Here is a 71,807-nt window from a genome sequence, read left to right as displayed (position 1 = left end):
ATTGAGCATGGTGTGTACTACAAAAAAGGAGTCAAGTCAAGCAGGGTACTGATTTGTCTCTATGTAGATGACCTATTGGTGACTGGCAGTGACCACAATGGGATTGAAAAATTCAAGAGCCTAATGAAGTCTAAGTTTGAGATGACAACTTTGGGGAAACTGGCCTATTTCCTAGGGATGGAGTTTGTAAAAATAGTTGATGGAACTGTGATGCATCAAAGGAAGTACACAAGTGATGTGTTGAAGTGGTTCAACATGTTAGATTGCAACCCAACAACTACACCAACTGAGTTCAACTCCAAGTTGAAAGAAGCAACTGATGATGAATTGGTGGATCCAACACTATATAAACAACTAATTGGATCACTAAGGTACCTCTACAACAATAGACCTAACCTATGTTATGCAGTTGGCTTGGTGAGTAGATTTAAGCATGAGCCAAGGAGATCACATCTCACTGCAGCAAAGAGGGTACTAAGGTACTTGAAAGGAACATAAAATCTTGATGTGTTGTTTCCAAAGGTAGAAAAATAGAAGGATTGAGGTTTTATTGGCTTCTCTGACTCTGATTGGTGTAGGGACAAGAGTGATCGAATGAGCACTACTAGATACTTATTCAAGCTTTTTGATGCACCAATTTCATGGTGCTCCAAGAAGCAACCAGTGGTGGCTCTCTCATCTTATGAGATAGAATACATGCAACATTTTAGGCTATATGGATTGACTCTTTAATGAAAGAGATTCAAGTTGAACCTTAGAAGTCAGTGCAACTCCTCATTGACAACAAGTCTACAATAAATCTAGCCAAATATCCTGTCTCACACGACAGAAGTAAACACATTGAAACTAGGTTTCATTTCGGGAGAAAGTGGGCAAAGACTTGATTGAAGTGGTGCATTGTCTCACATAAGTGCAAGTTGAAGATGTACTTACAAAGTCAATAAGAGTTGAGAGATTTGTGCAATTGAGAAAGGATCTAGGAGTGGTAGAATTAGTAGATTAAGCGGGAGTGATAAGATTATTGTAATCCATTAAAGATGGTTAGTAACTAACTAACTAATTTATAAGTTGGTTATAACAATTTGCTCCTTAGTTTTCTGTTTTACTTTTCCTTGTGTGTATAAATATACACCCCAGAATGTAATTATGTTTGAAAAAAACAGTTTACAATTAATAATACTTTTTCTATCAATTTTCTTTATTTGACTGTATATCATCCGTTCCTTATATAGTTCCATCTGCTGGTTCTCCAACATATTTAACTTTATAATAACTATTCTTGTTGTGTACTTATTACGGAGCATGGCGGTGGATATTTTTTTCGTTTAAGGAATCAATATGACAGTGGTATATTAAACAGCCATTGAATACATTGCACTTGCATCTATAGCAGTCTTCACATGTGCCAACGATTTTTTCAGGTCAAAAGAAAAGAAAAATAAAACAATTTGGAAAATTCCCCTTTCAAAATAGCTAAGAAAAAACTAACAATCCTTTTCTTTGTCATCAGTCAGAAATAAAAGAACACAAAAACTAAAGCTTGATATACACAACGCCCATTGCATCAGCAAGTAACATTATTGGTCTAAGATTGAACATAAGATCAAGGTAGAAAGCAAACATCTTTAACCACTTGGCTAATTCCAATAATTAACGTGTTTTGCTTCTTTTTTCTTCCTTAAAATGTTTAGTTAAATACTGAAATATTACATTTAAAAACATTATTGAACCAATCTAGTTAACAAAATAATTAATTAGGCCATGTTATAAAACCTTAAACGGGTGAGTGCTTGAACTAGTGACTTATCAAATGTAATTGTCTTACTCTATTCTAACCATTTAAAGTTACTAATATGATAAACTTTTCTGTGTGGCAGGATGTTATTGGGGTTCCGTACGTGGCCGGTCTACCTTAATATATCTATATATATATATATATGGGGGCTTTGATCCTTCCTTTCATGAAAATTAATGTTATAATTTTTTTATCGATAAATATTAATTATTAATTTTTGTTAGCATGAAAGATTTAATCAATCAAATCAATTTTATAATTTGTCTATGATAAACTAATGATATGTATTATTGATTATCATATCATCAACAGACTTAAAATGTCTATTTAATAAATCAATTTTTGTTAGTATTATTATACTAACACAAACAAGATTGAAGACAAATGCTTTTTTTATCAACTGTAGTATACTGATATTTTTTTTAATGAATTCAAATAAGTCTTGTTTAGAGTTTCAATTTATAACTACAAAATTGTATGATGAACACATGCATTAAACGAAAGAGTACACTTTACGGATAATAATAACATCGACATTAATAATGATGAAATCTAAAACCTCCTATCCTAAATCAGCCAAGTTACTGTTCGCCGTGTAGGCAAAAAACTAAGGTGTTGTCTTTTACGTTAGATCAGTGGCCAATTCATACAAATCGCAAAAAAGATGCACTTTTGCTCTTTTCTTAATTGCTTTTAGGTTCGTCTCCTTTTGGGGTCTAACAATTTTGGTTCGCAAGTACGAAATTATTGTTAGCATTAAGAATTGACCACCTTGAGTAGGAGTTTAGGATCTCATCCACTCAGTGATCACCAATTAGCAAAGGACAATTACAAGGTGAATTACTGACCCGACAAACAAGTAATAATTGGTCGGCAATACAAAATCTATCACAAGTAAACTTTAATCCCTTTTCTAATTAGATTTAATTTGGCTAAACCTTGGTCCACGGTTAATTACAATTTACAGTTGCTGAAATAGCCAATTTCAGTTTTGCCATTGTAATAAAATTTATATGGATAATGCACTCCTAGACAATTAGAAATATATCTATAAAAAAAGACAATTAGAAATTGCATCTTTTCCATGGTAATGGTAATGTGATATCATGTGTGTGTGTCTTTTTGTTTGATAGAGAGAGGAGTGGGGGCTTGAACGTGTTTTTGAAATTTGCATATTAAAGGTAGAGTTTTGAGTATTGAGATCAAACGGATTTTGAAGATAAAGTTGGTCCAATCCAACGTGTTTTTGGTTTTGTATCATTCAATTCACTCAGATGCGCCTCGACTAGGCAATGTTGTTGCACCTCCGAATAGTTTTTCATTTTCATATAATGCTCTTTGATTATTGTTTTTGGGCAAAGTAATATTTTTTTCTTCTTGGTTGCAGGCAAAACAATATCTTGAGTTGGGTTTTTCTACGACAAAGTACCAACAGAAAGATTTGAAATATAATATATAAAGGTTTGGGGAAATGATATCTAAATACGTTTGATGAATGAAAGTTGTCAATTTAATTTTGAATGGAAGCAAATCAGCATACTCCAATGATTGAATGCTAGTGTATACTCACAAGTTTCGATGAAATTATTAGAAGAAATTTTAGAGCGCGCGAGCAATGCTGGCAAGCGCGCCATTTTATGAAAATTTTAGGACACTATTTTGTTTGCTATAATGAATCCAACTTGATCATGACTTATGAATTCGTCACCCAATTCGACAACATATATATAATTATTTCTTTTGGAATAATAGTTAATAACAGTCATCATCATGTTTTTATTTAATATATAGATTACTATTTGATTTATTGTTTTCATGAATAAATTATAATGTAACTTCATATTAGTAAAAGAAAATTAAGTTATGAATTTAAATCAAAATTATTAAATTAATACAAGACTTTATAATGACTTATCAAATTTAAAGAGTTTGTAAGGTAATCTGACTTTGGACATATTTGATTTTCTAGACCCTACCATGCCAGAGTTAGACCTGACTTAATTCATTATCAGTTCTAACACGGAACTTTAAAATTAAGGTTAAATCAGCCTAATTAAAATTTATAAAAATCAGACAAATTAATTATTATGTTCTTGGGACAGATTAGTTTAAGAAAAACTATTTTTTTTGTAATTTTTTCCTCAAAAAAACTAAAAAAACAATATAATTGTTTTTCTAAAATAAATCGAATAAAAATGCATTGATAATGACATTTGTGTTAGTACATAAACATAAGAGAATATCATAACTTTCTTTTTGTTGATCTAAGATGACAATATATCTAAGAGAATTAGGTAGATCAGTATGGATAGTCGCTTTGAATCAAACCAAAAAATTCTATCACCAAATCAAACCATTTTTTAGTAATACAACGAAGTTTTTTTTTTATTGCTTTTATATAACATTAATCTCAAGCATTTTTTGATGAATTTTAAACTTTTACTGGAAAGGTCCCTTAATAAAGCATTTCTATCAACTAATTATTTGCACTTACTATTTTTGCTAAACGAAGTAAAGATCTGCACTTCTTTCTTAATTTCCCACTAAATATTAATTAAAAAAATAATATATTACTATTAATTACTATAAGAACAGTTTAATTAACTGTGTGTAATTTCTTTAGAAATTTTGACTCTTATTACTGATTTCTATTCACGAATCACGATAACCTTTCAATCTTCTACGTCCAATTAGAAGTGAGAATGTTGAAAACTTCGACCAATAGTTACTCGAGATCCTCCCTTTAGTGCAAGTCTTGCAAAATTTACATAAGATCCCCTCAATTCCCTGTTTTGTAGCCGTTTGACCATAGATCATCATTTTGGATGACTAATAATTAACAAAATCAATGGTAAAAATTTGAAATTGAATTGGACCACGAAACCATAGCAAGCTCAGTTTAATTAGTTTCACTTAGGATGCTGGTTTCTTGGATTCAACACACAACAATAGACGTGCTTAAACATGGATTTCTATAAAGAAACTTTAGGACACAAATTTCTAACCCTTTTCTAATCTAATCTTTGAAATTCTCCTTTTTTATATATACTATCTATCTGAAATTCAACTTTTTCTGCTTTTGCAGTTTCCCTCTCGTGGTCATGCACTATCAAAACACAAACACTTACCCATTTCTGGTTCACGCCAGTGTTTTTGCAATTTCAAAGCCTATATTCCCACCTTTTATTAAAAAAAAAATGGTTCTATAAGCAAATCTTAGAGAGACACCTACTACACAAGTGAGGATATAATGCCCTCTCCCTAAGACTTTTCCTATGGTTCAAATTCAAAAGAGAGTCTTCTTCTTCACTGTTTGAGATCCGAGCTTAACAGGGTGTCATTCACACCCACCCTAGCTTTATCCCTTGCGGTAGTTACCTTTCTTTCTCTTGGTTTCCGTTATTTTCTTCTACATGCCCGAGGTCAAGTCAAATGTTTGCGGCATATGATCACATCGTTTGTGCGATATATATGATATACATATACATTTACAACGAATTGATCCACTATCGAGCTAACCTATTCATTCATGTTGATGGACTCATAATTTCATGCTTATAGTAATATTTGTTGTGCCTGCCTAGTTGCATCTTTATTGTGCATAAAAGAATACGGTTCTGCCAAAGGATACCATTTTACGTTTTTGGCTTTGCTTACATATCTATACGTGGTCACGTTCAAACATCACGTGGCTATTAATAAGCTGTCCCATTCGAAAAGAGAACTTTGCATCTAAACTTCGCTTTGGTGTATACAATTTGTGACATTGGATCCCAGTTGGTGTCACCAATTAATGAAAGTTTAATTACACAAAACACAGAAGCTTTCTACTACCCATCAAACTTATTTAAAAAATTCTTCCATTATAAATTCCTTATCGTAGGATACTATACATTTTGAGTTTATTCCTTACTTAACTATGGCCAGCTCTATAACAGAAAATTATGCAGTACAACCCAGTTTGAATCATAATATATATTGAAGATAAGTTATACTTAAACTTCATGTAGTTTAATTAAAAGCACTTTAATTTGCCCCTTATTTTACTCCGTTAATTTATGTTTGTACATTAAAATAATATTTTTAATATTCTACAAATTAAATTGTATATAAAAAACATTTCATACATATATAAACAATAGATAATTTTAATATAGATCAAAAGTGTTTACAAAAATACTTTTTTATACCATTTTTTTATTGATATAAAGTAATAATATTGTATTTAATAAATATTGCACTTTGTTATAAAACACATATCCACTCTAAAATAAAAGTCTAGTATTTATTTCTCAAAAAAAAAAGTATAAGTTTTAATGAAATTGTCATACCTTTAAAAAATTAAGCCTCTACTTATTAAAATATTCTTTTATTTTTTTTAACCTACTATACTAATTATGCTTATTAAATTTAAAAATATTTAATAGAAATTCAATTTATTGAGTATCAGATTACTTAAAAAGTTTTAAATAAGTATAATATTTTCATAGAAAACTAAAATTATAAAATATATTGAAAGTTAAGTTAAATGATAAAGATTATTGAGCAATTCAACATATATAATTTTAAATAAAAATTAACCTAAAATAAAAAAAATATATAATATTATTAGTTTATATTGAGTGATGTTATTTTAATTATATACTGTCATGTGTTTTCTTAAACATTAAAAAAATTATTTCATGAAAATGAATATTAGAAATTAGTTTTAAAGTACCCGTGCTGTCTTCTGCAGAAAAGAACAATGTTATTTAATGTAATATTAAAATTTATATTTGATAAAATTTTCTCATTATATTAAAAATTAAAAAGCTAGAATGAATAGTAAATTTACAATTTCTAAAGTATATTTATCATTAAAAATGGATAAACTGTATTAAGTTGATAATATAGTAACAGAAAAAAGTACATGAAAGTCAAATGCCAAACTTCATGGCAAAAGAAAGTAGCGTTTTCTGATAGAAATTTTTAGGTATGGCATGCATGAATTTAATTTGTTTTATAAAACAGATTGAATATATTATTTAATAACTTTTTCAAACTCATATTAATAGATCATGGGTTGGGATATCACCGTCTGTGCATGTGTGTAAATCTCATTCTTGACATAAACAAAAATGTATGCTTTCCAAAATTGACGAAATATTCTTCTTAGAAGTATATTTTCAGGAGACATGTAATATATTAATTTTATAGTATTGCAAATCTTGATATAAATCAAATTAATTCTTACATAAATAACCACTCATATCAATCTGATTTTGTTTAAAATATTTGCTGCTGCGGTTACACAGCTACGAATATAATTAAATTCCGGAATGTGGAATTAAAACCGGAAATTAATTAATAAACATGTCAACTGAGTGAAACAAATAGAATTTGTCGTTCTTAAACAAATGATTTCCAGCTATTGAAGCAAGTGCTTGAGATTCAGCACCTCATTAAACTAATACATTGATTAATTTTGTTGAGTAAAAGTTTACAACCCCTCCAATGAAGAAGAAGATGTTGAAGACAAAAGAAGAAAGATTAATAATCCGTAGTCCGTATTCCGTAGCAACTGGGTTATTATACGTCGTAGTCATATCATAATGCAACCAATGGCACTGTCTAATATTGCCTCGTCCCCAGCTACAAGCGTCCAGAACATGTGTCTCCACGAGAAGCCCAATTCTTGATTCTTGATCAATAAAAAAATGTAAAAGATGCCACCCATGCCACTATAATTTAGTATCTAAGTAAGTAATTAATAAATAATTTATTATTACTATAACACATTGGTTTGCTTTTAATATTCAGAAGCTCCCACTTGGACTGAGATTGGGTCCTCGGGTCTCCCCGTCGATGCATCTTGATTCTTTCCAAACAGTTGTGTCAATTTAGTTGTGACTCGTAATTAAGCAATAATAATCAGCAACATTTTTAATTAAAAGTGGAAGTACCATACAGTATTTTAGTTTTTTTTATATAAATTTTTTATCATACTTTCTTCCTCCTTTATTGAATTGGACATGTCTTTTTAGTTTCTACCATCTATTAGTCGCCCATGAAAAATATCTTATCAGATTTAACTGTCTTATAAAAAATAAAATAAAAAACTAATTGAACTTAACATCTAAGTTAAACAATATATAAGGAAATTACAATATAATTAAGATGAGCTCAATTCAAACAATGGGATCAAAGTTACAGAGCACATATTCTAATAAAAGCAACCTTGATATGGTACGTAGTTACTTATTTAATGTTACGATCGTGGATTTTTTTTTTTAAGACAAGAGACATACAATCGTAATATTATCTCTCTCATCATACGATTGTGATATTAAATAAGTAATTATATACCATTAAGTTAGAAACAATGCTATTTGTTGAATTTAAAGTAAAAAATATAGCTATAGTTAGAGATTATCTCTCTAAGGACTATTGTAATGTGTTTGAAGTAGACATATGATTATTAAACTCTTAATGAGTGTTGACAGTTTGACAATGATGTGCTCTAAATGGACTAAGGTTTGAGATCTTCTAAGTTTAATTATTCTTTAATATAGTTGAGATATCATGAAATGACTACGTGTTTATACGGAAAAGATATCTTAACACTTTAAGTCAGTAAGAATTTCACTAGAGTGACGATGTATATTAAATGTATTTATCTACTATAATGTGGCATTATTTTATCTACTCATGCAATATACAACATTGAAATAATGTTAAAATTAAACATTAAATTAGAATATAAACATAACTCTTTCACAAATTATCTTTACTCAGTTATTCAATATGTACAATATTTTTTTAACATGCATGTATAGTATCTTGGGTCATTGTCTTTTCCAGCCAATATCGTTCTCATTGAATTCAAATAAACCAAATATGCTTGTTTCGTGTTAGCAACTTCTACTGAATTAGAAGAATAAATAACATTAATTAAGCATAACAGTGGATGCAGTGGATCTAGGTACATCCTTTCCTCTGGTTGCAGCAATGCAAACTTCCACCGGCAAAGCTATGGAGCTCCTATCAGCATCTAGGGGTGATTAAATCTATTTCAAACTACATAAAAACAAAAAAAAAAGTAATTATATCGTTAATTGAAAAAAAAAATAAAAAAATACTCGTTTAAATATTTAAAACAAGTTTCAGATCCAAATTTTAAAATTGATCTAAATTGAAGTCTTTATAATATCATTATACTTTTTATTTTATCCTCGAGTGAAATTAAGTAACCCTCCATATAAGTAATGAAAGAGTCATAAGAACTAGTGCCATCTCATTGCTATTAAAAATGCTTAAATATTCGAGTTGTTTAACTTTTAAAATTTAAAATTTCATCATTACCCCAAACAAGAAACTAATATAATTATTTTCACATATTTGAGTGATATAAAAAAATATTAAACTAAATTAAATAGCTTTTTACTATAAAAATAATTCTAAATGATTGAATCAAATCATGAATATCCTTGTACCAAAAAGAAATAAATATCCTTATTGAGTTCCACAAAGATACAATTGGAGGGTAGACCAGAGATTCAATGTTCTCTAACTTGATTAAAGACATTGCATGTTTCTTGAAATTTCCTCTTCAATATGTGCCAATAATTTGAGAATTCTGTATATTTACTGTATGAATGTGGTATCCCATCTACATTTGTATAATTTGTTTTAAAGAGAATTAAAAAAAATAAATGTATCAAAAAGTACTTAAAATCTACGATGAAAATCATTTACCATATCATTATTTTTATCATCACTTTCATTTTATTTTTCTCTTCACGCATCTTTTCTTTTTATCATATCAATCCACTTAACAAATTTTGTATTCCTCGACACTTCTCCTATTTCTCATTAAATTAAATATATAGGACTAAACAGTTAGAGAACATATAATGATCACTTTTTTATTTTTTAACACCTAATGATAACTTTTCTTAAAAACTAACATTAAACACCAATCCTTAAAATCGAAATTCTAAACAGAATTAGAAGGAACAGTTGAAGGAGAAAGACTAATCGAGCTGGCAAAGTCGTTTTGTCTTGGCTTAAGCATTGTCTTAATCGAAGTCCACAAGAAAATCCAAACAAGGAAAGGCATTTGGTTATTGGGGACAGAAGGGACCTATATGCTTTGGGGAAAAGGGGTGAGAAATGTGAGAGAGGGTCACACAGTGGCTACCCAATTTTCTTGTCCCCTCCCCTTGTTGTTAATTATATAAAGTATAAACTACTAATTAATCTCTATTATTTTGTTTGTATTAGTCAAATAAGTAATGGTCAGTCACCCTAACTTTGTGGACTGTGGACGGCGCATACTTATGTATGAATACCAATGGAAGAGAATAAATTATAAAAATGTGAAAGAAAGTAAGTGTCATGCCATTGGCACTTCTTAACTTGTGCGCACGCTACTTTCCTTCAATCTGAATGTCACAACGGATCTCTGTATACTTTGTCTTTCATCATTTTCATTATTTTAACTTTGAAAGTTTAATTTTATGTTTGATTGAGACGTTAAAAATAGAAAAAAAAATTAAAGAAAAGTATTTGAATTAAAATGTAAAATATACGAGATTCACGTGAAATTTTTTATTTCATTTCTACTCAATATCTTTCTATTTATAAATCAGTCTTATATTGATCGCAAATTTAAACTCATAAGTCCAATCCTAATCATTTTAGCTAACATTTGTTAACTATCATCATTTTCCTTATTATTTATGTCACCTTCAATATTAGTAGTAATAATTTATAATTACTCCTTCAGTTTCTCTTTAAAATCATGCTTTAAAAGCTTTTATTATTTTTTTCCATATATTATTTTATAAAATTTATCAAACATTAAATATTATTTTAATGTTATCTTTAACTTTTAATTATATCATGTTCAATTAATTATTTTATACTGTTTTATAATTTTCTTAACTTCTTCGATAGCAACACATTTTAATAGCTATTAGTATACCAAAAATTAATAAAATAATAGAAAGATAATTTAGATGAAGAGAGAAACTAATAGAAACAATAAAATTTTAAATAAGAATATTTTAAATAAATCAAATATTTTTTTATTAAATTAAGAATGTCACAATTTTTATTTTCAATCTTCATAAATTAGTTAAAAAATGATTTGTGATGAAAAAAGAGGGAGTAGTAGTTAATTTTGTCAAAATAATTAATGCTGTTGTTTTTAGGCATATTGCTTAGGGGTGTTTATTTCCCCATCGCTTCGGGTTTCACCATTGCTAATATTGGACCTCTTGGGTAACCAATGGATCATGGATGGGTAATTTTACAAGACAACGGTCTCTTGAATAAATTAATTGTAGGACTCGAATCATATGCTAGTATCACATATACATTAAAATAAGGTATCATATAGTATTAAGAGTTAAATATTGATTTTTCTTTGTTAATATAGTTTTATTTAACTAAAATAAATTAGCAATATAACGTTACAAGTTTAATTAATATTATGATGCATTATACTAATAAATAAAATTATTAACGTAAAAATTTATATATATATATATATATATATATATATATATATATATATATATATATATATATATATATATATATATATATATATATATATGGCATCAGTATATATATTATACTATTAATATGATGATAGTTTAATTTAATATCTATATCTAAAATTTGATCAAATATGATGAAAAATAATTTAACTAGAATGTATTGATAGTGTATGTGTTTTTTAAATTATTGTCCATTATTGTATATGATAAGATTGTTATTTTTTTTGTCATAATTATTTTAAAAATAATGTTTATAGTGACTTTTAATCGGTTAATTGACAGTATAAAATATTTACATCGAGGAACAAAAATAAGTTTTTTTTTTCTTTGTTTCTAATTTTCACTTTATTCGAAACATGATTCATGGGCACTGAAGCAGCAGTGTGAGCAGCATGCTTATGGTCATCTCTTTATGGAGATCAAAGACTTGATGAACCGTAGTTTGGAAGTCACTATTATTGAGTGTATCCCTCGTGAAGCCAATAACTAAGATCGCAGGCAGATTATCTCGCTGGTGCATGTTTAGTAACAGGAATCAAATCAAGGAATGATGTTATAGGGCTTTTGCTGGAAGATTCTATTTCTGTTACTTGGTTTCTTTTTCTGCTTTTTCTTTCCCACATGTTCCAAAAAACAAAACTCCTAAAACGTATGTACATGAAAAAGTTTAATTATTCAAATTAGCCTCTGTCAAACTCTTTATATCGATATGAAGCAATTTAAGGGGTCTCATGCATATAACTAAATTAACAATCAGTAAGAGTGCATTTTTTTTTCTTTTTGTGGGAAGAGGGCCGGGGAGGGCCAAAAAATGAGCATAGTGTTGCTAGGTGCATCCAATATTATTACTGATGCAACCAACACTAATAATAAAAAGACAAAAATACCCCTTACGAATCAAGTTGATCTGTAAGTTAAATTTTAAGACTTACGGATCAACTTGATCCGTAAGTCTTTTACGGATCAAGTTGATCTATAAGTTAATTTTTAAGACTTACGGATCAACTTGATCTGTAAGTTTTTTACGGATCAACTTGATTCGTAAATCTTAAAAATCAACTTACGGATCAACTTGATCCGTAAGGTGAGAAATTAGTAGGGATAGTTTTACCATTTTCAAAGAATGTTGGGTGCACCAACAATAATACTGGGTGCAACTAGCAACACTCATGTAGGACTCAGTCCGACTCTATAGTTTCATCTGCAGTGTATTATTATTATTATTATTATTATTATTATTATTATTATTATTATTCACAATTATTATTTCCTTCATAACTAATTATAAAACTTTAATTAGAAATTTTTTTATTTTTTTTATAAGATTTTTTTTTAATTTTTAGATATATTAATTATGTTTTTTCTTAAATTAATTGTTCTCTTTTTAAAAATTAATCTGAAATAATTAAGTGGATATAAAAATAAGAAAAAAAATAATTTTAAAACGATAATATAAAAAATTAACTAGATTAATTATTTTTTTAAAGGAGGTAACTCTTTTATAATTAAGGACATAGGCGAGAACTATAATTATAATTGAAAACTCACCTCTTTAAATGAAAATTGGAATTGAAATTTGCAAAGTAAAGGGGCCAGATTATTACCACTTGTTTGCACGTGGCAAGCACAGTCAGTTATGAAAGTATAGAGGTGTGAGAGGGCGGAGCAGGATATAAGACTTCCCAAAATGACTTCTACACTCTGCTCCTCTACTTCCCTTTTCTCCTCCTCCACGCTACGACGTCGTTTGCCCCTCGTCGGCGCGTTTTGCATGCTCAGTTTGGGACTCTCCAATCTCTGCACGCCCTTCCATTCCTCTGCCCTCAAAACGGGGTTCGTTCAATCTCTCTTACGATATTCATAACATAAAATAACCCACTTTCTCTTAATTTCATCTCTCTGTTGAATTCAATTCAATTGCCTCTGTTTCAGATCCAAGTTCGGTATTCGAAGCCACTCCAGCACCAGAATGGAAGGGAGTAACTCCACTGTGCCGAGTATTGTTGTCTATGTCACTGTTCCCAACAAAGAAGCAGGTCCTATGATTGCCGAGTTCGGTTGTTTGGGTTTTTGTATTGTTGGTTCTTTGATTTTGACGCATGTTGGTGGTTGTGCAGGTAAGAAGTTGGCTGAAAGCATCGTCAAAGAGAAGCTTGCTGCTTGTGTCAACAGGGTACCGGGTGAGAATTTCTCACTACCCAACTTTGTGTATCTGTGGTTTAAAACTAGTAATATTTGTCGTAATGGTATTGGTACTTATAGAAATCCCATTATTGTAACAATTCATTATTGTGATTTGTCCCTGGATTAGATTTGATAAATAAATGATTCTGGAGAGCGAGGATGAACCACAATGTATGCTTAACTTTGCATAATTATTAGACTATTAAGATTTGAGTGTTGAGGTGTGATCTTCCATCTTGGTTTAAAAATTTCGCTAGTACTATGGGAATATGGGCTACTTTGTTTGCATCTATCTCTGCAAGGTGGCACAGGAAATACTCTAGCCGTGTGGACATGTCAGGCAAAGTTTGAGAGCTTTCTTAAACGCCCTCCATTTTTTTGGACTTTATGTTCACCTGAATCACTAAAATGAATGTGATTTTATTAGTTAATTGGTCAAATTGAAAATCTTTTGGAACCTTTTTTTTTTATTAATCCATTTGTGAAACGTGATTGCTATTTTGGAACCTATGGAAATATCTACCAGATGCATTGTTAGAAGTCAGAACTACTTTTTGCATTCGTTGTATGTAACTAAGACTTGAATGAATTCCCTTACTTGACATATATCTTCACTCTGGGCTTATATACTTGTTTCACTTATGGTGTGTGTGTGTGACCATGTCCCACCACTGCCATTGTTCTGGTAGGGTGGAAAGGATTGAGTTTGATACAGTCTTGGGTCAATTTGTTTTCTCACCAAGTTAATTATGAGTAAATTTGGATGAACTTCAGTTGTAAATATTTATAGAAGAAGAAAAAAAATTGAATTAAGGAAGTAAAATGAATCAAACTTATCTCAAAAGTTAAAATCAAACTAATACATCTCAACTTTTTCAGAAGCTCACTTGTTTAATTTCTTCATAAGTTAGGATACATCAATTTGTCCTAACTTACAAGAGAAATATAATTCATTTTACCTCGTTGATTCTTTTTAGTTCCTTCTTTTGTAAGTGCTTATTGAGAAATTATCCAAACTAATTCTATGTAGGTTGCATCTCATGTTTGACTCTTAAAAGCCCAATGTATTATGTCCTCTGCAGGTATTGAATCGGTGTACCAGTGGGAGGGAAAGGTATATCCTACAATTCCTCCATTGACAAAGAATGTTGTTTGAATACTAAATTATTAGTAGTAACAGAAACTTTTATTTTAAAATTTTTCATTATAACATTAGAAATTCTTATTTTCTAGCATGCATTATGGCTCTTATGAACTTGTTTAAGAAAATTACTTTGAAAGTTTTGTTGTAGTTTGATTTTGCCAGATTTGTGTTACAAACTATGAAGCTCACTCTAACATGGACACGGACACTCCAACACAACTAATGCCTACAATACAGAACACTGCCACCTACAAAAATAGAGAGAGGGGGTGGGAGGGAGAAACTCAAATGAAATGAAATATGAGTAACATAAAAGATCTATATTGATAATCAATATTTTTATATTCAACTTTTTCCTATGAAAATGAGTCTCGCAAAAGAATGTTAAAAAACATTATGTTACAATGTAAGCTCTTAGTTTCTTTACAAAAAATCCCAAAGCAAGATCAAATTATCATATATATAAGTAATACACTTTTTCAAGCCAATCTTGCCAAGTTTTACATCTTTTTCTATGATAATGAACCTCAAAAAAGAATTAGAGGCATTATTTTCAATATTTTATATTATATTTCAAGCTGACTTTTCTAAAAGTTAAAAAGTGAATATTAATGTTAAATTGTTATATGCCTCCATTCTTATGAAGGTGTCCAAACAAGTGTCCAAAATATATGGAGGTTGTTGTTCAAGTGTGAGTTGACAAAAAATATTTTTTTTAACAAGTCACTTAATGAAGAGTGTCCAACATGTGTTGAATATGTGTTAGTGTCGAAACATGTTTGATACTGCAGCACTTCAAATGAGAGACAATGAGAGAGGTGTCTCTGCTTCATAGATTTCTAATTGACAGATCCAAATTGCTAGTGTTTAATAATGTTTTCATAATAACATTAAAAGTTCTTATTCTAGCATGCATTAAGGCTCTTGTTTTATTTGAAAGTATTTGTGTAGCCTGATTTTGCCAGCTTTGTGTTGCAAATTGACAGATCCAAACTGATTCTGAGGAACTTCTTATTATCAAGACTAGGCAATCCCTTCTGGAGGCATTGACAGAGCATGTCAAAACTAATCATGAATACGAGTAAGGCCAATACATCTAGTAAATAGCCTGGCAATAAAATTTAACTCTGCTTCATAGAATGTGAAGTTTGAGTTGTAATTTACTATTTGATCCTAAAAGAAAGCTTGGTGAAGGAATTCTTAAACCATATATCTGCTAAGATTCAAGAACTTAGGCATTAAATCCATGTAAATGAACTGAAATGTAATTATGGAAAACTATAGTGCATTCACATGCTTCTTACCTCTTGTCTGTTTTCAGTGTGCCAGAGGTGATCTCCTTACCCATCACTGGAGGCAATCTTAAATATTTAGAGTGGATTAAAGAGAGCACAAGGGACTGACTATCAAGTTTATAGCCCGAGGTGTGGTTTCCAGAGTTCTTCTGCTCGTGTGTTAAATAAAGTCAGTTTGTCATCTATGTAACTAGGCAATGATAATATTATGTAGAGGACGATGATCGGTCTTGTATTACTGCTAATGGCTCTGTTGACTATGATTTTATGCGAATAGACCTTTTCTTTGTGATTTTATGCATATTTGGCATTTTGTTTCTTATTTTTTCTGATTCTGTACCATCCATCTATCTGCTTTCGGGTTTAAGAATATTTTTCTTTTAAAATTTTCTACATAAAATCATTTAATAGTAAAAACTTTATTGAGTTCTTTATCCCAATAGGCCCATAACATAAGATGTGTGGCGCCACTAACAATTAGGTATAAGGCTTCGGCTCCTCTGTTACGTAATTGAATTAGTAGCATGTAATTAGGCCACAGGTGGCCAATATATAAATTCTTTGCGATTATAGATTTATAGTCCCAAGGCAAGGCCAATAATGGGTGTCATAGGTTTTTTTTTTTTTTTTTTTTTTTTTTTTTTGCAAATTTTCATATTTAACTAATTTCACGGTTATAGTCGCAAGGTCAACAAATTTATTTGTCACTGTTAATAGGCAAAACTTGAACTGACTTGGATTAATTACTCCCAATACTTGCAGTAAGAACAAAATGCACCAACTCCTAAAAAAAAGAAAATTACTACTAGATTTTTAAAGAGTGTATGGGAATTATAATACTTAGGCCACTTTTACATAATATATTAATAACTTATCTTCATAATTTTAATTACAACAAATTAATTATGTTGCAGATTTGTAAAATCTTAAAGAACCAAATTAAAAAAAAAAACTATTTTCGTATAAATTAATTATGCTCATAAGGAGATAATGCCATAATTTTGTTAACTAATGAAAACCTTGGATAACTTATTTACATTAAGGTTGTGTAGGATTGAACAAACAAAAATTAGAGACCGATGATAGAAATGAAGTTCACAGTGAAGTTTGGTATAAAAGAATAAAGTTACAAGTGATGGGCACATTACATAAAATTTCCATCTTTCCAGTTGCCTTAAAACAGATTTTTAAGGTAAAAAAATGGACTTTTTAACCCAACAAAATTGATTTTCTTTGGATTTTAGAAAAAAAAATCAAGTTTCTTTGACACAAATATTATATCTCACCTATTGAAAAATATTTTTAAAATATCAAGTAATTCTGAAAAAGTAACCATATATATATATATATAAGATAACATACACATACAAACGCGGGTGAAGGAAAGAAAATTGTTAGTGTAAATAGGCAAAACTATCAGTGGCTTTGCTTATATATTTATCACTGCCAATACTTGCAGCACCAGCATAAGGCGGATGGAAAATATCTTCCAACTTTTTTATGCTTCATGAAGGAAAAAAATATCTTCAGTTAGTAAGCATAGATGATTGGTTAAAAAGACATTGCGATGAATGGTGTGGATAGCCAATCCACAACATCAAAAGCGTATATTGTGGCATCTTTGAAAAACAATGTCATTTGCTTTAGTAAATAGCTTTGATATTTTTTGTTTACAAACTATATATCTATCAGCATCATGCACGACGGATGATATATGCGCCATTATAGCTGTAATGAAAAATGTTCTTTCCAAGAGAATAATGTTGCTACAATGACATTTCTAGTTCCTATAGGACCACCAGATGCTGACCCAAAATTTTAAAATGGGGGCACTTATGAGTTAGGACCCTATGTGTTGTGGGACTGTGGAAGTAACACAAGAAAGATTGCAACAGATAATAATTAATTGGATATCCCATTATACAGTATCCTTTCCAATACCATATGACACACAAAAAAAAGAAGCCTGGTCTCTGTTCATACAACATTATATCACAGATTGCCAATCATTTTATAAACTAGGGCGATTCTTAATTAGCACAAATAAATGACATTCAAAGCCCACCTCCATGAGAGGAAGAATACCACCCATCAACCTATAAGGGATATCAGGGCTCATCTAGCTGGTCCTGCAGGAAGTTAAGGATAGCTCAACTTAGATTTTGATTCGTTATTAGGGGCAAAAGAAAGAAATATTCTGTAAAGAGGTGGGATCCATATTCCATAGTGACATTTACCTGAACATCAGAAGTCCAAAGGGTGAGGTTGTCTCTTAAAAGCTGCATTATGAGCGTGCTGTCTTTGTAAGATTCTTCTCCCAAGGTGTCCAGCTCAGCAATTGCTTCCTCAAAAGCCTATCAAACATGAAAACCAATATATGGTTAAGTAGATTTTAGAATCAATAAGGACATGCTCCTTTTGCAGTTACTCAGAACAGTAGAAGCCAAGCATGAATGGGAAAAGAGAGAGAGACAGAATATCATAAAAAGGGAATCCTGTAAGCCATGTAAGTCAATATGGATAAGCCTGGATTGCTAATAGACAAATAGAAGTGTATTTTTCCAGGGGAGAAAATACAATTTCGGGTTAAAGTTAACAACACTTCCAAGTCATCAAGTTTGGTACACACCCCAATCAACTAAATTTAAAATTCAAAAAAAACAAACAAAATATAAATTAGCTGCAGATGAATAATCAAATCTTTCCAACAACATATCGACTTCATTTAGTTGCAATTGAACAGCAAAATTATCAGATTGCTTAAGAACCAGATTTTGCTCTGGGGTAACCATGATATCACTGCAGATGAACAATAACAATTTATTTCTGAAAAAACAGAAAAATCTGATGAACCAAGGTGGTTAAAGTACTTTTTGTTGGTTTGCTTGTTATTTCCCCCTTTCTCTTAATAGTTCAATTCAAGTGAAAAACCTACCAAGCTTGATGAGCAAAAGCTTTGAAATTGATTGGTAGCCAAATTTGGCAGTTAGACTGCCATGCAATTTATTGCTCACCCACCTCAACTATCATGATACAGGTAAGAACTATGATCTGCGTTAGCAACCTTTTTTCTGCTCTCCAGTCAGTACCCAGTACAGAATAACAGATTGTTATAGCAAGCCAAACAAGAGAATTTCACAAACAAGAGAGTTTCACATTCTTGGTAGTCAAAATCTTTCCTGAACATACCAGCAAATATAAAAATAAAAATAAATAAATAAATAAATAAAAAGTTTCTTATTTTTTCTAAAAATGTTAAATGGAAGTGGAATCTCAAAGTAAAAGGGGAAAGGATAAATGATTGACGAAACAAGAAAGTAAAAAAACGTTGAAATCAAGTCAACCTATAAATTTCAAGGTAACATAACAATAATCGGATTAACCCTAACCTGTTTAGCCATGGCACACGCTTTATCAGACTGGTTGAGGATTTCATAGTAGAAGACGGAGAAGTTGAGAGCAAGACCCAATCTGATGGGGTGAGTAGGGGGAAGATCCGCAGAAGCAATATCCTAACAACGACAATAACCATCAATTGCAGTTGAAACAATAAAACAAAATCAAAAACAATTTTTTTTTTTTATCAAAAAATGTTAGTATGATAGTTTGGTTAGAAATGTCAATTGATGATTCGAACCATGACATCTTCTCAAACCACTGGCCAACCTTATATCTCGAAAGGCGGGAACTTGGTTTGGTTGGTTACCTGGGCAGCCTTGTAAGACAACATGGTATCCTCAGTAGCGGTTTTTCTTTCGTCCCCAACCTTAAACTCGGCGAGATAGCGGTGGTAATCGCCCTTCATCTTCAAGTAGAAGACCTTGGACTCGCTGGCGGAGGCGGAGGGTACGAGGTTGGAGTCGAGGAGGCTGAGGATGCTGGCGCAGACCTGAGTGAGCTCGTTCTCGACCTTGGATCTGTAGTGCTTGACGAGGGAGACGTGGTCGTCGTTCTTGCGGCCCTCCTCCTTCTGCTCGATGGAGGAGACGATGCGCCACGCGGCACGCAGCGAGCCGATGACGTTCTTGTAGGCCACCGAGAGGAGGTTGCGCTCCTCCACCGTGAGCTCCGACGCCGGCGTCGACCCCACCACCACCTTCTGCATGAACTCCACCATCTCCTCGTACCGCTCCGCCTGCTCCGACAGCTTCGCCAAGTACACGTACTGCTCTCTGTTTAGCCCCTCTGCTGCTGCCATTCTCTTCTTCTGATTTGCTTGCGAGTAGAAAGAAATATAGAATAGAAGTTATGCTGTAACTGTAGCAGCTATTAGGGAGTGGAACGAAACAGAATGAATGGTTTTTTATGTATTTAAAAACAAAAAACACTACGAAAGAGATTGAGATTGAGATGTCATGTGTAGGATTGAGCTGTCTCGCCTTCCCTTCCTGAGTTGGATTCAGATTCAACTTTTTTTATTTTATATATATGGACCCATCTTGGGCTTCGGGCCTGGGATTCTATTTTCACTACCTTTTACTCTTTGCATTCATTTTTTTTTTGTATTTTTTAATAAAAGAAATATCTTTTTTGAAAATTAGTTTTTGTAATGCAATAAAAATAATCATATTATAGAAAATAAGTTTTGTAATCTGTCAACAAAATAATTACGTTACTGAAGCTAATTTTCGTGATGTAAAAAAATAAAACATATTATGAAAATTGGATTATGCAGTGTTGAGAAATCTACTCTCGCGTGTTCAGAAGCAAATTTATGTAAGCCTGCAAAAAACACATTACAGAAAATTAGTTCTTAAAAAATTGAAATATATTTCAGAATTCGGAAACTAACTGGTTTCTATTAAATCTATGAAAGACGGCATGAGACTAAAATATTGAGATGCCTCGATATGGTTTTAGAGAGAAGAAATGAGTGAGAAAATGAAGGATAAAACACCATTCAAGTTCATGAAAACCTATACAAATGTGACATCTCTTATTTGATTCAAGTTTCATTGTTGAAAAATTCAGAATCAAATAATGAATTTGCAATCATACTCAATAATGACATTGAATAAATTACTTATCTTCATCATGAAACCTAAGTGATCACCTTTAATAAAATCTCTATGTCTAATCACTTTTTTTTATTCAAAAGACTCAAACTTTAGATCTTACATAAAAGGATCGAGTTCATGACTATTTGAAGCAATGATTTGTTGGTTTATATATATACATTTTATATATATGATCATATAAAAGATTTTTTTTTTCTTTTGCACTTTCTCCCTTGACTAAAAATCAAGAACTACTTTTCGAGGTATTGAGATTCATCCAAGGGATCAACATCTTTCAACCGATTTTTTTCAAACACACGTCATCCATCGAATCCATGATCACATGCTCACATGTTGCCATTTTTTTTAACCAAACAACTTATAAAATCATTTTACTTTCTACTTTTTTTTCTCTTGTTTTCTTTTTTCATGGACCAAACAAATCATAAATGATTAAAAAATGAGAGAGGTGTGAAGAGATAAAAAAAAAAGGAGTGAGAAAATAATGGGCCTGGGAAGAATAACAATTAACAAGAAGTTAAGAACCCTTTATGCGTTTTACTTCTGAGTCTAACAGTCTCTTTGGTAAGCGTTCTCTTGTTTCGTGTTCCTGGTTCGTTCAAATCAAATCAATTGCTCCTCGTGCTACTTTTAAATGCCACGAACGTGTCTAGAATCATCAAATCTCATGAAATTCTCAGAAATCTATCGTAGCAGACACACATCTTCACTGCCACGGATATCCCTTCTAAAATTCACGAAACCCACAGAACCAAAAGCGGACCCTCCCCCCGAAACCCTCCGAGGAAGCGTAAGTACATTTCTCACGATTCTGCCATAGACTTAATCAAATGCGAAAAGGATTCGCAGCACACCTTGAAGATATTCAACATGGTGTCAGAACAGAATGGGTTTCAACATGGTGTCAAACGCCACCTACGCAACTATTCTCGAAAAGCTCGCTTGCTGCTACAAGTTCCACGCCGTCCACTGCGTCCTCCATCAGATGGCCTACGAAACTTGCAAGTTCCACGTGTTGGGCTTTAATTTCAAATATAGGAATTCAATTAATCAGCCTAATTTTATTCTAACAAACAATCATCAATCCTAACCACATGTTTTCTATTCATGTAGAGAGAAATTATTGTATAGAAATAAGTAGAATCCCTTTGTGTTCCCATACTTAAAATTATGATGAAAAACTGTATGCAGAAGCGTAATCGAGAGCCCTTATCTTTCCTTGATTTTTGTTGTCTGACTGATAAAGGGAAATTGTAACTAGGCAGAAACTGTAACTAGGCCGTTGCGTTGCGGCTGTTGCGCCTTACAAATGTGACCCTACATTTGATAATTATAATTTGACCCCTCATCAAATTATAATATCACTGGTATTTACACAATTATCAATAATCCTAATTAATGCGAAACATTTATGAAATATATATATATATATATATATATATATATATATATGTATATATATATATATATGTATGTATGATCCAAAATTACTAATATCAGGAGGGCATATTTGTCAACCTCATGAAACATTTTTCCAAATCCTCCATTCACGAAAAGGTGCTCCACGCGTTCTTCTCCATTCAGCCAATTGTTAGGGAAAAACCCTCAGCACTTGTCTCAACCTCTTGCAAGATTCGAATCGCGTCGATTTGGCGCGAAAATTGCTTTTACATGCCAAACGGGGTCTAACACATAAGCCAAACACGTGTGTGTTTAATATCTTGGTGAAGTACCATTGCAAAAAATGGGGATCTTGATTCTGCTTTTGAGGTTGTGAAGGAAATGAGAAATTCGAAGTTGTCTTTGTTAGAACTTGTTGTTCTTGCTCACACACACAATCAAAAGAGCTAACTTGAGGAAGGAGAAAAGTGAGAGAGGTTTAGAGAGAAGCAAAACTAACAAATAAGGAGAATGAAAGAATCTAAAAAATTATTATTGAAAGAACAATGAAACAGTATTTATACAAGAGGGACAAGGACTGAATTGTATTTTGCATTTTGGTCCCTCACTAACAAATCATTATTAACTAACCAACTAACTTCCTATATTAGAAAGGCTTAACAAGCAAAGTCAGAATTACTATCATTTCTAACACTCCCCCATAATTCTGACTCTCATTCAATCATGATCATCATCTTGTTTCTCAAGTCTTCAAATTTGTTCTTCTTCAAAGGTTTGGTCAATAAGTCTGCAAGATTATCTTCTGACTTGCAGTATAGCAGTTTTACCTTCCCTTTGCTCACCTTGTCCCGAATAAAATGGTACCTTGTTTCTATGTGTTTGCTTCCACCATGATCAATTGGATTTTTAGCAAGGCTGATTGCAGATTTGTTGTCCACCAGTATGTTTATAGCTTCAGTCTTCTGGATCTTCATTTCTTTCAACAGTTTTCTTAGCCATAAGCCTTGACACGAGCACATTGATGCTGCTATGTATTCAACTTCACAAGTTGATAAGGCAACCAGATCTTGCTTCTTTGAACTCCATGACACCAGTGCATCTCCAAGTAGGAAAATATATCCAACAGTGCTCTTTCTATCATCATTATCTCTTCTCCAGTCTGAGTCAGTATAGCCAACCAGTTCCATGTTTGAATTTGTGATGGTATTTGGCAGTAGAATACCATAGTTAATTGTACCTCTAATATACCTTAGAATTCTCTTTGTTGCCATCATGTGAGGAGTTTTTGGGGCTTGCATAAACCTACTGATCAGTCCAACACTGAATGCCAAATCAGGTCTTGTATTGCACAAGTACCTTAATGAACCCACAATCTGTCTGTACTAAGTTTCATCAACAGGTTCTCCTTCATCTCTCAAACTCAATGCCAATCCTGTTTCAGTTGGGGTGGCTGCTGCATTACAGTTAGTCATTCGAAACTTCTTCAACATGTATGTAGCGTATTTGCTTTGATGCATCACAATTCCAACTTCAGTTTCCTTGAACTCAATTCCAAGGAAGTATGAAAAAGATCCTAAGTCAGTCATTTCAAACTGATTCTTCAGCAATTGCTTAATCTTGTCAATCTCTATTTTGTTGTTTCCTGTGATGAGTAAATCATCAACATAGAGGCACTGTATTACTAAGTCTGACTCATATTCTGCTTTTACATATACTCCATGTTCAGATATGCACTTGCTAAAGCCAATCTGAATTAGGACACTGTCAATCTTCTTGTTCCAAGCTCTTGGAGCTTGCTTCAGGCCATATAATGCTTTCTTCAGTTTGTATACCTTTCCTTCATGTCCATCAACTTCAAATCCAGGTGGTTGTTTGACAAACACTTTTTCTTCAAGAAGACCATTCAGAAATGCAGATTTGCAGCAAGCTGATACATTGACCAGCCTTTCATGCTTGCTATTGCAACTACAAGTCTCACTGTTTCAATCCTTGCCATAAGGGCAAAGATCTCACCATAATCTACACCTTCTTTCTGTAGGAATCCTTTTGCCACCAATCTGGCTTTGTGTTTAACTACTTCACTAGCAGGATTTCTCTTCACTTTAAAAACCCATTTTACAGCAATAGGTCTTTTAAGTTTGGGTAACTCCATTAGCTTCCAAGTATGATTTGTCTCAATTGATTTCAACTCCTCTTTCATAGCATTGACCCACTTGTCATTCTTCAAGGCTTCTTCGAAACTCATAGGTTCAACATCTGCATATAGGGCAAAGTGTACAATATCACCTTCATCTGTGATTTGGCTGTCTTTCATGACTTCATAATCTTTCAACATTTGTGAGGGTTGCATAACCCTTTGAGACCTCCTGGTTCCTCCTTCAGTGTTCCTTGTAGGCAGTTCATCAGTAGTGTCACTCAATTCTTCTGGAATGAATGAATGTACCAGAATCTTGGTTGTATTGTTTATAGGGTCCTCCTTCCACTCATATTCCTTTAGTTCATCAAATATCACATCTCTGCTCACAGAGACCTGCTTTGACCTTGGATCAAGTAGCTTGTAACCTCCAGTTGCATGATAGCCTATAAGGACCATTTGTTCACCTTTATCATCCAGTTTCTGCCTTAGCTGCTCAGGGACATGCTTATAACAAAGTGAACCAAAAATTCTGAGTTTATTCACTTTTGGTTTAGTACTAGTCCAGGCTTCTTCAGGTGTCACTCCTTTCAGTCTCTTGGTAGGGCATTTGTTGAGTATATAGACTGCTGTTGCAGCTGCTTCACTCCATAGGAAATGAGGTAGCTTCTTAGTCTTCAACATGCTCCTCACCATATTCAGGATAATCTTGTTTCTTCTTTCAGCAGCACCATTGTGTTGTGGTGTATAAGGTGGAGTGAACTCATGAGTGATACCTGCCTCATCACAAAACTCAGCAAATTCCTTGGAGGTGTATTCACCACCTCCGTCAGTTCTTAATGTTTTTATACAATGGCCACTACATTTTTCTACTGAGGCTTTATATTTTTTAAAAATTCTAAGCACCTCATTTTTCTTCTTGATTATATAAATCCAAGTCATTCTAGTCAAGTCATCTATGAATGTTACAAAGTACCTGTTTCCTCCTAGGGATTCAACCTGAAGAGGACCACAAACATCTGAATAGATCACCTCCAATTTCTGTGTTGACTTTACTGGTACAAATTTCTGAAATGCATTCCTTGGTTGCTTGCACTCCAGGCATTCTCTGCAGTTTTCTGTCATTTGTCTCAGCTGAGGTATTCCTTGAGCCATTCTGTGCAGTTGACTCAAATCCTTGAAATTCAAGTGTCCAAATCTGTAGTGCCACAACCATTCCTCTCTACATGTCTCAGCCTGCAAGCAATTGTGTTTCATGACTTGAATACCAACCTTAAAAGTTCTATTCCTGTTCAATGGAGCTTTGATGATCAACCTTCTGTCCTTGTCATAGATCTTCATTTCTTTGTCCTCCATCACCATTCTGTATTTCTTTTCAAGTAGTTGGCCAAGACTCAGAAGATTGCATCTCATGTTTGGAACATAGAGCACATCCTCAATGTATGACATTGTACCATCCTTTCTTTTAATCACAACCTTGCCATGACCTTCAACTCTTATAGTGTTGTCATCTGCAAATCTGACCTTGTGATTTACTGACTCATCAAGGCTAACAAACCAGTCCTTGTGACCAGTCATATGTGTTGAACATCCTGTGTCCAAGTACCATTGATCTTTTGCATCAGCTCTAGTCTTTGTTGTGACCATCAACAACACTGGTTCAGTGTCAGAAACAGCTCCTGTGGCTAATTATGCTTCATCATCAACATTTTTCTCCATATACCAGCATTCTTCTGCATAGTGACCTCTTTTTCCACAATTGAAGCATTCAACATTTCTTTTATCCCATTTCTTTTTGCCTCCTCTTCCATGAGTACCAGAACCACCACTTCTTGTATTGCAGTTATTTCCACTTCTTTGATCAGGTTGAGGTTTACCTTTATCTTTGGAGTAACCTCCTCTGCCTCTCGTGTTCTGGAATCTCCCTCTTCCTTTCTTGCCTCTGTGATTATCAGAACCACCATTTCTTGACTGATGGTGTGCTTGCAGGGCTTGTTCTGTAGCCTTATCATTTGCTATTTCTTGCAATCTTTCTTGCAATCTTTGTTCATGTGCCTCAAGTGATCCTTGTAATTCATCAACAGATAATGATTCCAAGTCCTTTGATTCCTCAATTGCAACCACAATGTGATCGAATCTTGGATTCAGGGTTCTCAGAACTTTCTCAACTAACGTCAGATTAGTAATTGTATCACCACAACTAGTGATTGAATTTGCAAGAACCTGCAATCTTCCAAAGTAATCTCCAATGCTCTCAGTCTCTTCCATCTGCAACAATTCAAATTGCCTTCGAAGAGTCTGAAGTCTCACCTTCTTGATCTTATCAGCTCCTGCATAAGCCTTGTTCAGAATGTCCCATGCTTCCTTTGCGAATTTAGCATTTGCGATTTTCTCAAAGTGAGAATCATCGACACATTGATGCAAGATCACCAAGGCTTTGCAGTCTTTCTTCTTCAGATCCTTGAATTCAGTCTTCTGTGAATCTGAGGCTCCTTCTTTTGGAATTTCTATTCCATTCTCAATCACATCGGTCAAATCTTGAAATCCAAGCAAGGCTTTCATTTGCACACTCCATCTGTTGAAGTTCTTGCCGGTTAGAATTGGAAGATTTGAGGGAAAATGACTATTGGAAGCCATGATTGGAGAATTGGTCCCTTTTTCGAACCTAGCTCTGAAATACCACTGTTAGAACTTGTTGTTCTTGCTCACACACACAATCAAAAGAGCTAAGTTGAGGAAGGAGAAAAGTGAGAGAGGTTTAGAGAGAAGCAAAACTAACAAATAAGGAGAATGAAAGAATCTGAAAAATTATTATTGAAAGAACAATGAAACAATATTTATACAAGAGGGACAAGGACTGAATTGTATTTTGCATTTTGGTCCCTCACTAACAAATCATTATTAACTAACCAACTAACTTCCTATATTAGAAAGGCTTAACAAGCAAAGTCAGAATTACTATCATTTCTAATAGTCTTACCCTAATTTATTTACTTACTCGACCTTTATGGATGGACTATGTCGAAATGGGAGAGTCAAAGAAGCCTTTGAACTGTTTGAGGAAATGGTTTCAAGGGATCACATTGTGCCTGATCCTCTTACTTACAATGTTTTGATCAACGAGTTTTGCCGCAGAGGGAAACCTGACCGTGCTAGAAATGTGATCGAGTTTATGAAGAGTAACAGATGTTATCCAAATGTGTATAATTACTCAGCTCTGGTGGATGGTTTGTGTAAAGTTGGTAAGCTGGAAGATGCAAAAGGGGTTTTGGCTGAGATGAAGGGTTCTGGTTTGAAACCAGATACGGTTACTTACACTAGTTTGATCAATTTCTTGTGTAGGAATGGCCAGATTGGTGAAGCTATGGGGTTGCTTAAGGAAATAAAGGAGAATACATGCCAGGCTGATACTGTTACATTCAATGTGATACTTGGGGGTTTGTGTAGAGAAGATAGATTTGAGGAGGCTCTGGATATGCTTGAGAAACTCCCACAACAAGGTGTATATTTGAACAAAGGTAGTTACAGGATTGTTCTGAACTCCTTGACCCAAAAATGTGAGTTGAAAAAGGCAAAGGAGTTGTTGGGACTAATGCTAAGTAGGGGGTTTCGACCCCATTATGCTACCTCAAATGAATTGTTGGTTTGTCTGTGTAAGGCGGGGATGGTTGATGATGCTGCTGTGGCACTATTTTACTTGGTGGAGATGGGGTTCCAGCCAGGACTTGAGTCTTGGGAAGTTTTAATTGGATTAATCTGCAGAGAAAGGAAGTTGTTGTATGTTTTTGAGCTGCTTAATGAATTAGTGATCACAAATTCTTGATGTTTGTTTACACTATGTAATGAGTTTCTGAAGCAATTTGTGCTCAAAATCCTTCACTCGAGGCACAGGATGATAATGTGCTTGTTTTAATGGTGCAGAACCTTGTAGGCCAATAGGATGCAATGACACAAGAGAGAGATTGATTGTGGAGTAAACCTATCTTAGAATGTGTTAACAGGAAAACGAATACACTTTAAAGTTTTGAATTCAGAAAAAATAGCAATAGGATTGATGGATTACAATGTGATGAGGCATTCTTTGTCAACAATTTCAAGAGGAAATTTGTTGTATCGATTTAAAGTTTTAGGTTTGTCTATTTCTTTAAAAGCACTTCCTATTCCCCACCATGTCAAAGCTAACGAACTACTCATACAGAACAGAAAGCCTAGACTCATACAAAACTAGAGGGATGACACCATAATTAACTGCCAGAGGCACTTTAAAAAATGTTAAATGCACTGGAAAAGCATATGTGCTGCTGTTGGTTCGGTTTAACGCATAAACAAGGCAGTTGCATGTTAAAATAAGCCTCTCCTAAAGATTTGCTTAAGTTAATCCGGGTCCTGCTGCAGTAAAAGAAATTAACTTATCATGCAAGATTTATATTTGGATAACAGTATAACACTGTCTAATCAGATCAATTTTGATATATAAATATATATATATATATATATATATATATATATATATATATATATATATATCCTATTTTTGCAATAAAGATTAAACTATTTTGAATAATATGATAATTTCACAAATAGAAGAGAATATTGCAAATAAAGGTATCTTTTTAAACATGATTCATGTTGAAGAGGTTCCATTGCTCTCACCCTTGATAGAGACACGCCCCTCAAACTCAAAGACGTGATTTTCCAATTGACGTCATTTTTTGGTGAACCAATTTTAAGAAGAAAAAACAAAAGCACTAGTCAATTTATAAAAAATCTGTTATATTTTCCCACTTGCACAACAATGAGTTTATTATCACCTGATTTTTTTATCATAAAAAAAACATGTATCTAAATCATCTGACGTCATAACTTCATAATAATAATTAGTGAGTCGCCATAAGTTAAATTAATCCCTTGAATATTTGCAGCCTGAACATTTTATTTATGATAAAAACAACATGAACAAATTTAAATTTGCTGCGGAGGGCAACAGACACAGAGAGAGAGAGAGGTGTTATTATTTGACTTATTTCATTGCAATAGCAACTAACAGCTAACAAGTATCACCACCCACCAATCAGCGCGTGACTCTGGTGAATATCACAAAAGAAAGACAGCACACAGAACCAGAAAACAACCTTCAACAAAGACAAAAACCGCTCTCTTCTCCAACGCTGTCTGTCACCTTAAAAAACAAAGTTCCACTTCATCAGATTCAACTAAACCACACCATTCGCATCAACACAGCACTTGTTTGTTCCCAACTCCGAAAAATATCATGCTCCTAACGTAAAATCCTCGGTTTCAACGTTCAACCGCGATCTCAAAAAACAAAACTATGGCATCACTCTCAGGCATTTGCTCCTCTTCCCCGACTCTCAAAAAATTCCCAAACCAATCCCCATCGTTGACCGACCCTCTCCGCAAAGACCACGTGTCCTTCCCCGCACGCCTCGCCGATCGGACCCTCAGCCTCGCGCCGCTCCGTGCGGTGGCTCGGGAGGTTTCCGACGGAGCGTTGGCGGCGGCGGTGAAGAAGGGGTTGGAGAAGGATCCGCGCGCGCTGTGGCGGAGATACGTGGGTTGGCTATACCAGCACAAGGAACTTGGGATTTACTTGGATGTGAGTCGGGTCGGGTTCAGTGATGAGTTCGTTAAGGAGATGGAACCCCGTTTCCAAGCGGCGTTTCGGGCGATGGAGGAGTTGGAGAAGGGCGCGATCGCGAATCCCGATGAGAGTCGCATGGTGGGACACTATTGGCTGAGGGACCCTAAGCGTGCGCCCAACTCGTTCCTTAAAACGCAGATTGAGAACACTCTCGACGCTGTTTGCAAGTTCGCTAACGACGTCGTTAGTGGTAAGGTTAGTTTAGTTCAGTTCAGTTCACTTCTCCTTCTTTTGGTGATTTGTGTGTGGGAATATGATGGAATGTACTTTGGCAGATTAAGCCTCCTTCGTCTCCGGAGGGTCGATTTACTCAAATATTGTCTGTGGGAATTGGAGGTTCTGCTCTTGGACCACAGTTTGTTGCAGAAGCATTGGCACCTGATAATCCTCCACTCAAGGTATCTATCTAGCTCTATTGTTCGAGAAATTATTACATGATCCCAACTAATTTTTACTTGACATGTAGTCTAGTGTTATTAATACTTCCGTGTAAATTGAAAAACTCAATTACGTAACATATAGAAATTGGTTGGGACTATGGATGTGTGTGTGTTTGGTTTACCATTGGAAAGCCCCCAAATGGTTGTTGAATCAAAAGCTAAGAATTCTTACTTCTCACAAAACATGCATGTGAATGTGTACTCGTTCAACCTAACGTTAAACCAAACACGGTAGTCGAGGATTATATTATCTAATAATTTTTCTTCTGAGAAATTACTAATGCTAAATTGCAAGAATAAGTAATCCATGGGAATTTGCCCCTAATTGGTGAATTCAGTTATTTCATTTCTCACAAGGATTTAGTGATGACTTTGTCTTCTTTCACTTCTCTACCACAGATAAGATTTGTGGACAACACGGATCCTGCTGGAATTGATCATCAGATTGCACAACTTGGGCCTGAGCTAGCTTCAACACTTGTGATTGTGATATCAAAGGTCTGCATGGAGATTGTGCTTTTTTTTTGTTTGATTATGATGCTATAATCAGTCAGGGAACATGTTTTTGACTTGTGATTTTTATTATCTTCAGAGTGGAGGTACTCCTGAGACCAGAAATGGTTTATTGGAAGTGCAGAAGGCCTTTCGTGAAGCAGGCTTGGATTTTCCTAAACAGGTTTAATCTCAGGTTTTCACTTTTTTATATATTTTTATTTCCCCTTATTATAATACACTACTACGTTTGACTCAGAACTTCAGATACTAGATAGTATTATGGTGCTAGAATCGTGAGTAATAGTTTTACGAGGGTGAAAAAACTAATCATATCTGGATTGATCTGCATTTGCAAGTATGAATATTCTCAAAATTTCAATTTTCTGTCTCCTATACTTTTTTTATTTTTATAATTTTCATAGATTTGCTTGCATTGTACCGCAATATTTGAAACTTCTGGAGTTATGTTGTACTACTTTTTTTTAGAGTTGTGGAAAACTACCTTGTTTATTGATAGTAAGATAATTATGGTTTTAAGTATTAATTTATAATTAGAAGCAATATTTACTGGAAAATTGCCACTTTGATCAATTCATTTTTTGTTTTGACTGTAAAAAAAATCCAAATGCTATTGATCCTGCATATCACTTGCACGTCTGCTGTCAGTTTCAATTTGTGGAATTTGTTACAAGTCACTAATGTCCATGCTATAATGCAGGGTGTTGCTATAACACAAGAAAATTCTTTGTTGGATAACACTGCCAGAATTGAGGGCTGGTTAGCTAGATTTCCTATGTTTGATTGGGTGGGAGGTAGAACGTCAGAGATGTCTGCAGTTGGCCTGCTTCCAGCAGCCCTTCAGGTAAGTGGCTATAAATGTAAATTCATTATTTACTATTTATTATTTATACATTGACATTTTGTGTTTTCTTATAATGCTCTTTGATTTAGGGCATTGATATTAGAGAAATGCTTGCCGGTGCATCATTGATGGATGAGGCTAATAGGAGTACTGTGGTATGCATCAGTTTCTCATTTTTTTTTTGTTGCCGTTATTGTTGTTATTACTTTCAGAGTTGTGCACATGTAATTGAAGGATTTTCATGTATGACAATGCATGAGTTGTACCATACCTTGAGCTTGTTCTTACTTAATGATTTGCCAATGCCATACCTATGTTAAGTACTATCGATGCTTCATGTGACAAATACATGTATATGGTGCTTGGGTTTGAAGTGTACGGAAATTGGCGTGAAACTAATTACTTCTCTGTTAATATATGCATTTGTGCAGTTAAGGAATAACCCTGCAGCTCTGCTGGCTTTATGTTGGTATTGGGCTACAGATGGTGTAGGATCCAAGGTGAGAATTATGATCGGTTAGCGTCTGTCTTCTGTTTTATTTGACTATTTCTCATTGTTTTCTTTTCCTTCTTATTCTGTAGGATATGGTTATTCTTCCATACAAGGACAGCCTGTTATTATTCAGTAGATACTTGCAGCAGCTGGTCATGGAATCTCTAGGCAAGGAGTTTGACTTGGATGGTAATCGGGTATGTCTTATTCTTATTTGTACATCAAATCTAAATAACATTTTTGTACTCTGTCCTGCATTTCTTGGGTGAATTTTTAGATATCTTTCAATTAAGTTTACAGCTGTGCCTGCACCAGGAAGTAGCCTAAGGAACTCTATGGTCTTTCATTTTTAATCCTTGATTTGTGTTGTTGTCTTGTATACATTGTCATGCTTTCATGTGGAGCCCACTTGCATCAGATCTGACATGATTAACTTGACCAGACATTGTTAACAATGGATCCTATTTTTCCTACTACGATGGATCTTTCTTGCTGCTATATCACATGTATTATGTTTAGTCTTAGAGATGCTTCAATCCCTCATGAGTTAATGATATATCGGAATCTGACTTTTGAACTTTTGGATTGTATAGGTTAATCAAGGAATTAGTGTCTATGGAAACAAAGGAAGCACAGATCAACATGCGTGAGTTTTCATACTAGTTTTTTTTTTTTTAAATATAGTTTATTGATTACTGTCTAGTAAACCTTTACCCCCTTGCAGCTATATTCAACAATTGAGGGAAGGTGTACACAATTTCTTTGTAACATTCATTGAGGTGCTACGTGATAGACCTCCTGGTCATGATTGGGAACTTGAACCTGGTGTCACATGCGGTGACTACTTGTTTGGTATGCTACAGGTCTGATCTACTCATCGAGTATATTTTCTTATTGAATTTGATAGTTTTATTTAAGACTGTTGTTAGGTTGTTGTTTGTTCCCTTCATGCTAAAATTGGACTTTCTATAGGGAACAAGATCAGCTCTGTATGCCAATAACCGAGAGTCCATCACAGTTACTGTACAAGAAGTGACACCTAGAACAGTTGGTGCTCTTATTGCACTCTATGAACGAGCAGTAGGAATTTATGCCTCCCTTGTCAACATAAATGCTTATCATCAACCAGGTAAAATATAATTTATTTAGCCCATTTTAGAATTTTCTTTATTTTTATAGAGTTATGTTTACAATGTCTGACTTAGAATTTTTACCCTGACCTATATCGGGATTCAATGATTAATGTTGTTATAAAATTTAAAGCAAGGATACTGAAATTTACATGTGGAACTCATATTATGTTAGCTTGTTTTACCATTCATCGACATCTGAAGTCTGAACGATGATAATTGTTTAGGTGTGGAAGCTGGTAAAAAAGCAGCAGGTGAAGTACTAGCACTTCAGAAGCGAGTGTTGGCAGTGCTAAATGAGGCAAGGTATGATGTTTATTTTAGAGCACCAAGCTTCTCTTTGTCTTAGCTGGGGTTATTTCGGGTATAGCCTCTGCTCTCAGAGACTTGTAAAAGTGAGTCCAGAAGAGTTGTTTTCAGTGGATTTGATTTTCCTTTCACTAAGATGTGTTGGCCAGGCCCCTCTTGTTATCACGAGTAGGAAATGGCTATCCTAACTAGGAGTCATTTCAATAATGATGTGGTGCAAGGTGCATCCCACGGAAAATATTAGCAATTATTTAGGGTCATAATCAGAGGATCAATATCTGTCTCGAATATGGATTCACTGTGTGTTTTGCGTCCTAATATATATTTTTAGTTAAGTCTATCACCAAATAATATTTATATGTTTCTGTTTTCAGCTGCAAAGAACCTGTAGAACCATTGACCCTCGAAGAAGTAGCAGACCGTTGCCATGCTCCTGAAGATGTACATACATTATCCCTCTTTATTTCTTCTTCAATTATGTGTACTACCCTGTTTATTAAGAATCATCAAAGTTCAATAACATTTTTCACTTGTATGCAGATCGAAATGATTTACAAGATTATCGCACACATGGCTGCCAATGACAGAGCATTGATTGTCGAAGGCAGCTGTGGTTCACCACGCAGCATCAAGGTTTTTCTTGGGGAATGTAACATTGATGGGTTGTATGCATGAGTTAGACGACTACCAGAATTCATGTTTTGGTAATGTTGCAATTGTGTTTGAATACACGGACCAACAGAAGAGAAGTTGCCTGCAATAATTTGGTTTCAATGTTGAATCTCCATCATTAACGAAAGTGGAAATTTCTGTTAAGACAAATTCTTGAAAGTGTTTTGGTGTTCTGAATTGGAACTACGTGTAACCAAATGGAGAATCCAGTGGGTAAATATAATTAATAAAATTGTTCCTTTCGCTGCCTAAATTATTCATGTGGTGGGTTGCTTTCATTAGGGCAGCTCTTAGGTGCAAGCAGCAAAGCAATAACAAAATTAAAAGCATTTTGTGTAAACAGTAGCAGTAGCTCATGATCTGAAAAGGGGATCCATTTTGGTACAGTGAGAAATAGAGGGAAATCTGCTACTCTTATATTAAATGCAACGAATCCTTTCTGCTACTGTTAGCTTTATTCTGGAATGCATGAAACATACAGAAAACCCCATACAACAGATTCACCGAGAAATAGCTAGTTTCGTTGCAACAATTAAACTATGACCGAAGTAAAGCAAGTTTTCACCCATCCCACGGTCAGTTTCTCAAACAGAATTTTCAGATCCAATTTCCCTTCCTTTCTTTTCCATTTATTCACGACCAAACCCAAGGATGAATTGCGTAGAACCAACTAACTCAGATAGTAGAAGGATAAGATCAGGCTTAAAAAAAATTTACCACTTGAACATGCCTCCACCGTTACGTTTGCTCTTTATCTCGGACTCGACCTATGTTCAGAAAGGTCACATCCGTCGGTCTTATATTTATTTGTTAAAAAAACATTTTTTTAAAATAAAATAAGATAATTTTCTATTTTTTAGTGTGTTTGTTTAAATTGTTTTTATTTTTTAAAAAATAGTTTTATATTTTTTTAAAAAACAAATTTTATTTACTTCTTAAGAAAGCATTTGTAAAAAAAAATCACAATTATTTTTTAAAATTTAAACAATTCAGCAAGATCCACTGCCAATTCAATTTTGATAGGTCGCATTGCTGCAATCTCTAGTCTGGATGCTCCACCATTCATAGCAGCAGCGGAACTTAGTCAATAAAGTTTGGTACGTAATAATGAATAGATTTAGAGCTTGGAGGACTGAGTCCCATTTATTTATTTTTGTCTGTGATCCATTTTGCCTCATCTTTAACTGAGTTTCCTTTGTCTTGTTAAATATTTTTCTTATTTTTTTTTACCTGCATCTTGCTGTTTTTAATGCCACTGAACATTTATTATTAACTACTTCTGTAATTTTTATTTTATTTTGAGTAATAAGGGATGTTACCATTTAACAAAAGAAATTGTTTGAAATTTTAGTGATCTTAATAAAATATCAATAATCACCGAAAATAAATTACATTAGATTATCAAAAGGAGTTGTGAAAAATAACTAGATCCATAATAAGCAGCAGGATTGATGAGTCCGAGGAACTGTTGGTTTTATGTTCTTCCTCAATCAAATCACCGTTTTTTCTTTTGAGACCTTAGGTTTCTCATCAGATGGGAAGAAGAGAATATAATTTATAATTTAGTGTCTTGGGGACCACAACTTACTTTAGGTTTTAATTTGAGAGATCTCATTATTGGGTCAAACTGATTTTCGCTTGTCAAGCTCGTATCAATTTTTGATGATAGTCCAATAGACTTATCAAATTAGATCACTTCTATTGACCCCCTAAATATAAATAAATAATATAAATGATAAATATAATATGTAGCCCACACTAATTAATTAATTAGGAATTATATTCCTAACTGCCTCAAGTGCAAAACCATGTTTCCGGTTTTTGAGTTTTCTTCAATGGCAAGTGATTTATTTTTTATAAGCACTTATTACTAGAATAATGTAATTTGATTAGATGTGATTCATGTTTTAGATTGAGAAAGAAGAGGACATTATGTGGAAACGTGATTGCTTCCATGAGTCTACAAATATTGAAATGGTAAGTGGGATAATATATGTATGCTTCATATCCATTAGATTTTTTTTTCTTCGTAAGAATTGAAATTACATAATTGGAAGGTTTACAACAATTCACATAATTTGTCCAATTAAGATTTATGATAATTCATACATTCTGTTTCATCAACTGGGTTAAATTTTCTGACTCAATTAGTATTTATGTTTTAATATGAAGATATTATTGAAGTCAAGTCCGAAAAACTTGAGAGACTTGTTAATCTAGGTTGTGAACTCATGAAAAAACAGGAGATAATTATGGTTTGTCAGGACTATTTTATGTTTAATACTTAGAGTGTATTTGGAGATGATTAGCATCCAGTGAAGAGTGAAATCTACAAAAGGTAAATATTCAAGTATTGTCATGTCTTTCTTACGGACAAGCATTTTGGCTTTGATAGGTTTTCAACACCCTAAATAGATAATATTCTTCTGAATTTATTTTTTGTCCGTCAAAATGCTCCTGTATTAAATTAAAGTGTACCACCTGTGTCATATGTCATGCTTAAGTAAACATTATTTACTAATATTTTTATAAGACATTTTAAATATATAAATATTTTCTTAATTATATGTTAAGAATGATTTATAGTTATTGTGACGAGAAACTCATACCAACCTATACTGAGAATGTTCATTTGTTTTCCGTGCTCTTCTCTTACAAATTTTACATTCATAATTGTTACCTTGCTCATCAATTAAATATGTATTTTCCATGTTTTATATGTATTCTTAAATACTTGTAAATGTATAGTTTTTTTACTAATATATGATATTAAACATTTTTTTTGGTACTTATAATAATTAATGAACAAATTACATATCATAATTAATTAACAAATGGTCATTCAACTACTTATAAGGCTCTAATTATGTTAAACTTAACTGTCTTAATTATATAAAAATTAAATTACAATTTTTTTGTGAATAAATTAAATCGTCATATTAGCCTTAATTTAGACCCGTACGATTTGTTGCGAACTATATTTCCCTTCTTTTTAGATTTTTTAATTGATTATCCAAATAAAAAAAATTAATTTACTACAAACTATAAATTAGAATAAAGATTAGTATAGTAAGATTTTAATTGATTATTCAGTCAAATTTCTTTTATTTTTAAAATTATTTTAGTTAACACTCAAACTTTTTTATCAACGTTAAATGTATAGATATATGTTAAAATTGTAATTATATCTTTCATCAATTAAATTTAATTTTTAATCCTTGTATTTTAAAAGTTTTGGATGATTATACATTTTGTATATTAATTTATATTTTTACTAAACTAAAATTTCAAATACATTTTGCATAATTTTTTTTTTATATTTTATATGTATGCGCATAGGATGTGGATTATCCACATAGTCATGGGAATGAGTACAAGAATGGGTACATGTATTTGTTAAAACACGGTATTTTTTAATGGGCTGATTTGTTTTTTTATATCTGCACTGCTTGTGCTTTTTAATATAATAAACAACAAATTATACAATATGAGAAAGCATAGCTTTGCAATGCCGCATCTCTACCCTTCAATTTTCCACTAACAGGATTCACATTCTACAATCGCAAAAGCACCATTCCGTTTTTATGGCCATATAAATAAATGCAACATTTGGTAACAACCAGCAACAGCGATTGTGATGGTCATGAAAATACCATCTTAATGTGCCCGACACAGTGGACCAGGTGTCGATCAAAGGGAGTCAGAATTTTTTTTTTACATAATTATTTAAATATTAAAAATTAATAAATAATTATTTAATAAATAATAAATTTAAAAATATTTATTATTAATTTTATACATAAAATTAGAAATATGAACTACTACTACAAAAATTAAATAAATATTAAATCAAAAAATAATCAATTATTATTTAAAAACTACCCTTTTTTTTAATTTTAAAATTTCAAATTAGCTCGTTATTTTATTCTCGTTTTTTTTCAATAAACCACTATTATTTGAAAACTGATTATTTTAGTTTATTTTTAAAATTCCAAAATACCATCATTTAAAAACTTTCAATTTTTTAATTTTAAAATTTCAACTCACTATTCTTTTATTATTAAATCTTTAAAATAAATTCTCTGTTTCCACTACACTTTTTTCGTCTCTACTGAATTAAAAACAAAAAATGGCATTTTTTTCAAATAACTGATATAAAAATAAAGAGATAGCATTTTTATTTTAAAAAAATTACCGAATTAAATACAAAGAGATAACAGTTTTTTATTTTTTTAAAATAACTAATTTAGTTGAGAAAAGAACATTTGAAGCAATAAAATGTATAGAAACAGGAACACGGTACGTGTATTTTGGTGCAAGTTAAAATATATTAGTTACTATAATGTTTTAGCTTGAGATAGTCAAATACGTCCATTTCTAATATATAGAAATAGCATAAGGAAGGAAAACAAATAAAAGGAAAAAAATGAACATTGCATATGAACAAAAGAGAAAATCTAAATTATTAAACACAAAATTTGTTATATTATTTATCAGAGTAGTTTTCAAGTCCACATGTCTATTTTTGCATATCATCAACTTAGGTTTCAAGCGTACGATGGAAGATGATAAATGACCATATAATCCTATTATATATGGTGTGTTATTTTTGGTCAAGGATGTTATCTGGTATTTTGCTATAAACATTCTTTGTATCTATCATGATAGTTTGCATCATGCGGTGTTGTTCAATTTTGATTTTTCTTTAATAATAATGAATTTGTTATAAAAAAATTAAACACAAAATTAGTCAATATAAAATAAAAGAAACAAAATAGTAGTATAGAACACCCTATAATAAACAAAGAACAAATAAAAATGATGAAAAGAGAAAAAGAAAAAGAAATACAATAAAACAATGAAGAGAACTAAAAAAGTGATGAGACACATTTTTTCATTGATATACAAAACAAATGAAAAAAAGTGCGAAAAAAAAACTTGTGAAGATTACATTTTTTAGTTTGCTGTGCTCAATTGCTTCGACGAATGGTGGCAGCAGAAACATCAAAGCAAAAACAATTAGTCAGTGAATGTAGTTCGATGGTTGAAGCTTTTAACATTTGAAAAGAATGCATTAAGAGAGAACAAATGGGCACCTGACAGTCACATATTAGTTATGCAATGCTCCTCCTAGAAAGAACAACAGAACTACATTAAGTAAAAAAATTATCAAATAAGAATCAGCAAAAAAAATCAATTTCAAATGTCACATTTAGAGAGGCAATGTATTTAGCTGCATTATGTTCATACTCCCTTCATGTGCAGTGGCTCCATCAGACCAAATTAAGGAAAATATGTAATATTATTACCAAGAAAAAAACGACAAAGTAAGCGCCATCAGCAAGAAATTAAGGAAAAGAGAGTTTTACAGAAAGAAACGAAAAAGAGGGTGTGAGTGAGAGAAGAGAACAGTTTCACGCAAAGAATGAAATGTATTATCGTGCATAGTAGCAGTTATAGGTGGATTTTTTATTTGAGAATTGAAAACTTGAAAGTCGTTTGCAGAAGAATTTGTAACTTAATGTTAACCCACGATGAATCCAAAGCAGATGAGTTTGTGTACACATGAGATATTGATAATTTATTGATTAATTAAGGGATAAAATGGATTAAGTAAAAATGGACATCAAAAGAAAACATCCCATTCTTGTCGTATAACCACAACAGCTTTTCGTTGCATTCTTGGCAGCATCACAAATATCGCTAAGGGGGCGATGGACTTTTGCTTTGTATAGACAATTCCTCTTATGTCCCAAGGTTAAAAAGGACCATTCAATACAAAATATTATTCTTAATTCATATAGATTACCGGTTTATAATCTGACCGTTCAATTATGATGGATGATATCCAACTGCTTAAAACTCCCGCCTCACCCATGAACCACATCTTACATGAGTTCACGGTAGAAATTGCCTGATAACTACGTACCAGTGTTGCATCAGTTCAAAGAAGTTAAGCACAAATAAGTTTGGAGCGTGGGTGAGGGTCACATAAAAAATAAGTGAGAAAAGAAAATAAGATATTGTGAAACAAAAACAAAAAATGAAAGAAACACCAAGGCAAATTAAAGTTTAGTTCTCAGATGTGGAGGGAGATTATGTTTAAGGCTTGAGTTTTGAATTGCACTCGGAATCATTTGAGTAGTAATATTTACAATGTCAAACAGTGTTAAAATCAATTGATCTGTGGTGCAAAGAAATTGAATTTTAAATCAAAGACGATCATGGCATGGGACGCCAAGCTAAATTGCAGCACAAGCAGGGGAACAAGAGTTAAATTACTACATCACAACTTTGCTACAAGCCGCAAGCTGCACGGGCAAATCAGAGAAGCTTTGATATAACATGACATGAAGTCCAGAATGCTTTAGTTGCAGCCCCGAGAATAACAGGGTTTTGATATATCCTGTCAACAATGTCGAATGCAAGTGGTAAATTAAAATGAAACTATTAGTAGCTTAATGAAAGAGGGTGAAATTAACTGGGAATGACTTTCTTTTGTTATGCTGTACAACTAACAAGATGACACGCAAGGTATCAGTATCCATTAGGCCATCACATGAGACTATTAAACATATGCTATCAGGCAACAAACAAATCCATGGGCAAGATATATCACATAATTAATGCAAGTTATGCTAAGGGTGAATGCAATAATAAGTTCCTTAATTATAAAAGTGGGGGTTGGAATAACCACTTACCCTATGGCCGTAGCCCCCCACGATGCAACATTATAAATAACTTTGCTCCCATCCCAAGCCTTTCGTAGCTTTCCCTTTTTCTTTTTCACTGAGAATGTCTTGCTAAGTGCTAATGGAACAAACCAAAATTAGTTAGAAATTCTTTCCTATTGTTTTAGCTAACTTACAATGAACTTGTCTCAATAAGATCATAAAAAAAATATCTGGAATGAAAAGGTAGATGATAAAGAGTTATTTCTTGTTTATCACTCAAATATACAGAAGAATAACAAAGGTAAGGCATCATGCTATAGGAAGAATGCAAAACTCACCACTCTGGAGTTGGATAGGGGTCAAATCCTACAAAGAGCAAAGAAATCAATTAGAGAGGAACAGAAATTTCAAATGCATTAAGTAGAATATGTTTGCTGCAACTGATCATAGATAGAATTCATAAAACAACATTATTCACAACCAAAAAACAACATTATTCACAACCAAAGAAGAAAAAGGCATTCCTTGTTACACAGTGCAAGTGATTGTTATCCTAAAGATGAATGAGAAGGGCTACAGAGAAGCAGACTATGGAAAAGGCATGTAAATTGAATGATGGAGACTTCTAGAGCATTTCCTTGTAAGAAGAAACTTTATCCATATAACAAACGAACAGGACTGCAACATGATGCCCATAAAGGCATAAAGGAAGGGGAAACATATGATACCAATAATATTAAGTCCAACAATGCAATCCCGGCATAAAACTTATCTCTCCTCTCTGTCCTCCATTTTTCAACATTATAGTGAGTTGCAACATGAAACTACTTATTTCCTGACATTTAACAGAACAAAGTGGACGGACATCCTTGTAGAGAAAATGCACATTATATAAACTTAAAGTTCATCACTAAATATTAAATCCAGAAGTTTCCAGTATAATTTTGCAAAGAAATAGTAGTGGTATATTACTATTCTCAAATAGTTAAGTGACTAGAAATAAATGGCGAAACATCAGTTCATGCAAACCACAACAAAAACATAGAGCATTTATTGCAACCAAAATAAAGTAAAATAGAATTGACAAAGCAGACCACAGTACTGCTAAAAGATTAAAAAAAAAAAACTAGGCAGCTGAGTATCCATCAACTAGGATAATGGAGTATATATTGGTAAATAACACTCCCTATATTTAATTTAGTACTTATTTTAATATAAATATTAAATGTAGGACACAAGGAAAGAAAAATATGTTAAACGTGCCAGAAAGTCCTGATTGTTTAAATAGCATAGTCAGATCCAATGCCAATTTTAGCATCATACAAATTACTTGGGTGATGTAGGTACACCTATAATTTTGGCCCTTTTTCTGAACTGTCAGAAATAGTCATGCTGATATGTAGCCAATCTGTGCTATAAGAGCCTAAGACAGCTGAATACATACCAATTCAGAAAAGTAAAAAAAAATTGCAATTAGTATAGTTCAAATTGGTGTGATTTGACAATTTATGAATGAATTGTGACTTTGTGATTCAGAGGACAGAAAATGGTGGTTTCTCAATCAGGTTGCAACAGATTCAAATTGGATTTCAAATTTTCAAAACCAGCTTGAGAAGCCTGCCTATTTTAGCTTCATTGAAATTATTTTAGAGAAAAAATAAGCCTTCCATGTTTATTTCACAAGAAGTATTTTACAAATACATTTTTCTAAATTTTACTTTTAGCATAGTTAGATCTGGGGAAATGATAATAAGGTTTTTAGTGATTATATTTATGAATTGTGACTTTAGGAATAGTTACGTATTATGCAGTATATTTTACATATATAAATATACTATTAAATATTTCATAGGATATACATCCTTACTGTATTCAAAATTTCAAATCTAAGAATTATAAATGCTTTCTGTTTCCACTTCACATAATTAACTGGCCATGATTTGTACAAGTTTCTACACAACATGGATGGCAACATATACATAAAAAACAACTTAAAAGATGATTGGGGAAGAAAATTTCCTAAAACCTCTCAAGAAACATACAAAACATTTTCCCCAATTGGAATTTGCACCTTGATGGAGAAGCATATTTGGAGGTATAATCAGAAACAAGAAAGCAAAAGGTCCAGTCAACATGGGACCTATGAGTAAGGTGAATAGCAGAAAGCAGGAGACAGCTGGTTCTTATAGCATGTAAGAAGATACTTTGAAATTTGAAGCCAAAAATTTGGATTCTCATGGTTTATAAATTATTGCACAAGAATATCATTCAAATGATATCACGATGAGTTCAACTATGCATAAGGGGCAAATATAACATCTACATACAGTATAGAGCCAACTGAACAACAAGCGCATACATATCACATACCTTAGTCTGCTTTAAGGATAGCAAATATGCAGCCATGAAACATGCAATGCCCTCCACTATATCTTCTTGTCTAACAAGGACATAATCTTCTTGCTCTGAGTCAGCACGTTCACCTTCCCAGAGATCATTTTTGCTAACCATATCCCAGGAATTACCTTCTTCTGCCACAACCAAGAACATTTTTCTTTTATTATCATTCTAAATTTGAAACAAATAGGGAAAACACTGATTACTTGAAATCATCAAGCTGCCAAAAACCATTTCACATTGCAGAAGATACCATCTATATTCTGTGAAACTGAAGCCTGAGCACACTCCAACTGTTGAAGAAAGGCCGGGCATTCAACTCTAGATTTCAGCAGATCACATAACTGCATTCAGGCACATGAGCTGTGGTGTCAGAAATGATAATCAGCCAAATTTTATCTCCATATTATTAAGGGAGTACTCTACTCGGTTCCAAACTTGAAATAAAAAATATGCCACTTCTTTAACCCAATGAACAAATTTGTGGGTAAAACATAGATGCAGTTCTTTATTAAGTGTTTTTGGTGCTGTTCTCCAATCAAGAATTAGAGGTATCGGTAACCACGTAATAAAGGTTTGCATTAAAGATCAACACAAATTACCGAAGTAAAACTCTGATTTTATGATTGAAAAACAACACCAAAAGCACCTGAGGAACTGTATCAAAGTATTTTCAAAATACGAATAAAACTAATTTTTTTAAACAAGCACTACCACCTAAGCATTGGAGATCAATTAAAGACTCCCTAGCAACACAACACAGTGAAGAAAATTGAAATTCCGTACCAATGGAAACCCTAAAAACGGAAAGAGGAATAAAGTTACCTCGTCGGCATCGGGATCAGCTGAAGCAGTGGCTTCACCTTCAATCTCGCAATCCTCTTCGTCCACGTCAGCAGCAGTAGAAGAAGTAGCGTTAATCAATTCGAGAGCTCTCTGACACTGCAAGAGCACGGCCTCAAGGGTCTTCCTCTTCACGCGAAGCGGGTCCGGGTCGGACTCCACGGAGGCTTGCGGATTCGGATCCATTGGCATCTACTATTAATGATGCAACAAACAACGACGGAGAGAGAATAAAGATTCGTCGTTATTGTCCATAGATTTTACATTGATTGCTCCGAAACACGGTCGTTTTGATGTGTGGTGTTTTAGGAGGCGATGCGATGGAAGGCGTCGGGGGGGTTAGGGCTGTGGCTAATGATTTTCGTGCACTCCAATTGTTCCCTTTCCTCTGCCTTTGCCTATTACTATCAGTACTATTTTCTTATCTTTCCCTTTTTAACTTTGACGCGTTTGAAACTTTGACACCAACAAACAACTCAAGTGAATATCAAAATAAGAAACAGAATTAGTTATCATTTATCATACAGCTCCGAAAATCTTATATCTTATAGGTAAATCTAACGAATCGAGTCATAGAGGTAATCTACGTGCCGTTAGCTTAACATATTTTCATTTTTATAATTTTTTTTAATCCACGATTCATTATACTAGCTTTTTCTTTTTTTCTAAAAGCAAGCCAAAAGTTATGAAGTTTGGGTTTAAAATTTTTTGAAATTTTAAATTTTAAAAATTTTAAATACTTCAATTAAAATTTTTTTATTTTCAAAATAGTGTTTGGATAAAAAAAATTAAAAATATGAGAGTAAAAATGCGACTTGGGGAGTCAGAGGAGTATTTAACGGCGCAAGACATGACACAAGCCCTCCACGTCAACAAACACCTCTGTTGTATGATGGACAAGGACGGCTCCCGTGATTGGCGGGTACAATTCTACCGGACGGTGTTTCTTGAAGAGGAGAATCATCTGCTTAAGGAAGTGTCTTTTTCGATTAAGAAGAGAATTTCAATTTTTCATATTTTAAGAAGAAATTAAAATCTCACATATTTAGTTGTTTAAAATTATATTTTAAAATTTTAAAAATTTAAATTCTTCATAAAAAAATATTCAAACAATAAATTTTAAATTAAAAAAAATTAAATTCACTGTTAAATTTTAAATTTTCTCTTTTAAATCTTGTGTTCAATTTCCCCTACTTTTTAATGGTATTATTAATTAACGTTTGATCCTGGAAATATTATTACAAGTGCGGACCAGTACAATTTCACAGAAGAATTATGGAAGAATTATTTCTTTTTAAAGAGTTTATATGGTGTTTTTAATAATTTAGAGAGTTTTGATATTCTTAATTTTTTTGTTTTTAAATTAGTTATTGATTATTTTTAATTAGTTAATTTCACAGATTATATGTCATCTTTTCATTAATTATCTTTTCATTTTTGAATTAGTTATTAATTATTTTTTAAACAAAAATTAAATTGTAACTTTTTTAAATTAGAAAATATGATTAAAGTCTAAATCCTAAAAAAAAATTAGTTACTTTCAACACTTCTTATAAAACTCATGCTTAATAAATCAACAAAAATTAAGCCCTAAATCCCAAAAAAAAATTATAAAAAGTGTTAAAAGTAATTAAAAAAATTTAAAGTTCAGACTTTTAATGTTATCTTTAATCATATTTTCTACTTTAAAAAGTTATCATTTTCAAATTTTTAAAAATAATAATCAAGTACTAATTTAAAAGTATAAAAAAATTATTGAAAAGATGACATGTAATTTGATTAATAAAAAACTAAAAATCAAAATCCCTAAAATTATCAGAGACACCATAGAAACTCTATTTTTTTATATATGCAAATTATGGAAGAGTTATCTCTTCATGCATTCGAGACCACACAGGCCACTTCATAGCAGCCATCACGGCTCACCACCGCGGATCTCCAACAGCTCATGAAGCAGAAGAAACGGCGCCCCTCCACACAGCAATTATTTGGGTCTCTGATTTGAAGTTCGACAACATAATATTTGAACCAACTGCAAGCATGTCATGGATTCCTTGCACTCTCACAAGTTCTTCAACAACGAATATACATGGTAGTATTCTTAGGAGCTGCAAACAAAACTGAGTGTATTTCAAAACTTAATTTTCCCTAAAGTTTGGGTCAATGTTGTTGTTCATTGCCTTGCAAGGCTGTCAAGATACTATGCATGTAGACATGTTTTTAACTTTGTCCCTTGTTGTATTGATTCAGTTATTATAAATGAAATGAGATGAGATGAGATGTTTCCATTCAATTTTTTTTTTTTGAAAATTATTAAATTTTAGAGTTTAGTAAGTATGTATTGTGAAGGTAAAACTTTACATTATCAACTAAACTAATGGCAAACACAAGTATACTTAAGGGCTACATATGGACCTCCTGACTTTGAGAAAATGTAAGTATATACAGTATTATTGTTATCTTTTTGCTCTTCCTATTTTCATAATTTGAACCACTTCTAATTTTTTGCCGTTGTCAAATTTTGTGTTTTTATATATAACTTGTTTTTCTCACATTTTGCTCCCTTTTCAGCTCACTAAATATCTTTATGTTTGATTTAGTTAGACATTTTATTCACTTTTCAGTTTACTACATTTAATTTTAATATTTATATCTTTATTTTTACATGTATAATAATAATAATAATAAATATTTTTAAATAAATTATCCCTACTGATTCAAATTTGAGTCCGTCATTGCTATCAACCAAATAAAAATCAGTTTTTCGTGTGATTTTCAGGATTCATTTGATTTGCATAAATTCAAGGAGCATGACAATACAAAACTAACTACTTATTATGCGATTGATTTTATAAGATAGAGAGGGCAACCTATGAGATTTATTCATAGAACATGCAACTGATGCAAGACAAAATTCATTGTCCATTTTATTAAAGGTGTAAATATTTCAAAGTTTGAGTATATTATGACTACAACATAATTTGGATGACTTTGCCTATTATGTCAAAGAGAATGTGAGTTTGAAGTGAGAATTGTTACATTAATTAGTATATGTTGTATTTTCAATGAGACTAAAATCAGTATGTTGTTCCTTGGCTAAAGAAGGTAACGACAATGAAAGAAAAGTCTAAAGTTCATCATGACTCAATGAGCCTCGTAGTAAAACTTTGTGATTAACTTTTGATTTGGCATAGCAATGAGTTGGATGAAATTCAAATTATACCTTATTAATTTCGCTTAATTATATTTTTTTTAGCAATTTTACCTAAGCTGACCTAGAAAAATATGCCAAAAATAAAAAAAAAGATATGGAATAAAATTCGCCAAAAAGAGAAAAAGATGGAGTAAAATTTGGCAAAAGAAAAAAAATTAAGAAAAAGGATAATTATTTTAACATATCATGTTACTTCAACACGAAAGGTAACATTTATAAGTTTCTATAAAAGATAAAGATAAAATATGTTATATTAATTTGTTGAAAATAAAATTTATTAAAAAAATTGAGATAAAAAAATACAACTAAGTCATTATCTTTGGCAAATAATGGATGAAAACAGATAAACAATTGTGAGATGAAGAGGAACATTGGGATCGGATGAGGAGGTAACGTATAGGATGTAGATCCAATAAAGATATGGAATTGGCAAACCTTGACATTCTTTTTTTGCATTGCATTAAATTTATTACTAAAAAAGATTTAGAAAAGGAGAAATACAATAAAAAATATTCATCTTATTTAACATAATCTATTAAAAAACTAAATAAAAATCTTGAATTATTTTTATTACCTTTCAATCAATGAAACAAAAAAAAAGGTGAATAATGCAAAAAAAGAAAAAAATAATGCTAGGTTAAAAAGGAAAAAGTATAAGACTGTATTTGATTTTTTGAAATAATTATAATGTCATAATATTATTTTTTATTTTTCTGTGTGACAAATTATATCCTCAATATCTCCTTTCCATTTTTTGTTAATAGCAAACTATGAAAAAAAAGGATTTTAGTTTTCTCTAGTCTAAAATGCTATGTTAAACAAAGCTAACAAAATATATTAAAAAATAAACAAGTAAAAATAATCAATTAAAGTTAATTATTCATTTTTTTTCAATTTTATTTAATTATTTTATGGATTGGAAGGTACTAAATACTCCACTGAAAAAAAGGGAAGGTAATAAAAATAATTCAACACTTTTATTTAGTTTCTTAATAACATATGTCATACAAGATGAATATTTCTTATTATATGAGCATCTCTTTGTTTTTAAAGTCTAAAAAATATAATAAAATTTAAGAAAATATTGTAATAATAGTATCACATATATATATTTATGCTTTGAACATAGATTTTACTATAACAATCCAATACCAATAAAAAAAAAGGGAATGGTACAATTATGAAAATAGTAGGAAGAACCATAAGTTTTATTTATTTTTTATGTTAAATGTTGGATTTTTATATTTATCTTCTATGACAGGTTGACATTATTGTTTTTTTACAATTTTTTATTAGTTGTATATATAAACGAGATATTGGGTGTAGGAGTAGAAACCCAACTATTTTTTCTCAGCAGAAACCCAACTAATATACTATAGTAATATTTCACAATACCAGGAGCTACATGAGTATCCTACTACACTATATTATAATTATTATTAAACAATATTATGACAAATATTAATAATTAAAGAGATACAATTTTGAAAATTGACAGAAAATTATGAAAGAATATAATACTTATTGGCATGTTATGTAAATATTCATAATTTTTTTAGTCTAAACCATTTAGATAAAGTAATATCGCTACAGCTAATTTAAAAATTAGGATTTAAATCCAAGAAAGATTGGTCCACATGTAATAATTGCATTGATGGGTAATCTATAAGCGCTCGTTGAACCTGAAGCTCACATCATATAAATTCACCTAAAAATTAGTATTTAAAAATAATAAATAATTAAATTAAATACTTAATTTAGGAGAAGTCATGTATCTTAAATCCCAAGGAGTACGAAAGTAATTAAAAAAAACTTCAATTCAAAAATGAGAATTTAAGTTTATAAGATACAAAATAGATATCAAACATTTACAAAAACTAAAATCACATATTAATCATGATAATAATAAAAATAAAATAAAATAAAAATAATTTAATTTTAAGTGATTGCAAATTTAATTTAACTTATTTTAAATAATGTATTATATTTGTATCGAACATTTTTATAAAAATATGTTTTCTAAAGAAAAAAAATTCCTAAACATGATCCTTACATTAACTAATCACAATAGTTAAGAGAAATGTGAGTGATATTTTCTTTAATATTCTTTTTAATATTACTTTTGTAATTGATTGAATTTTATTAGAAATTGTTGATTTTGATGAGATTTATTTATCATTCAATGATAATTTTTTTATTTAGATGCAAAATTCATCAAAATTATTAATTATTAATAAAAATTTAATCCTTCAGAAGAAGGATAGAAATAGTGTTTGGGAGAATGTTGCAGGCGTTCTCCAATAGCTAAAGTACAATCAATCCCTGTTGAGTTTATTGATTGTTTTATAGTTAAAAACAGTTAACAGTAGCGTTAGATTTGGTATACTGACTTATTCGTATCCGGTATCCACGTTCAAGCCATAAATTTTACCAGCGGGAATGGGGAGCAAAATCAACGTTATAAATTATTTTAAAAAAATTATTAAGTATGAGTTTAATTATCATGATGGAATTTTTTTATACCATCAATTAATTAGAAAATATTGTTTAATTTTTTTAAGTAGTTTTTATAATAATTAATAAATATTCTATACAACACTTTATGATTAAATAACAACATAATATTGATATTTCTATACAGAATATTTTAAATTAAATTCTTTTAGTGTATGTAATTTATTTTTGTGATATTTTCCTGTTAACTATTCACAATCATCATCCACTAAAAAAAAGGCAACCATGAACTGCACAGGTATTAAAAACTTAATTGAAACGTAAATTAAAAATATATTTTTCTTTAAGTGCTAAGTTTAGAAATAATTTAAGTGAAAAGTTTTTTATTTGTTAGAAAACTACCTTATTAATGATATATAAAAGTAGGAAAATATTAGAATTTTAATTTCAAAAAATAAGAACTAGTTTATTTAATAAAATGTTATTGATTTTGCGTTGAAAAATATTATATTTATTTAATATTGATGGAAGGAAATCAGATGTTGATTGAAAATTAAAGAAACTACTTTTTTTCTTGTTGAATACTCGATTAAAGAAAACAAAATATGAAATTGTTTTATATAAAAAATCCAAATTATAGGATGGTTGTTCTCATCTCAAAACTTTATATTTATAGACCTAATATCATAATCATAAAAAAACAAATTTATAAATTAGATATTAAATAATACTTTTTTAAAATCTAAAAAATACCTTAACCATTTAAATTTAGAAATTTGAATTCTATCCCAACATAAATGTGGGTACATGTTTGCATGAAAAAAGTACCAAATATACTTTTGTATGAAAAAGTGCACCCATACCTTAGTGTTTTATGATCTCTCCATCCATTGTTCTATTTACTGTTTATGGTTGTATTATAAGGATTAAAAAATTACTAAATGAATTTAATTAAAAAAGTAACAGTATTTTTTTTATTAAAATACTTAATTTTTTAAAATTTAGTAATTTTATTTGATATCATAATGTCAAATATAATTAATTCCTATATTATAAAACTAAATCGTGAAAATATTTCCATTTATACTTCTTATGAAAAATGACTTCTAGTATTTACTTTTTATATTTTTTAGAAACTTTTAAGTTATTGATTGATTTATATATTCAATTTTTTTTCTCTTCTCAACATTTTAAACGCGTTTATAGAATGCCCTTTTTTTTATGTTTTCGTACCTTACAAAAAAGAATGCCCTTTTGAAAAAAATAATGACCGTAATAAATAATTTCCCCCCTTTTTCTAAACATTATTATGAACGAGGCCGATAGCCAAGGCCCAGCATGCAGTTATTTGACTTATTTCCTACTTGCAAGGCGAACCAAAATCACATGTTACTATTATTATCAATTATCAATGGGGCCGGCAAATAAATATAATAAGCTTTTGTTAATTAGAAAAAAGTATTTAATGAAAGACACTTGGTAACAATAAAAAATAAAGAATATAATGAACAGTACATCAAACATTATATTTATGTTAGATATTATTTCCTTTTCTTTTTATTTGTTGGTTGTTATGAAAAAAATCAAAAAATTTATAATTTGTTTATTATAATAAATTAGTTGCTCAGTTTCCTATTTCACCATTTTCTCTTTTCACTTCACAATAAAATAAGGATAAAAGGGATAAAAACATATTAATATGATCTTAAATTTTATAAATGAAAGATAGATAAGAATATTTTTTTAAAATCCGACCGGTATAAAAAAACAAAGGAAATATTTTTTGTATTTTCATCTATTAATCAGTACTTTTGAAATATTTCTTAATAAGACTTCAATTTTTAATATAATAGTTAATATATTGAAGACTGTAAAGAATTGACTTCTCACTCAGTGTATTTTATTTTCAAATCCTTAATTACTAGTAATATATTTTCGTTGACATATTTGGTCTTTTTCTTTTTCTGTCATTATGGATACCTGTTTCCTGATCATGGGTGTATCCATAAAATTGCTTAGGATATATTTACCAATTATGTTTCAAAAAGAAAATAGGGAAGGAAGAATTTCTTATTTTTAATAAATATTTTTTAAAAACTAGGTTAACATAAATATAAACTTATTTACTTTTATAAATATCATATTATAATTCATGTATTTATTTAATTGGAGCCTTGACTAAGAAGACGAACACGTGTTTGCACGTAGTGAGTGCGCTTGCGACATCTGGCAACCTTAGAATTAGAATAGGAATACGACAATGAACAAAAATAAACAAAATCTGTAATAGAATGAGAGCGAAATGACCAAAGTACCCTCAGTCCTAAGATCTTGTTCCTGTGTAGTGTTTTCCCTCCATCTGGTTCGTTTTTTAAGGTAAGTGTTGCAGATTAGGAAGACCCGCTCCTCATTCAGGATTTTGGCTTCGATTGACCATCCAAACATTTCTCACGTAACATTCCATTTGGAGAAGAAAGAGAAACACAAATCCAAAGACAAAGACCCAAACACAAATTGTTTTTTTTTTTCCCTCCAACACCTCTCAATACGTTCGTTCTCTCTCTCGTCACACTTTTGTTGCCTTTGATTGATTTCAGAGCCAGGTTCGGTACAATGTTGATTCAAATAAAAGTTGTAGTTTTTTTCTTTATTTGTTCTTTACACTTTTTTGGATGTTTATTTGCAATAAATTAATAACCATTGAGCTGCTGCATTGCCATTTTGATGAATGTGAACTCAGGATTTTGTCAATTGAATGTTGTGAATTCTGCTGGGTAAGCATCTTGGATATACTTCTGTGATTTTGGGATCACAGATATGACCAACACAAGTGCAGAATTGTCTCAGGTGAAAAGCTTTTTTTATTTTTATACTGCCACTAATTTTTAATGCACAGATTTGTTGGCTGCAATATCTTTTTTTATCACTAGTTTTGAATTAATTAAAGAATGAGGATCTCGTTGCCTCGGAATCTGGACTTGTGGATACATTGGTGTCGTTATATACTAATAGAGGAAAAGTCATGTAAGTGATGTTTGTTCTTTTTGTAGGGAAATGGTGGTGTTTCTATTCCCCCTCCTAATTCCCAGTCTGGGCCACAAGAGCAAAATCTGCGTTCTCAAGGTGGAAGCGGCAATATGGTAATTGTTGTCCTTTGCAAACATGGAATTTTGTGTGAATTTGGATCAACCGGACTAATTCCTGCTTAAGTAGAAGCAAGGCTGTGGCATTTAAATCGCAATTGTCAAAATTTACCTGTGTTAAACTTTTGCATGACCATACATTTTTTATGGCAACCATTTTTAAGAATTTTCTTTTATCACAGTTTGAGCATATCGTAATTGACCTTACCCAGGTGATGAGAGGCATGCAAATTTGGGAAGAAAAAAATACTATAAAATTTATCTAGTTTGAAGCGAAAGTTTCCATGGCCCTCTGATACCTAAATTAATTTCCTGTAATTTCATATCTTGCAGATTTTCAAGAGTGGACCACTTTTCATATCTTCCAAAGGTGTGTTTTCTTCCACTACTTTACATATTTTCTGCGAAGAAAACAAACATTTATGTAATTTGTAGCAGCCAGTAAGAGCAGATCTGATGTCTTTTCTTCTGTGTTATACATGATAATCCTAACTCCTACCTAAATGTTTAAAGCCTAAGGCAGAGGAGAAATGGGTGCTGTAGACTGGTAGTTTTCTTTCCCTTTTACAGAATAAATCACTCTCTTTTGCATCTTTGCAAACCTCTCCATTATGAAAACCTATAGAAATCTCTTGTATTTATAAAATACACTAACTCCACAATGCAATTCCTACTGTCATTAAATCCAGCAAATGTTGCTTGGGGTGATTGGTTAGCACTCTCGTCCGTTTTCCAAGGTTGTGTGATCAACCCCCCTTAGGTATGGGGTCACAACATTTGGAAAACTTTACCCCTTAGTGGGCAACTTGGTCCGAAGGAGGATTAGTCAGGTCCATGGGTCTGATACTGATTATACAAAAAAATAAAAATCCAACCATTAGCTCATGGATGTTTTTGTGGCAATGTAACTCATACATCTGTTCAGCCTTATAAGCTGAGGAATAAGAAACAATGGATTCATTTAAGGTTTAAAACTGGTAGGAAAGACATTTGACCTGAAAGCATTCATGAGTAAATGGCCCACTTAACAATTTTGTTAGGCTTGACAACATTTTGGATTTAGTTGTAGCATACTTTATCAAAACAGCCTCTTTGCATATGCAAGGATAAGGCTGCGTACAATATCCCTCCCCCATACCTTCACATAGCGAAGAGCCTCTGGGCAATGGGGTACGAAGTTTTATACTTTATCAAAACAACGAAGTTTAATATGGGTTTTCACAATAAAAGGGGAGATCTGTATAGTAAATGCAGGGGGACAGTAATTTATTCAAGAAAAAAGAAGGAACTACAGACCAGGAATTGATGGCAACTTTGTAATGCATGATCTTAACCAATATGAGGAAGTAAATATGCTACAGCATCATTATTTTCTTTTAGGCCTTCTGCAGTCAGTATTGGCATCCTTTATCTTTGCTGATTCTTCTTTTAATCCTTCCAAAATTTAATTGTCATATTTTTACAATATGTATAATGCTGGAATGCAAAACTAGATTTGTACTATTGGAAGAAGGAGTTTGTGAGGTCATTATTATTGCCTAGTGTGTATTTCTTGACTTGTAGGAATTGGGTGGACATCCTGGAAGAAAAGGTGGTTTATTTTAACACAAACTTCACTTGTTTTCTTCAGAAGTGATCCAGTAAGTAACCTTTTCAGCATCTACTTTGTTCATGTTGTTCAACCATGTTTCTCTGTATTGTGTAAGTATTTAACCAGTGGTTTTGATACCCCGTCCCTTCCAAAAAAAAAACAAAACCCTTAAGTGCTTAATTAATTTAATAAGCCACACCGATAACTGATCATGCATTTCATTCAATTTGAGACTTAAAAATAGTTTTTAAATATCATTAATTTTTTCTCACTATTTTAAATAGTAAGTGAAAATATATCTGCTGAAATGTTAGGATTAGCTTTTCAAGTTTTAGGTACTTTGGTTAAAGCAATGTTAATAGATGGTGGGTGTAAATTTATTTGTCTATCGAACTTTTTTTGCGAGTATTTCTAATTACATCTAAAAACAAACTCATCTTTATTTTTTAGGAGCCATAATCATTTTAAATTATTTACTAAGGAAAATGCCAGTCATATTTTTTGACAAAATGAGTTGGGGCATGCATTAACATTTTTTATGGAAATCTGGTCTCTTCCACTTTGTAGTATCCAACAACCATTCTTGAATCTACCTAAAATTTGGCAAAGTTGTGGCTAATTTTTTCACTAGCTAGTGGATATGAGGCACTATTCCACTGTTAATTGTCCTTGTTTGATTAGGCATATATCATAATAGGATTGTCTTGGCCTCTTGGGGTTGAGGTTGATGCTGATTGCAATGACAAGAATACTGATCAGTAAGAACTAGAAATTGTAAACAGAATGTTAATTAACAATGTACAAGGCTTGAATTTCCAGCTTCCTTGCTTTTTGCTTTTTGATGTAGGGTGATACAATGTTGCTTTTACTATACAAGATTTTGTTATCTAAAGAGAGATTATGAACATTGATACATTGCTAAGAATAGATTCTTTATATCCTTTCATCATAACAGTTTTAGGCGACCAATGTGAGATAAAAGAAACCTTATCAATACACACAAACACACACACATGCAAGTCTAACATGTTTACTTGGTTTGTGTTTGGAAACTTGTTATCATATTCATATATCTTTATCATTGTGTTTTTTGCTTTACAGAATGCTGTCTCTCAGAAGGGAAATGAAGTGAATTTGACCCTTGGTGGCATTGACCTCAACAATTCAGGCAGGTTGGCTTGTTTTCTACAACTACACATCATTTTGTTTAATGTTTATGTTCATATTCTCAAGATAGCAGGATTGTGAAGTTTCATGACCTCCTGTAACTTTTCTTGTCAAATTTTGTAGTGTTGTTATCAAAGCAGATAAGAAACTTTTGACTGTACAATTTCCTGATGTTCATGATGGACGAGCTTTCACACTTAAGGTGCTTTATTTTTCTTTTCTTTTTTTTTTGTAAGATTTTATGTTCTCTATCCGCATATACATGCTCATTGGTTCAGCACATATGGAGATAACATAGACAAAGGATGTAGAATGCGCAGATTTCTATCCGCTGCTAACATATCATTTCATTGTTGGTGCTGTAGGCTGAAACTACGGAGGATTTATATGAGTGGAAGACTGCACTTGAGAATGCTTTGGCACTAGCACCTAGTGCTGCCAATGTGACAGAGCAAAATGGTATCTTCAGGAACGATCAGACTGATTCAATTGATATTTCTTTGGACCAGTGTATGCTCTTGTTATAATCGTGCTTTACATATGTCATTTGACCACACAGTTCGTACCCCGTGGTTCATACACTACAAATGTTCATGATCTATATACGGTCAATAAACAATTTAATTGTCTTCATGTGAATATTTATTCCAACAACTATAGTTAAGTTTGTTGGCTTTCCGATTTGATCTCTGATATGAACATTACATATCCATTTCTATAGTGACAGTGGTAATGGTATTAAATTTGGAGTATTGATATTCATACATCCCACTCTCTTACAACTCACTTCCATCCATTTTTCTCTCTATCTCTCTCTACTTTTTTTTATCACATCATATGTCATATCTATCATTTTCTCTCTCTACTTTTTCTTCTTCTCTCTATCTCTCTCCTCCATCCACTCCAAAATGGGGTGGGGTGAACGAGTATCCTTCTCCTTAAATTTGTATCGTCTGATTGATCATCTCTTCTGTACATTTGGATTGTTTCTGTAATATGTTACACCTTTTTTTTTTCTTTTTTCCTGCATTCAAACTTATGACATTTGTAGAGTACCTCAGTCTTGAATTTTTACGTGATGATACTAGTGCTTAATGCAGTAAAAGATGATAACTTTATATTTCCTTTGATATGATTTTTCTGCACTTCTATAGTGAAGGATAGAGAACCAGTTAAATCTACCGTTGTTGGCCGGCCAATTTTACTTGCTTTGGAGGATGTTGATGGAACTCCATCATTTTTGGAGAAAGCCCTAACATTCATAGAAGAGCATGGTGGGTTTTCTTCTTCTTCTTCTTTTTCTCTCTCTTTGTCTCTCTTTGTATGTATGTATGCATATATGTATGTATGGGAAGTTTATTAGGTGACAGCTTAGAAGTAAAAGGAGCTAATCTTAACTATTCAATCTTACATGTATAGCCAAGATTAACGACTCTTACCTCTCAGGATCTCACTTGATAGACTTCCTTTATATATAAAGTGAAGTGTAACAGTTTCATAATGTATATCTAAATTGGAAGGCTCTAAAGTGGTTGTTCTCATGCATAAGAGAATCTTATAAATGCATGTTTGATGCATCATAAGAGGCATTTTAGGCCAAGTGCACAGCTGATGGGTGTAATTAACCCAGACTTTTTGGTTCTTTATTTTGTATAAAAGATTTACCTCATCTGGCATATTTAATACATTGGTGTTTCTTATTAATGAAGAAAAGAAAAATCAAAGAGTAACCTCAAAAATAAAAATAAAAATGGGGAAAAAAGTATAAGGCTTAAGGGTTTCAAGTCATACCTTCCATGACCTTGCAATCAAGTTTTGTTTCTTGTTTTGGGTGGAAGGGGGAGGTGAGAGGGAGCCAGCAGTGAATATACATTAGTTTCTTTGAGTCAATACCAAGTCAGAATGGTCCTTCTGGTATTGCTAAACTTTGTGTTTTATATGAATCTAATAAATATTATGAAATAGGAGCCAACATAGAAGGAATCTTGCGACAAGCAGCTGATGTTGATGAGGTTGAACGTCGAGTTCGGGAATATGAACAAGGTTTGTGCTTCTGTTCCTAGTTAATCTTTGAATTGTATGCTGCTGTCTGGATACATCCGCCTTTACTTGTTGGCCCCTGCTTCCATTTTTTGTTTAATATTGTGTGCTGAAGATAGCTCTCACATGTCTAGTCATTAAGAGCTCCCACAATATTTCAGGCTTTGCAGTATAAGTTCTCTGAGAAATATGTTGAGTGCTGTTTATCAGAGAGAATTCCTTATCATATACGTCAAGTCATCAACTAATAGACCACTACTCATTTAATTGGACTTAGTGAAATTTCCTTAAATATTTGCATAAGCATTTGATATGCAATGACCATTCTTTCCAGCAGAATACTATGGGTGAAGAATATGAAGTTTTGCAATTTTCCATTTGCAGGCACTTTCTTCCTTTCCCCCTTTCTTGGCTCAAAATTACTCATCAAATCTTATGCTCTTGGGTTTGCCATATGGTTGCAGGAAAAGTTGAGTTTTCTCCAGACGAGGATGCACATGTTGTTGGTGACTGTGTTAAGGTATTTTCATGGAAAACTGAAGTATTGATTCCTTTATGTTGGTCATACATTATTATTATTTCTTATTTCTATACATTTTCAGCATGTAATTCGCGAATTGCCATCTTCTCCAGTCCCCGCATCTTGTTGTAAAGCACTGTTAGAAGCTTGTCGTAAGTGTTGTTTTAGTTTTTCCGTCTTTACCTCATTTTAGTGTTCCCATTATTTATGTCTATTTATTGAAAGTTTATTTTCTTGATTGTTTTTAAATGAAAGGTTTTCCATTGAAATTTATAATACATGAGTTGACACATGCAAGCTTATACTAATTTTAATGGAAGATCTTCCTTGTTTAATTTTATTTCATAGTTTGAAATCGCCAAAATAATTTTATTTCAACTTATATAAATCTCTCATGAAGTTTAATTTTGTTTCGTTGTTTGCAATTGCCACAATAATCAGGAACTGAGCGTGGTAGTAGGGTTGCTTCTATGCGTGCAGCAATAAATGACACTTTCCCTGAACCAAATCGCCGCTTACTGCAAAGGTATTTGATTGATAACAATTTTTTTTTCTCATTTCTTTCCTTTTGGTATAACCCATTGATTGCTTTCTTTGTTATCTTATTTTCTGAATTTGAGGGTTTAACGTTTTAGAATACTCTTATTCTTTAGTTAGTTAATTTAATCAGTGAATTATATATTGTTGATTTGGGATAGTCTTCTGTGTTTCAGAAACCTACTACGTTACAAAAGTTACGATTAGTCGGATATCTTTAGATTTGTGTATATATGATAAGCCAATATACTTAGGATCTATTTATTGAGACGCTATGTTGAATTCATTGTTTATGAATGAGAATCAATTAAACCAAAAAGACAAACATACTAGTGAACCTGCCTTTTAAATGTTTGATTATTGACCCTAATGCTCCAAAGCCGTGCAAGCGTACCATGAAAATACTGAAAAGTTATAGATTGCATAATAAGAACCTCTGGAGAACCACATCACACAAGTTAGCCATTGTAGATAGAGAGCCGAAAGCCTTATAAACCCCACAGTAGAATCTTATACTTCGAGTGTGAGACTCAAGTCCCGTACCTTGTAGTTGGATCCTAACATCCTGCTACATTCCATCACACTTTGTAGTCCCATCACCCATGTTGGTTGGCTGCACACTAATCCTTTGAATAGTCTCAGGCAAACATTGCAATGCCAACACCACCACCCATGCCGTTGATATGATAGAAGGCTCTGATACTAATTGATAAGAACTATGGAAGAATCACACTCTACAGTCCCATCGCCCATGTTGGTTGGCTGCGCACTAATCCTTTGAATAGTCTCAGGCAAATATTGTCATGCCAACGTCACCACCCATGCCGTGATATGGTAAAAAACTTCGTACCCCATTGCCCGGAGGCTCTTCGCTATGCGAAGGTATGAGGGAGGGATGTTGTACGCAGCCTTACCCTTGCATATGCAAAGAGGCTGTTTCCGGATTCGAACCCATGACCAACAAGTCACCAAGGCACAATGCCGTGATATGGTAGAAAGCTCTAATTTCCATTGATAAGAACTTTGGAAGAATCACACTACAAAAGCTAGCTGTTATAGTTGGAGAGCCTAAGGAGGCTTTACAAACCCCACACAGGCCACACTGGAGCTCCATACTTCCGATGTGGGACTCAAGTGTCATTACCTTGCAATTGGATCCTAACATTGAATTATAAAAAAAGTACAATTTTTTTGTAAAAATGACAACTAAAGCCTTTTCCCATAAGTGGTGATTGGCTACATAGTTTGAATGATACCATTGTGTCCAGTCATAAACACAATCAAAATGTTTGTTCATGTCAGAGATTTGTTTTGGAACTTGGCTTAGGGCTTACTCAATCCCACAGAACTGGATTGCAAGGTGAGGACTTCCCAAGCCTTATAAGCACTAGTTAGGCCTTATCACTGGGTGATGTGGTACTAAACACACTTCCTCACACCTAGCAGAATGAAGGTGCTGGAGACTGCAATGAAGGCAAACCAAAGAGGCTGCAATGAAGGCGAGCTAAGGGTAGTTGCAACTTGCAATTAAGGAAACTTTCCAATAGTCCAAGTTATACGTTGAATGGCAACTGTTAAATGGAACCCTCCTCTTTTATTTTGGCTTAGGATTGGCTATTTACTGATTTGCAACAAAGTGTGACATCGATGGAGATTTTTTTATTTGTACTAAGATGCTAGCTAAATAACTAATGAAAGGAGGATCATTGAGCCTTAATAAGTGATTATGAACAAACCAGCTACCAGTAAGTGAGCTCATATGGGGCATAATTTGTAGTCCTAATAACAATGTGTCCTGATGTAACTTATGATTGAATCTATTCTTTGATAATGGGTAAGGTTCATTTGTTACACTTACACTTGGTTACACAATTGGCTAAGTGGAACAGATTTTGTTTTGTTCAGTTTTTCTTTTGCACCATACATTTCCATTTTAGATCATGTTTTGATGATGTAATATATTTATTTCATTCTTGTACAGAATACTTATGATGATGCAAACTGTGGCTTCACGCAAAGCTGTGAATAGAATGAGCTCCTCAGCTGTGGCAGCTTGCATGGCGCCTTTACTTCTTCGCCCCCTTCTGGCTGGGGAATGTGAAATTGAAAATGATTTTGATGTAGGTGGTGATGGTTCTGTTCAACTTTTACAAGCAGCTGCTGCGGCAAACCATGCTCAAGCAATTTGTATAACCTTATTAGAAGAATATAGCAGCATATTTGGGGTAATTATATATTTTTTTATATTTTTGCATGGCTTCCATATATAAATTATGAAACCATGCCACATTCATCTGATAGACTCAGATCATTCTTATGGTTAGATGTTTTATGCTGGTATGCTTTCTGGTACAACTTTTTTTTCTTTCTGATTTACAAGGAGTGCATTACTTATAGGTTGAATTCCTTTTCATGAGAGAAGACATGATTAGCTGCACATGATTTTTTTTTTTTTTTGCAAGTATTTGAATGGATGATTCTCCATTTCAAACTAGCCTCTATCAGTAAGGTAAATTTTTTTAATGAACTAGCCATGCCTTATATCAGTTTAGGATGGCAAAAAATGGTTACCATCCTAAACTCCCCTGCCCATCAAATACCTGACCAAGGAGTCCCCCTTCAAATGAAAAAAAAAAAAAAACACTTGCAACAGGGTCAAGATCAGTATAGTGTTTTTTTTTTTTTTAAAGTTTCAGACTTCATAAGTGGAGGGACTCTTTGCCTCTGTCTAATTAAATGCATGCTTCATTTTCATATTCTACTAACATTTTATTCTCTATGCTTCTATCTCTTCAATAGAGCCCATTGGTGTTAATGTATCATTGTAGCTGACTCCATCTATTGGGCTAAGTGTAGGGTGTTATTGTTATTTATTATTGTCTCTTCAGATTCGTGAGTTATTATTGTTCTAGCAGGAAGGTTCTGTGACCCCTGATATATACACCGACTCAGAAGAAGAGAGTGGATCTGAGAGTGAGGAGGCAACTGATGATGATGATGATGATGATGATTTGTCCTATGATTATGATGATGATGATGATGAACAAGATGAATCAATACACGAGTCTGATGCAGATGATGATCTTGTTAGTGAATCGTACAGCGGAACTGGAGATTCCGAGGCTGATGATGAGGTTCAAACCCGATTTATTTATTTCATGACAATTTGGTGTGGTTATGGTAAATAGGTTTTTAATTAATCCATTTCATTCCACAGGACCAAATTTAATGTAGGAAAATTAGTCAATTATAAATTCCATTTAAAATATCTAAGTCAATTGTTCCAAGGATGGAAAATGTGTTCATACCCAAAATTCTGTCACGGCTTTTCTGGCTAGCTGGCACTATTTGCTATTTCATTCAAGCAAATCTATAATTAGACAAGAAGTGGCAGGGTTATCGTTAATTACTCATATACATGGTATAAAATGCAAAAAAAAAGGTACTAGTACCAAACTTCTTAATTCCTAGAAGGAAAGATGTGTAATCTCTTCAGGCTAATTAACATAGTAGAGTAATTAATTTGCCTAAGATCTTGCCACCTTTTCTTCCTTCAATGTTTTCAATTGGTCTTAATTTTCATTTTACCTTTTGTATTGTCGAACAAACTGTTCCCCTACCTTAGCTCTAAAACTGCTCCAATAACTCGAATTATTATTTGAAATGATTATATGAAGTAGATGCATTCGATCAATTTAATCTGAGCATCCTTACACTTTTTCCTCCAAGACAGTTACGTATGTGGCTGCAATCACTGCCACCTAGATGTGGAAGACTAAGAGGAGAGAGGAAGAGCAAAAATTAATATTTAATTGTTTTTTTGGTAATGAACAGGACCATGATCATGCTAGTTCAAGTTCAAAATCCTCAGGTAAGAGTGAAAAATTGAAAGCCTCTCGGAAGTTATCATCAAAGTCACTTGAAGGCTCACTGACTCAACATGAAGATATTAAAAGCCTTGAACATGTCCCGAGTCCAAAGAAGACTGGCTATATAGATCAGTCCTATAAGCCTGATGATATAGTTGGAGGAGTTTCCACTGATGAAGCTACATTGCATAATTCAAATTCTCCTAGCCCTGCTTCATGTATCAAAAAATCCAATACCATGTCCAATGGCCCAGCACCTCGGCATCGCACCATATTGGGTCGCACCTCTGTAAGTAAATCTTTAAAAAGTGTCTTTGTCACTTGCCTTAAGTTAGTTAAAACTTTCTCTGTTAATGTTAATTTTTATTTCCATTTAGTTACTTTTCTTGGAGTTAAATTGCCTTCCACTAATAAGTCTCTGGTTTTTCTCTTCTTTTTTATTCTGTCCAGGCAAGGAAGAATCTTTCCATGGAATCCATTGATTTTCCTATTGAAGATGAGTAAGTAATTGACATCTATCAATTGTGTGCTAGTCTCTTAGTTCTGTCTCTAGATATAATTCTTTAGTTCCTATTTTATCCCATGTATTGCCTATTTATGCATCTATCAGTTCTGTAATTTAAGGATCAAGCGTTCCAATGTAAATGCTTTATTATTATATATTTGTATGCTTGAAATTATCTTAGTAAGAGTATAGTATTATATCCCTATTTACCTGGAGTTTCAGAAATGGAAAGATCAAAACCCACCCAGTTTGTTTTCTTTCTTGTGTTAAGAATCAGGGAAAAATGAGTAGGCAAGAAAAATTTCCTTCCTTTGGCTGCACTGTCTTTCCATCATTGACATCCTAACCTTTTCTGTCAGAGTGACCCCTTCCATAACTTTTGGAAGTTTATAGCCACTTAACTACGAATCCAGATAAAGATTATTTTAGAGGTTCTAAATGTTGACCATACCTTGCTTTGCATTCTTTGATTTGATGTGGAGCAGATACTTAAGAGTGTGCATCTCTGTTGTTAGTTTCTTCATGTTTCTCTGTCTACTAATTTATGTTTCTGACCTTAGAGATGAAATTGAAAGGCTTGAAGCTGCCAGGACAGAATTACAAACCCAAATTGACAAGGAGGTATGTTCTTGATTTCCTTTCTGGATTACATTGTTTGAACGCGTTGGAATTTTTTTTAAGTCAATTGATCAGTTTTGGTTGCTCTTGTAGGTGAAGGCAAATGAACAGCTGCAATCTCATGTGGATAAACAAAAGAAAGCCTTGGAAGAGCGTCATCTAGCTCTTGAGCAAGACGTATGTTCATTATAAGAGAAGTTAATCTCTTCCTCCATGTAAATAAGTGGAGATTTTGTTTTCTGAATTTTCTTTTCACAGGTAGCTAGACTACAGGAACAGTTGCACAAGGAAAAGAATTCTCGGGTAGCTCTTGAGGTAATACTCTTGTTTATGATTTACCCTATATTGGTGAAAAGGCTTGTCAAATTCACTCAGATGGTTTGAGTTTTGATCATGCAACTCATACATAATATCCAAATCTTATACAGAACAAAGCAGAGCTTGAGGAATTAGCTCTGGTAGAAGCAGATCTTGCCAACTTAGAGTGGAAGGTTGATGAGATTGGGGTGAGGCTTAATGAACTTGAGCAGAATTATGGAACTACTTCGGATTCCTCTATTCAACTGCGACAGATATCAAATCATGAAAGAAAATTGTATGTTTATCATTATCCAAATGTTTGTTATTGCATTTTTTTCTTTTTATTTTTTACGATTTTTCTTATAATGGTATTTGTTTCCACTTGTCTGTTTCTTTTTTCTATTGAAACTATGTGGATAATTAAAGTTTACTTTCTTCACTGGTATTAACAGGAAACGCAAGACAGATGCTGAAGTTGCTGCTATGTCACAATCTGACAGATCAATAAGTAAGGTAAATATACAGTATATCCACAGAGGATTTATTCCGAAGTATCTGCCACATGCTGAAAAATAAAAGAAGATTTGAATGAGTTTTAAAGCAATGAACATACAAATAGAGAGGGATCTGGCTCCTGCATAGAGCCTAGGTATCATGAAATTTGAAGTTTGAACTATAAAGCTTTTATCGGTTACTTATAAAAATTCTATGGAACTTTTATTCTTTCTCCCAGACATATTTCTTCTGTTTATACTTGCTAGACAACAAGTTGCATATTTCCTTAAGCTGTTACCTCTCAAGCTTTTCTCGTTTAAAAAGCCAAAGGTGGTCTTTCATTTATTTTCTCATGTGGCTTTATACGAGAAAATAGGCCTATTGGCTGAAAATCATGATAGTAACTTGCAATTTATCATTTCTTAAATCAAGGGTACGGTAATGGCACAACAGGACACTCATATTGGTGGAGCAGAAAATGATTTCGAGAGAAAGCCTGATTCACCACCTTTACCAAACAAGCACCCACCAACTAGCTCCAAGCGATCTGGTACAAAGGGTGAGGTATGTTTCACAAACTTGGCTATGAATCTGAACCCAGCATTTTCTTTAAATTGTGTAATCAGAACTACTACCAAATACCCCTCATCCATCCAAAAAAGTCGATAAAATGCCAATTCTATCAAGTTTCAAGCTCCTTTTCTATCAAATTAATTCCATTATATAACATTCTCCATAAGAAGGATTTAATAATTGTTTTATCCATGTTATACCTGTCCTCATTCCTTGTTGCATCATTGTCACTTATATAACATTTCTTAGTAGTGGGATGAAGAAATCAAATTAGTGATTAGGATAAACCTTGATATGGAAAATTGATAGGACTGATCGGCTAGATAGACTTATTTATTCAAATACTTTCACAGCAGGGAGCAAATTCCACTCCTTCTGCACTGACAAAACTGACATCCAGACTGAACTTTTTGAAGGTGGGACGAAGTCAGACTCCAAATGAACTCCAAAATATGGATAAAGGCCGAGACTCAAGTCGCTATTCAATCAATGTGGAAAAAGGAAAAGGATCTGAACGTCCCCAATCACTTCTATCCCCCAAACTACCATCTCCTAGACTTCCATCTCCCAGACATCCATCCCCCAACAGATTTGGAGGGTCTGAAGCTCACTCTGTGCCAAACCCAGAAAAGGGTAAAGGGTCAGAGCCAGTTCAGATTTCAGACAAATCGCATCAAAGTTCAGAGAAACTGAAAAAATCAGATAGCCAGCCAGCCCATCACTCAGATGGATGGAATCAACAACCAAAACACTTGGAGAGAGGAAGGTCAGAGGGTCATCAGACTTATAATGTGGATAAAGGTCGATGATTGAAAGGCTAGTTTTCTTCTGTTCTAGAACATGATCCACATGCAGTCAGTGTTTTTGTTGTCCATGTTGGGATTTGCTTATGTCTTTCAACAATATTTTGTGTGGTTTATGAAATACAGTGAGAAGAATCCTTCTTGGATAAGGTTGCCACAAGAGCCCTTATACAAACAAGAGAAGCATTTCCCTTACCCCCCAAAAGCACCATGTGCAAAGCATAATTCAACATTTCCCATGACATAAGCCGAACTGTTTGTAACCTTACATGCTGATTTTTACTAGTTCAGTGAGCAGCATGTTGATTTGCATGTACATTATCGTATTTGTAACTGCAACAACATTTGAGTTGTTTGGCATAAGCTGGCAAAGCAATATTTAGGCAGATAACCTTGCTCCAAATTCTTTTGTTTTAGCAAATTTTTTAATACGTAACCTCATTATTTATAATCAGATTCAAGGAATCTCTTAAAAGGATAGAACTCAGCTCCATCCATGACTCCGTACCAAAAATAAAAGAAAAAAAGAAATACCCACAAAATATAGATACTTTTATATTGTTGAGAAGTAGAAACTAGAAAGAATTATGACTTGCCCAATGTGGTGAATCACTGCCTAATTGGTAACATCATATATATCTGTAAAATGGCAATATAGGTACTTGACACAAAATATGTGGGTAATGTAAAAAAATATAAAAAGGAGATAACAGGTAGATTGAAGAAATTAAGTCTGAATTTCTATACCAGTTTAATGTTTTACATTGTTGGTAAATATATTTGATGAAATTAGAATAATCATATATGAATCTCAAGAAGGTAGTCATCGAAAGTTCCAAAACCTCAATAACTAATCCCTAAAAAAAAAAAAAAAGAATGAATATGTATCTCAACCAATTAGAGAATGAATATCGATTAGTGAATGGTGAGAAGGTGTCCGAATGAATAAAAAATTCAAAAGTCCTTGAAGAGCTTCCTGACTTGTTCGAGGGTGACAAAGAGGACAACGGTGAAAGGACCCTGCCTTGAAATTGTAGGGATGAAACCCTTATAAAGGGCAAGAGGTCCTTCGGCCCTAACAGTCTTGAGAGCACAATCCAAGGCCCCATTGTAAGCCTCAGCCTTCATGTTCATCACCCTAGTCTTTATAACATCAATGGGGTTCGACGCAATCGAGGCCACAAAACCCGCCGCAAAACTCGCTAACACGTGGGTCCCAAGCCCGTCCTCCATCCAGCCGCGTCCTAAAATGCTTTCCTTAAACTGGTCGTACGAGGCCAACTGAGAAGCCGTAACGATCATCGCGCGGTTCACCGTAAGCGCTGAACCGCGCCACAGGCTACCAACGCCTTCTTGGTTACTCATGCGCCGTATCGCGTCGAACACGCCGTTGTAGTTGCGACGCTCCGCCGGCGGGAGGCGCCCGTCGGCCTGCATTCGCACCATCGCCACGTCGGCGGGGTTGCCCACGGCGGCTCCGATCCCGCCGGCGACGAGCCCGGCCGTGATTTTTCTTGTGAGGGGCATGGTTCCGCGGTCGGGGTCGGTCCAGTGGCGCTTGAGGACGTCGTAGAGGCCCATGCGGGTGGTGGAGTAGAGCGTCTGGCGGAGGACGGTGGCGGAGACGCCGGAGAAAAGAGCGGCGAGTCCCTCCGACTGAACGATGCGGAGGCCGACGGAGATGGGGCCGGAGGGCGGCGGAGGAGGCATTGGAGTGGGAGCGTGAAAGGCAAAGGCTGGGCGGAGAGTGTGGGTTTCTTGAAGTTGCATTCGAACTTTGATGAGGTCGAGTGGGTGAGTGGTGCAGCCTGCGACGATGGAAGCGACACCACCCTCGAAAAATCCCTTAAGACTCATATTGAATTCAACACAAAGTAAATGGATTCAGAGAAGAGAAAGAAAATGTGTTTTGGTGAGGAATTGGAGATTATATATAGTAGCAACACAAGCTAGTCCGCGTAAGAGACTCCAGAGAGTCAAAAACGCGCCGTCGCAGAGATGGACTCTTTCTTTTTCAACCCTTCCTTCTAATTCAACAACTATATTAATTAGGGTAAACCCCTTTCTTTCATTTTCAAATAAAGATAAACATTTTCATCTAACATTTAATCTCTAACAATATATTTATAAAAAAAATAACTCATATTTAACTATTATCATTATCTTTTAAATATTTTAATCTTTTCTTTTCATATCTATAAACCATAAATAATAAAAATATTAATTCTTATCATTTAAGTAAAAAAAATCTGTTAAATAAATATTTTTCAATATATTTTTATTTAAAGATATTTTTAAAGATATTTTCAATAAATAATTTTAAAGATATTTTTAATATAGTAGTTACTACTTTTTAAAATTTTATGTCTATTGTATAAGATAAATATATCAATTATTTTTTTACTGTATTTTTTAGTTTATTTTAATACTATTAACTAATTTTTTTATTTTTTTAATTAACAAACATAACAAAAAAATATCAACAACATATAAATTTAACTATAAAAATACATATAAAATAACTAAAAAATTATACTTTAATTTTATCCTTTTTTATTTGTATATTTTTTCTTTAGAAAAATAAAAAAACAAAATTATAAAATTTAATTTAATAAATAAGTAATTTTAAAATCAATTAAAAAAATTATATAATATAATATTTATATTTTATAATATTTTAAATTTAAAAAAAATTAAAAGGAGAGAGAAAGTCCCAAGTAATGTATATTGGAAATTAAATTGTAAAATAATGTAGATTGAGAAAAAGTAGGAAAAAGAAAGTGTATTTATTGAAGAAAAAAAAAACCCTCCAAATAGAAGAAACCGTGAGAAAAAATATTTTGTAAATTTAATAAAAGATGCATGTTACAATTGTGTTACATGCCTGGAGAAAGTTTTGCCAGATACTACCTAACATGAGCCGGATAACATGTTACAATTGTGTTACAAGCCCGTTTTACCATACAAATCATATTATTTGTATGTGTTAATAAAATTGATTTTAAAAAAATAATTTTGGTTAAAATTAATTTTAAATTAATATAATTTATGTGAATATTTAAAGTTAGTATAAAATTTTATATCCAATCCAAAGTTATTTAAAATTACTTCAACTTATAATTAATCTTGGATCTAATATCTATGAACTATTATCCAACATGAAACTAAACAAGTAAAAAAAACATTTAAAATTAATTTTTTTTGTCACCATAATATTGATACAAATTATCTATTAATGACTAATCTTTTTCAAAAAAAACTTAAGACTCTTCTCTTGATCATGAATGTTTTCCTCATCCACAGAATTCTACCTTGAGATTTGCTTAATTAAGAAAAATAAACCAGTATTATTCTTACCCATAACTTGTTGATTATTTAAAATCAATTTTAAATTTAAAATCAATTTGTAAAATCTAACACGCACATACACTATAAAGTAATTTAGAAATTTCACATTAATTCGGCGTACAAATTAAAGCGAGTAGGTGATAGACATGTGAGATATGTAAAACTACTAATTTCTGTCCTCATTACCCCATTAATAGCATATTGTGATTATCAGTGGCAAAGACAAAGCAATGCAGTTACAAAAGTGTCAACTATTTAGGTTTAAAAATGAATAATAGTTAAATTTTCACATCTACATTCAAGGAATATCTTCCTTTGAGTTCTAAATTTATAGTTTTAAGATTTGACTGGATTAGCATTTTGATTAAAATAAAAATTAAAGCATATTTACACATTGAACTTATGTTCCAAGTGAATTACATATTGACTTAATTATATTAATTAACACCATCCCAATTCCCAAACCTAAGTGTGGCAGCTCATACCATCATGCACGTAATTTGGACATGCAATGCAGAAATTTCGAAGGAGATAAAACTAAATAGCAAATGGTGCAACTCAATTCTCGTGGTGCCAACCATTTTGTTGTGGCAAAACAAAATTAGGCCAAATTGTGATCCCCTAGTTCTCTCCCATATAATACCTCCACATTCCCTAGTTTGTGAAGCGAGCACTATGTTGCCGCTAACATGGGTAGCTCCGAATTATTATTATTATTAACAAAATCATACATTGGCGACCAGGGTCGAAGATTAAAGAAATGGAAGTGCTGCGGATGAGGGAGTTATTGACACTTTGGTCAACGTTGCAAATTAACAACGTTGCCCTAGTGGGGGGAAACCACACCGCCGCCAGATTTTGCACTCGCTAAGTCCCCGTTTGTCTCTTCCCCCCTCTCTCTTTTTCTCCTTCTAGCTAACTACACACAAACCAAACAAGTCATTACTTAATTCACAATCACAAAACAAATTGTTCACCATCTTCCTGTTCTCTTTCTAATCAACATCAACATGATGAAAACACGTTGTCGCTTGCCGCTTTTGGCATTCTTCGCATTCGCTTCTTTCTTATTCCTAATGAGATCATCCCTGCTTGAAAAAACCTCTTCCACCATGCCTCATTCCTTCAACACTGACCAGGCTCTGTCAATTCTATTCGGCGAATTTTCCAACCAAGAGAAAGCGGTTTTCCTCGGCAACAACGAGCCGAGCCTAGTGGCTGCGCCGAGGAAGCTATGCGGTTACACCCCGGAGGCAAAGAAAGCGGCGTTGCAGAAGCTCGAGAACGTGCTTCTGGAACCGCCGAGAGCGGCTTCCGGGAAATCACCAAATTACTTAAAACGCACGCGGTTCTTGCCGGATTTGATGGGTGATTCTCTGGAGCACTACCCTCGTCGCGTTTTCATCGACGTGGGGCCGCCGGAGAAGGAGGGCGGGAGCGGAACGGAGTGGTTTTCGAAGAATTACCCGACGAGGGACAAGAAGTTCGAGATGTATAACATAGAGACGGTGACGGAGGAGTGGTCGACGGGGAAGGAACAGATAGAGATGTCCGATTGGGTTAGGAAGAACGTGAAGGAGGAGGAGTATGTGGTGATGAAAGCTGAGGCCGAAGTGGTGGAGGAGATGATGAAGAGCAGTTCCATTGGGCTGGTGGACGAGCTTTTCTTGGAGTGCAAACCCAATCGCGGGAGCAGAAGCTCAGGGATTAACTCCAACCGAAGAGCTTATTGGGAGTGCTTGGCTTTGTATGGCAAGTTAAGGGATAAGGGTGTCGCAGTGCACCAGTGGTGGGGTTAGAATCAAAGAGAAAGAAACACAATGGTGAAATCTTTGTGGTGATACTCATAGAGAGAAATTACTACTATTCATTATATAAAGTACTGCTTGTGCGCATGCGTGTGTATATAGATATGGAGATAAAAGAGTAAAGAGACTGAGGAGTTTCAACATCATTTTTCATTTTGCGTCTTTTCTGGGTTCTGATTAATATTGTTTATGTGTATTATACTTTTGGAAGGGGTTGTGGAAAATAATGAGTGAAACGAGCATTGGATGGGTAAAATGCCCGAATGTGTATTGAACGAGGGTTGATTGGAGGATCATATATATATATATATAAAAGAAAAAAGGTTTAA

General features: G+C 32.9%; 7 protein-coding genes and 1 pseudogene across 14 annotated transcripts in view; 5 read left to right on the top strand and 3 right to left on the bottom strand.

Moving 5' to 3' along the window:
• Nucleotides 1-12,969: 12,969 nt before the first annotated feature.
• Nucleotides 12,970-16,285, top strand: LOC100792337 (protein CutA, chloroplastic-like). Of its 2 annotated transcripts, NM_001252792.2 has the most exon segments (6): nt 12,977-13,173; nt 13,273-13,376; nt 13,458-13,520; nt 14,607-14,638; nt 15,655-15,749; nt 15,990-16,260. In NM_001252792.2, coding segments are annotated over 6 exon segments (522 nt in total). In that variant the 5' UTR covers nt 12,977-13,027; the 3' UTR covers nt 16,072-16,260.
• Nucleotides 16,286-17,672: 1,387 nt separating this feature from the next.
• On the bottom strand, nt 17,673-20,353 carry GF14B (14-3-3 protein SGF14b). The gene is made up of 4 exons (NM_001354027.1): nt 19,670-20,353; nt 19,353-19,475; nt 18,201-18,317; nt 17,673-18,092 (listed from the first exon to the last, which is right to left on the bottom strand). The coding sequence occupies exons 1-4, from the start codon at nt 20,159-20,161 to the stop codon at nt 18,072-18,074; spliced, it is 753 nt and encodes a 250-aa protein (NP_001340956.1). The 5' UTR covers nt 20,162-20,353; the 3' UTR covers nt 17,673-18,071.
• Nucleotides 20,354-21,648: 1,295 nt separating this feature from the next.
• Nucleotides 21,649-28,339, top strand: LOC100796726 (pentatricopeptide repeat-containing protein At5g18475-like; annotated as a pseudogene).
• A 1,097-nt stretch (nt 28,340-29,436) lies between these two features.
• LOC100791285 (glucose-6-phosphate isomerase 1, chloroplastic) lies at nt 29,437-34,832 on the top strand. The gene is made up of 14 exons (XM_003522706.4): nt 29,437-30,373; nt 30,454-30,576; nt 31,018-31,116; nt 31,211-31,294; nt 31,832-31,975; nt 32,065-32,130; nt 32,407-32,475; nt 32,558-32,665; nt 33,062-33,114; nt 33,193-33,331; nt 33,441-33,597; nt 33,826-33,904; nt 34,282-34,348; nt 34,448-34,832. Exons 1-14 carry the CDS (start codon nt 29,849-29,851, stop codon nt 34,580-34,582), a joined length of 1,848 nt encoding a protein of 615 aa, XP_003522754.1. The 5' UTR covers nt 29,437-29,848; the 3' UTR covers nt 34,583-34,832.
• A 5,846-nt stretch (nt 34,833-40,678) lies between these two features.
• Nucleotides 40,679-44,875, bottom strand: LOC100790753 (uncharacterized). Its single transcript, NM_001254543.1, is given in 6 exon segments — nt 40,679-40,985; nt 41,281-41,389; nt 41,592-41,619; nt 43,624-43,784; nt 43,904-43,994; nt 44,476-44,875. Coding segments are annotated over 6 exon segments (681 nt in total). The 5' UTR covers nt 44,686-44,875; the 3' UTR covers nt 40,679-40,903.
• Nucleotides 44,876-52,536: 7,661 nt separating this feature from the next.
• LOC100796201 (rho GTPase-activating protein REN1) lies at nt 52,537-66,770 on the top strand. 7 transcript variants are annotated; one of them, XM_006578202.4, is made up of 24 exons: nt 52,537-52,764; nt 52,902-53,008; nt 53,212-53,301; nt 53,638-53,674; nt 54,868-54,944; nt 55,997-56,067; nt 56,186-56,264; nt 56,428-56,521; nt 57,217-57,336; nt 58,028-58,105; nt 58,567-58,622; nt 58,705-58,774; nt 59,064-59,148; nt 61,141-61,384; nt 62,075-62,293; nt 62,994-63,317; nt 63,479-63,528; nt 64,094-64,154; nt 64,245-64,328; nt 64,410-64,466; nt 64,580-64,746; nt 64,904-64,964; nt 65,379-65,510; nt 65,873-66,770. In XM_006578202.4, the coding sequence occupies exons 2-24, from the start codon at nt 52,979-52,981 to the stop codon at nt 66,326-66,328; spliced, it is 2,742 nt and encodes a 913-aa protein (XP_006578265.1). In that variant the 5' UTR covers nt 52,537-52,764; nt 52,902-52,978; the 3' UTR covers nt 66,329-66,770. The 7 variants fall into 7 exon arrangements, with proteins under 7 accessions (XP_006578265.1, XP_014630046.1, XP_014630045.1 ...); XM_014774560.3 differs by having other exon boundaries at nt 56,428-56,572; nt 65,400-65,510; nt 65,936-66,770; XM_014774559.3 differs by having other exon boundaries at nt 56,428-56,572; nt 65,400-65,510; nt 65,876-66,770.
• Nucleotides 66,771-67,040: 270 nt separating this feature from the next.
• On the bottom strand, nt 67,041-68,338 carry LOC100790234 (mitochondrial uncoupling protein 4). Its single transcript, XM_003522704.5, has one exon. The coding sequence runs from the start codon at nt 68,177-68,179 to the stop codon at nt 67,277-67,279; it is 903 nt and encodes a 300-aa protein (XP_003522752.1). The 5' UTR covers nt 68,180-68,338; the 3' UTR covers nt 67,041-67,276.
• Nucleotides 68,339-70,130: 1,792 nt separating this feature from the next.
• The window catches only part of LOC100789170 (uncharacterized), a 1,686-nt gene continuing 9 nt past the window's right edge, over nt 70,131-71,807 (top strand). Inside the window, exon 1 of the mRNA XM_003522702.5 lies at nt 70,131-71,807. This exon is cut by the window's right edge and continues 9 nt beyond it. Within this exon, the coding sequence (XP_003522750.2) occupies nt 70,681-71,469 (789 nt within the window). The 5' untranslated portion in view covers nt 70,131-70,680 and the 3' untranslated portion in view covers nt 71,470-71,807.

This window comes from Glycine max, chromosome 4 (assembly GCF_000004515.6).
Source record: "Glycine max cultivar Williams 82 chromosome 4, Glycine_max_v4.0, whole genome shotgun sequence".
NCBI lineage: Eukaryota > Viridiplantae > Streptophyta > Magnoliopsida > Fabales > Fabaceae > Glycine > Glycine max.
This window is presented reverse-complemented; position numbering and strand designations above follow the sequence as displayed.

Excerpts from the sequence above, each read along its gene's own strand:
- LOC100792337 (XM_041014523.1), top strand. The coding sequence starts at position 13,028 with ATGACTTCTACACTCTGCTCCTCTACTTCCCTTTTCTCCTCCTCCACG. Across the intron at positions 13,521-14,606 it reads TTGTGTCAACAGGGTACCGG|GTATTGAATCGGTGTACCAG; the intron begins GTGAGAATTTCT and ends TGTCCTCTGCAG. Across the intron at positions 15,750-15,989 it reads AAAACTAATCATGAATACGA|TGTGCCAGAGGTGATCTCCT; the intron begins GTAAGGCCAATA and ends GTCTGTTTTCAG.
- GF14B (NM_001354027.1), bottom strand. The coding sequence starts at position 20,161 with ATGGCAGCAGCAGAGGGGCTAAACAGAGAGCAGTACGTGTACTTGGCG. Across the intron at positions 19,476-19,669 it reads TGTCTTACAAGGCTGCCCAG|GATATTGCTTCTGCGGATCT; the intron begins GTAACCAACCAA and ends TGTCGTTGTTAG. Across the intron at positions 18,318-19,352 it reads CGTGTGCCATGGCTAAACAG|GCTTTTGAGGAAGCAATTGC; the intron begins GTTAGGGTTAAT and ends CATGTTTGATAG.
- LOC100791285 (XM_003522706.4), top strand. The coding sequence starts at position 29,849 with ATGGCATCACTCTCAGGCATTTGCTCCTCTTCCCCGACTCTCAAAAAA. Across the intron at positions 30,577-31,017 it reads CTGATAATCCTCCACTCAAG|ATAAGATTTGTGGACAACAC; the intron begins GTATCTATCTAG and ends TCTCTACCACAG. Across the intron at positions 33,332-33,440 it reads ACTTGTTTGGTATGCTACAG|GGAACAAGATCAGCTCTGTA; the intron begins GTCTGATCTACT and ends GACTTTCTATAG.
- LOC100796201 (XM_006578199.4), top strand. The coding sequence starts at position 52,979 with ATGACCAACACAAGTGCAGAATTGTCTCAG. Across the intron at positions 58,775-59,063 it reads AGCACTGTTAGAAGCTTGTC|GAACTGAGCGTGGTAGTAGG; the intron begins GTAAGTGTTGTT and ends CACAATAATCAG. Across the intron at positions 62,294-62,993 it reads ATTCCGAGGCTGATGATGAG|GACCATGATCATGCTAGTTC; the intron begins GTTCAAACCCGA and ends GGTAATGAACAG.
- LOC100790234 (XM_003522704.5), bottom strand. The coding sequence starts at position 68,179 with ATGAGTCTTAAGGGATTTTTCGAGGGTGGTGTCGCTTCCATCGTCGCA.